The 51,985-nt window shown below is 37.7% G+C and overlaps 1 protein-coding gene across 2 annotated transcripts; it reads right to left on the reverse strand.

Moving 5' to 3' along the window:
* Positions 1 to 16,805: 16,805 nt before the first annotated feature.
* Positions 16,806 to 51,584, reverse strand: HOOK1 (hook microtubule tethering protein 1). Of its 2 annotated transcripts, XM_032217602.1 has the most exons (23): positions 51,375 to 51,584; positions 50,513 to 50,652; positions 45,699 to 45,784; positions 43,676 to 43,748; positions 40,719 to 40,769; positions 39,874 to 40,006; positions 38,946 to 39,013; positions 38,517 to 38,579; positions 36,946 to 37,029; positions 33,961 to 34,127; positions 31,624 to 31,764; positions 29,387 to 29,588; positions 28,338 to 28,448; positions 27,757 to 27,844; positions 27,614 to 27,674; positions 26,638 to 26,778; positions 25,412 to 25,505; positions 24,072 to 24,106; positions 23,466 to 23,548; positions 22,875 to 22,975; positions 21,818 to 21,919; positions 21,267 to 21,335; positions 16,806 to 20,427 (listed from the first exon to the last, which is right to left on the reverse strand). In XM_032217602.1, exons 2-23 carry the CDS (start codon positions 50,621 to 50,623, stop codon positions 20,257 to 20,259), a joined length of 2,235 nt encoding a protein of 744 aa, XP_032073493.1. In that variant the 5' UTR covers positions 50,624 to 50,652; positions 51,375 to 51,584; the 3' UTR covers positions 16,806 to 20,256. The 2 variants fall into 2 exon arrangements, with proteins under 2 accessions (XP_032073493.1, XP_032073494.1); XM_032217603.1 differs by lacking the exon at positions 50,513 to 50,652 and having other exon boundaries at positions 51,375 to 51,580.
* Positions 51,585 to 51,985: the final 401 nt, after the last annotated feature.

Consider the following 51,985-nt stretch of genomic DNA (forward strand, 5'->3'; position numbering starts at 1 on the left):
TATTACCTATAGGAGGAGGCCAGAGAACTCGGGCCTCCTTTGGATAAGGAATTTTTCACCTTTTAAAAGTTAAGAAAGGGTTAAAAAGCAAAAAAATTTGTATGCAAAGGAGGCACTGATTCTCCCGCCTTGAGTGCTTGAGCAACTGCGCAATCTAGCAGTTTTCATCGAGGGTGATTCTGGAGAGGTTGCTCTGGGCCGCCGGCCGCCTTTTCTTCAGCAGCAATTTCTTCTCTGCCCGCATTTTCTACTGGGCAGCTTGGCGCCTTTGCTGCAGACCCGGGTCTTGGAGGCTCCCGCGATGCAAAGTGCCCCGCCAGGCACTTTGCATCATGGGAGCCGCCAAGCGCTGACATTCCCACTGCCCTGGCCTGCAGCCAGCCCAATACCGAGCGGGGAGGACGAGGAGGAAAAGAGCGGTGAGTCCTTGTGTCAACCGGCCGGCCAGGTGGGGAGCAGGTCAGGCAGGGGGTGGGTGGGCTCTCTGGCTGGGGAGGGGGGATCATGGCCGCTCAGGTGGCCCCCGCTGCTGTCAATAGCAGCTTGGGTGTCCCAGCACCGTCCGAGCTGAAGAAAGCGGAGAATTGTTCATCGGAGGAGGCAGGGAGAGCAAGGCAGTGGAGTGCGACGGCGGCAAGAAGCAGCTTGGACGGACCCAGGACACCCAAGTTGCTGTTGGCAGCCAGCCCACCCACCCCCCCGCCCGACCTGCTTCCCGCCTGGCCGGCACAAGGACTCACCGCTCTTCTCCTCCTCGTCCCCCTCCTCCTCCTCCTCCTCCTCCCCGCTCGGTGCTGGGCTGGCTGCAGGCCAGGGTAGCAGGATTGTTCGTCGGAGGAGGTGGTGGGCGAGGCGGCAGAATGTGGCAGCGGTGAGAAGCAACACCCCCGCCGCTGTGTCCGACAGGCGTCTCGTGTTTATGGCTGCCATAAACGTTGCTTCTTGCCGCTGCTGCGCTCTTGCCTCACCAAATCACACTGCAATCCTCTTGATTTAGAAATAAAGTAGAGTCTCTGTAACTTAGCTCTTACTATCAAAATACAGATAGTAATTACATTTGTATCCTTGACAAGTGGTTCATGTTTATGACAGTTGCAGTGTTCTGGGATCATGTGATCACCTTTTGTGACCTTCTGACAAGCAAAGTCAAAGGGGAAGCCAGATTCACTTAACAACTGTGTTATTTATTTAACAACTGCAGTGATTCACTTAACAAACATGGCAAGAAAAGTTGTAAAATAGGGCAAAATTCACCTAACAAATTTCTTAACACAAATTTTGGGTGCAATTGTGGTCGTAAGTTGAGGACTGCCTGTATACAAATATGTTGGAATAAAAATGTTTATTATAGAAATAGGTTATTTTAAAAAAAGTAGAGATAATAAAATGAGGATTGATCATTATAAGGATGGATGGATTCTCCTCAATTGCTGCTCTCCAGATTGTCATTTTGGCATTGTCTAGCACAGGCGTCTCCAACCTTGGCAACTTTAAGACTTGTGGACTTCAACTCCTAGAATTCCAAAGCTTTGCTGGCTAAGAAATTCTGGGAGTTGAAGTCTTAAAGTTGCCAAGGTTGGAGACCCCTGCTCTAGCTTACAGGGCTCTGGAAATTGGCATCAAGATGAGCCCCAGCAGCACATGCCAGAAGATCCTATTGTTTCACTTAAAATAGCATGAGAAAATTACTCATTGTCTTCTGAGCCCTTGCTCAAGGTTTCTAAATACAAGTATGAAGATGTTTACCACAACTTTGACCTTGAAATGGACCCCGACAAAATGGGGTCCATCTTGAAGGTCAAATTTATTTTTTAATATGAATACTTTTAAAGAAGATCTGAAAGTCTTGAAAAGAGGGTGGCCGCTTTCCAGAATTCTTAGCACTGTGGGAAATTTGTAAAGATTTGCTACGATGTGACAGCAATGAAGTACTAATACAGTCCTGGACTAGGAAATGTGTTAATGCTTGATGCCCTGAGAAACAAATGTTTACGTATCAAATAAATGTCTTAATATATTGTTTTTTAAACCATGTTAAATGCCTGATATAGTTGTATTATAAATTTTAAGAGTGAACTATTCCTTCCCTGTAGCTTAGATTTTATAACGCTCCTATAAGGAAGTGAAGATTTTTCCATCTGTGTATCCTGCTTTCCCATCTGTTCTTGAAGTCTGACACGGTTCAATATGTTTACAAATAGCAATTTTAAAAAGGAATACCAATAGTGAAATTATTTGCTTTCTAAAATAGAGGAAAGAAGTTGGTTATTCATGAGGAATGTTCCCAAACTGGGGGATAGGTTAGGCACAGAGTATGAGAGATTAACACCTTGCTATAAATTTACAGAGACATTTAAATTCAGGACTAAAATAATCAAATTAAAAATTATTTGAAGTCAGTCTTATAATTCCTCTGGCTTAGGTATGGCCAGGAACAACTTTGAGTTGATGTTGACTTCCCAAAGTTTCAGGAAGATTAATATAGGCTCTTTTTCAAATTAAACTATGTGTAACAAGCTAATCTGTTCTATCAGCCATTTTTTGGGCGAGTAAGAAAACTGTGTGGACAGGGATACAGGTGTTTTGGTATGGCATATTTCAGAACATGCCTTCAATCAGAGGTGGGTTGCTCCTGGTTTGGCCCAGTTTGGCTGAACCGGCAGCAACCCAGGCCTGCCACGCCCCCAAACTGGTTCTCTCGCCACCACTGGGCCGCCACCATTTTGGTTTTTAGTGACTGCGCCTGCGCAGTTCACTGTAAATTGTTCTGTGCATGCGCAAACAACAATTTACATTGAAGAGTGCATGGACATGCGGGTTGCAAACCGGTAGGAAAACCGGCAGCAACCCACCTCTGCCTTCAATCAACAGCAATTGGTCATGCTACTATTTGATTTATACAGCTCTTATTAAAATCCAAGTCTGAGAAAAAATTGGGCTTATAAGAATTTGGGCAACTATATCAAGGATCTAACACTGTTTTATTCCCCGAGATCCTAAAATATAGCTCCTAAGAGCATTACTACCAATAGTCACTTTAAAGTTTGGTTTGGTGCAGTGGTTCAGGTGTTATCCTAGGAATAAGAAGACCAACCTCAGCCACAGAAGCTCACTGAAGGACATTGAGTCATTCACTCTCGCTGGAAGCTCAACCCATATGGTTCAAATAAAATGGAGATTTTCATGTAAATTGATCCTGGCTCAATTTGTTGGAGAAAAGATGGAGTCTACATCTCACAAATATATTAAGGCCTCCATGTCTAGTATACAAGATTTCCCCATCATTTAGCTCATGAAACTTCCTCTCAGATTTTGGATCAAAGAGACCCTCGTCAGGGAAGAAACAGAGCGGAGGCAACTGATATTACTTCTGTGCCAAGAATACAGAGTATTCTCCTCCCCATTTCAAATATGTAGAACTCCTGCTGTTGATATAAGCCAAACATCTGCTCTGGCTGTTCAGAATTCCTCAGCAGCCGTCGCACTCATGTTCATCACCAGCATTAGGATTTAAAATAATTGCTGTGCCAAAAACACCCCTTCTAAAACATGTGAAAAGTCCAGTTGCGTTTTAGGCGTCTACTCAGGCCCTGCAGATGTTAGCGTACCCACAAATCATCTGCCTCCCATTTTGCAATTCAAAGATGGCTTGAAAAGTAATATTCGTTGTTCCTAAAAAGTTCCATGCTCTGTTTTCTCTGTCAACTGTCCCTTTTTAATGCCAATGATTCATTAGCAGCCTAATAGGCGTCTCCGGCTACATAGTGTGCCCATGCCAGAAGGGCATATGTCCATGGCCATGTGCTTGAGACAGATAAGTACATAAACAGCATATTGGCACCAGACTGACATCTGTGCCTGGAAAAATGCATATGATATATACATGAATGACATTTTAGCTTTAATTAATCCATGGGGCTTTGAAAAGCAAGCTCAGCTCATCTTTTCAGTAAATATCAGCAAGATGCTTTTTTTTTCTTTTCTTTTTTTTTCCTCCCCCCCCCCCGCCCCCAGCAATATGTCTTGCAATGTTTGAAAGACACGTTCATAAATTTAGCCTGCAGCTTCACACAAGATAGCTAAATGTGAAATATCTACAATTATGTCTCAGGTAGCGAATGTTGCACTGAATAAACTGCAAAACAGATAAGGGAACCTCTATGCAGAAAAGCTAATCTGCCAACTCTCAGTGGCTAAATCCCAAAAGATGAACAGGTTCAAAAGATGAACAGGTTCAAATTTACTCAGTTTTCATCCCTTCAAATGTCTCTGCAAACAGGACAGAAAGCAGAAGTAATGAATATTAGCAGTGCTTATATCTGTATGGCAAACCTATGGCACACGTGCCATAGGTGGCACACAGAGCCATATTTGCTAGCATGGCAGCCCCCAGCTCTCGTGTGCACATGTGTGCCGGCCAGCTGGTTTTTGGTCTTCCAGAGGGCCAGGGGAGGCCGTTTTCACCCTCCCCATGCTTCAGGAAAACCTCCAGAGCCCGGGGAAGGTGAAAAACAGGGTCAACGGGTCAACTGGAAATTTAGAAACTGTTAGATTCTCAGAAGAACCAGGCGGGAGGCGTCTGAGGTAACCGTAAGACAAAACACATTTATTTCAGGCAATGCAACACAACAGAAGTAGACCGGCATTCTCTCCCTGTCTGACAGCTATTTATATAGAGCTGTCAGGCAGGAGAACCAATAGCCGCACGTTTGACAGCCTGGCAACTTGCAAGTCGTGCCTGATTGGCTAAGGCGCGCCTGGCTGTTGCTGAGCTGTCATTCGTAAGTCCGAGGACTTATTCAGGACTTAACAGAAACCATCTGTTTCCACCTTCCGGAGGGCCTCCAGGTGGCCAGGGGGGCCGTTTTGCCCCCCCCCGGCTTTAGGAAGCCTCTGGAGCCTGGGTAGCGTACATGGGGGGGGGTCATACATGTATGTGCAGGTGGATGGGGCATGCGTGCACACAATTTTGGCATGCCTTTAGAAAAAGGTTAGCCATCATTGGCCTATATGGTTTCATAATTGTGTCTTTTTGGAAAAAAAAATTGACACAATTCCATGGTCATTTTCTAGTAAACAATGCCACTAGTATTGGACAGTGCTAATGTTGAAGATTAGAGAGAATTTTGTCTAATCGTTAAGGCACCGGATTAGGAGCACCGAAACTTGAGTTCTAAATTTATTTTAGAATCAAAAACCAGAGGGGTGACCTTAGCCACTTGCCCTCACCTTAGCTCTGGGAAGAACTCAGTAGCAAATGCTGCCTTGAAAATTGCATGGATTTGTCCTTCTATTCACCACGAGCAAACTCTGACCTGAAGGCAAAACCCTCCTTCCCCCACCCCCAAACAAAACAAAAATATACAGTATAGATTGTCCTTGACTTACAACCATTTGTTTAATGACTGTTCAAAGTTACAACGGTACTGAGAAAAGTGAGTTTTTCACACTTACAACCATTGCAGCATCCCCATGGTCATGTGCTCAGAATTCAAATGCTTGGCAACTGGCATGTATTTATGATTGTTGCAAAGTCCCAGAGTCATGCGATCACTTTGAAAGACCACGTGGATCTTTTATTCTCCGTGGCTTCAGAACAGAAGAACTGAGATCCATCAACAGATGGCATAACCGTTACCTGACTAGCTACTAGAACAGCGCTGGTGAACCTTTTCGGCACCGACGGTGTGGGAGGGGAGCACCAAAAACCAGAAGAGCAGCTCTCCGGTGCGCATGCGCAGGAGCACCAGAAACTGGAAGAGCAGTTCCCCAACATGCATGTGTGTGCCAGGAAGCTGAGCTTCTGGTCACCTGGTTAACTGGTTTGTGGCATGCATGCGCATGCTAAGACCAGCTGGCGGGGCACACAGGTATGCGCCAGAACCCGGAAGAGCAATGGGCAATGACTAGCATGCTTGAAGAGATGGCTCTGTGTACCACTTTCGGCACGCATGCCATAGTCGCCATCACGCTAGTAGAATAATTTGCTAATATTTTCTCAGTATTAGAATTTTGCAAAAGGAGGATGGGCAATTAAGTATGGAAATGAAGAAGAGAGCATTTATTATTTTCTTGTCAATGGTAAGTAAACAATATAGAACTTGCTTTTTTATTTATATGTTTGTTTGTATTAATGACTGGAAGCAATCCTATTTCAGACACTTACTGAATCAACCAGAGTAAACCTAGAGAGAATAGCTAATTTTAATATTATTTTTCTATGCATATTGTCAGCCTTTTTATATATTAATGCTTTCTTTTTTGTTTTTAAGAGTACCCTTGAGAAAGGAATTCATTTTCAAAACAAGCTGGGGTCCAATAAAATCATTTTTACTGGCACCCAGGATTCCTCCCTCCCTCTTTCCTTAGTGCCAGAATCAAAATTATCTGCAAATCTGGAGTTTGCATAAAATTTGTGATTGAGAGCCACACCGAAGCTATTCTTGAATTATATATTCCCCATTTGCCATGAAATATACAGGACAAGCCAGGAATGAATTATCTCAAGCTATAATGAAGTCCATTCCATCTCGTTGGAAGGAAAGTTGAATAAATTCTCTAGCCTTGACAAGTTGACAAACTGAAGATGATGCCTCTTATTTTAAAAGTTTACTATATGAACACCATTTATAATCACATATTATGCAGATGTTTGCAATAACTCTTGAATAACTCTGGCTCTCCAATTAGACTTTTATGTAGCTGGAACGGATGGCATCTTAGCCCCAATCTGGCTGTTATACACACAGAAGAATGCTGCCTACTCTCATCTCTCATGCCGGCTTAGCTTAGAAAGATCTTGATGTTCAAATATGACATATGAATGCAAAAATCAAATCCTTCTAGACTCAGACTGGGTAGGGCTATCAAAACCAGAACTGCAAGACTTCTGATAACCATTAAATGGCAGCAAAGAAAACCCACTATACTCCCATCTGCTGGTCAGCTAGCTTTTTCAGCTCAGATTTGGTAGCCCTAACTTTCAACGGTCAATGATTAAGCTGTCTCTCGTAAATCAACCTTGCAGAATTGACTTGAGCACTGTTGGGTGTGTGGATCCCATGTAACCAACTCTATATATCGTTGGATGGAGACATGGTGTTCATCCCAGTCCTTTCTTTTGACACATGTCTTTGGTCCATTTGAGAAATTTCCTCTTCACTCAACAATGGATCGCTCTAAAGGCAGCAAAAGAATGAAAGTGTATTACTCTTACTCTGGCTGACTGGGGAATCCTGGGAATGAAAATCCACAAATCTTAAAGTTGCCACGATTGAGAAATACTGCTCTATAAATTAAATGTCATTGATAAACAAGATGCTTTCTTTTTATCAATGTTTCAGTGCTCTGCATTTGTATTCTGATTTCATACCTAGTATTTCTGTAAAGCTTCAGGACTCTGGACAACTATCTTTTTCTTTATCTCTTTTCTATCATGTAATAATAGTGCGTACAGTCTAGATTTGATAGCATTGAATTCAAAGTGAGAAAACGTTGGTTTGTGGCAATAAGAGCACAAGAAAAATATGTAACCTGCTTATAAAAACAGGCACATTTTGCTTCATTCCAAATTTGCAAGAAATTAAGATTGTTTGTTTACTTAGCACATATGGATAAACACCTTGAATATCCTTTGGTATGAAAACAATCCTACTTTAGTTTAAGTGTTTAGATTTAAAGAAAACATTACATTTAATTCTATTAAATCAAAATTTGTAACCCACCTTGCTACTTTCTGTTTAAATGTTCCTTATTTTAGTACCTATCTATAATCATGTTTATTATTAATTTGGTACATGTCACAAATAACATGGGAGAAAATCAACCAGTTGTTTCCATGACAAGTGCCATAAGTACAGATTTAAACCACAAGGGGGCATTGCTTCCACATTGTAAAGCAGCATTTATTTTGCAATATAAGAGAATTGTTTATAACTAAGACTGCAATCCAGTGTACACATTTCTCTGAGACTAAGGTCCATTGACCACGTGAGATTTATGACTGTGTAAACATGCATAGAACTGCACCCTAAGTAGCATGATTTAATGGCTAATTGTTCTTTAACTTTCAGAAAGCTTTAAAAAAGTACTTCCTAAAGACTGTTGAATTAAAAACAATATGCTAGGAGCTACACATATATGCAAGAAAATAAGAACATTTAGAGACTACTTAAGATAATCAAATTTTGACAAAACACCCATTTAGGAAAAAAAATAGGGACAAGCAACCATTTTATTGGAAAAATTAAACTCAAATCTCAAGAAAAACTTTGGAATAAGATCTGAATGGATATGAAAAGTGCAATGGGGCTGCCCTTCTGCCCCATACTCTTTTGACAAAGCATATTGCTTGCTAGCAGAGATGACAAAGGCCCTATAATTCACAAGAAATGAGTTCCCTCCGTCAACATACAATACAATACAATACAAAAGCAGAGTTGGAAGGGACCTTGGAGGTCTTCTAGTCCAACCCCTTGCCTAGACAAGAAACCCTATACCATTTCAGACAGATGGCTATCTAACATCTTCTTAAAGACTTCCGGTGTTGGAAGTTGGAACATATTCATGTCTAGCTTTTAAACCCTGGTTGGGTGCATCGGTCTGGTGTTTTTCAGAATTAGACATGGGGTTAAAAGATCTTTTACTTACATCTTGATTAACTGCAGCTTCTTCTGCAATTAAAATCAGCTTTAGAACGTTTCTTCCCAGATATAGAAAGATAGCTGATACGGTATTGGTAAACAGCCTAATCAACAAACTGCCAAGGTAGCTCTTACCACCACTGACAGGGCAAGTAACTAATATGTAAAAATATCAAACCCAACTCTGTTCTAGAACTGATGATGATGTTATTAGTTTGGTAAAGAAACCTCTACAAGAAAACCACCAAGCTCAGGGACCATCAAGGACCCCATACTAATCTATGGATGTTTTATTTTGAAGTAGGAAAGGATAACATAAATTGGGCATAGTATAGTGACAAAAATTTGGCATGATTCCCCCCCCTTTTTTTTATTTACTTAGAAATTTTATATTGCCGCCTACTTACAAAAGGAGATTCAAGGTAGCTTACAAGGACATAAAAACACAATATAAAATAATAATAATAATAATAATAATAATAATAATAATAATAATAATAATAATCCTCTGATGATGCCAAATGCAGACTTTGCAAAGAAGCTGATGAAACTGTTGATCACATACTCAGCTGCTGTAAAAAAATCACGCAGACTGACTATAAATTGCGGCACAATTCAGTAGCACAAATGATCCATTGGAAATTGTGCAAAAATTATAATATTAAAACAGCAACAAACTGGTGGGAACATCAGCCTGAAAAAGTCACAGAAAATCAGATGGTCAAGATCTTGTGGGATTTCCGTATACAAACCGACAAAATACTGGCGCATAATACACCAGACATCACACTGGTTGAGAAAAATAAGGTCACAATCATAGACATCGCAATACCAGGTGATAGCAGGGTCGCCGAGAAGGAACATGAAAAAATCGCAAGATACCAGGACTTAAAAATCGAAATTCAACGACTATGGCACAAACCAGCAGTGGTAATTCCAGTGGTAATTGGCACACTGGGTGCTATTCCAAAAGCACTGGAATTACATTTAAAACAGTTAAAAATTGACAAAATCACCATCAGTCAAATGCAAAAAGCCGCACTGCTTGGATCTGCACGCATATTAAGAAAATACGTTACGACGTCCTAGGCCCCTGGGTGGGGCCCGACTAGTAACCAATGCCAAATCCGGTGAAACAACTGGCCGCTGTGATACAATTGTATAATAATAATAATAATAATAATAATAATAATAATAATAATACTGCTTGGATCTGCACGCATATTACGAAAATACGTTACGACGTCCTAGGCCCCTGGGTGGGGCCCGACTAGTAACCAATGCCAAATCCGGCGAAACAACTGGCCGCTGTGATACAATTGTATAATTATTATTATTATTATTATTATTATTATTATTATTATTATTATTATTATTATATATAACTCCGCCGTTGCCGGTCCCAAGCCCGGATGAGAAAGGAGGAAGGTTGGGGTCAGATTGGCATCTGGTCCCGTAAAAAAAAACCCGCCAACCCATACAATATGGTGAAAAAAACAAATAAGAATTCCATACCGCATCGGTCGTCGCGCGGGTTAACAAGGGCCGCGGCGGATGTTGGGGTCCCTGGACATCTGTCGACAAGTGGGCTACAAGTGGACCAGCCAACAAAACGACAAAAATATAGTGCAGATGAAAACCGTGCCATAATGGCCTGTTACTACAGCTCAGAGCCAGAAAAAAGAGGCTATTTAAAGCGAATGTATGAATTATGGAAACAACAATATCCAGATTCAAATGTTAGTGAACAACGACTAGCAGATCAAAGGCGATTTATTATACGGAATAAAGTGTTTAGTGAAGTTGAACATGAGGAAATTCAGGCAAATTGCAAAACCCAAAAAACAATATCACAAGCGGAAATAACTGATATTCAAGACACAACTAAAGACATTATAGTAGAACTCCCAGAAGAAGCTCTCGGTGAGGAAATAACACCACCACCACTAGAACCAGTTATCACTGAACCAACTGATGAACTAACTCAAAAACAAAAAGAATTGAAGGATAAGATCATGGAGCATTTTCTGCTTAATGAGGAAAGGCAACGTTTACCATCACTAAAAACTGTGCCTAAGAAAATTTTGGCCCCTATCATGAAACTGGTTAATGCAGTGTTTTCAACAATTGAACCGGGATCCATCTTGGAAACAAACCAGTTAATGTACAGCGCAGCTGTAATAGTCACTAATGAACTAGGCATTAAAATTAAAGTACCTAGTCACACAACAGAAAAAGCATCAAAGCCAAAGTGGAAAATCCGTTTAGAACAAAAAATCAAAAAATTAAGGGCAGATGCTAGTAACTTAAAGAACATGCATGAGCAACGGCTTAAAAACAACAAAATCATAGATCGGCTAATCAGGAGATATAGATTGGATACAAGAAACATCAATGAAGCTGTAGAGATTGTAAAACAGCAGATAACAGCAACAGCTAGAAAAATTGAAAGATATGAGGCACGAATCATCCAATATAAACAAAATCAGCAATTTCGATCAGACCAACGGCGTTTTTATCAAAGTCTTAATGTAAATGGTGACACCAAAAGTGAAAAACCAGAAAAACAGGCCACAGTTGAATTCTGGAAAGAATTGTGGGAAAATGCAAAGGACTACAACAAGGAAGCAAAGTGGATACATGACTTTGAGAAAAGCATTGGCAACAAACAAATGCAAGTATTAGAAATAACAACTGAGATGGTCAAAAATCGAGTAAAAAAGGTAAAGAATTGGACATCACCTGGAAAGGACCAATTACATGGTTTCTGGCTCAAATATCTGACCAGTTTACATGCAATATTGGCCAGGCAACTGAATGAAATTTTACAAAAGGGCCAAATTGATGAATGGTTGACAACTGGAAAAACATACTTGATTCAGAAAGATCCAACTAAAGGAACAACACCTGAAAACTACAGACCAATAACATGCTTGCCAACAACCTTCAAATTAGTCACAGGCATTATTGCAGATAACATGATTGATTATTTGGAAACAAACAACATCTTGCCAGTAGAGCAAAAAGGCAACAAAAGAAGGAGTAGGGGCACAAAAGATCAGATTCTAATTGATAAAATGATATTAGAAAATTGTAAGAACAGAAAAACGAACTTGAATATGGTCTGGATTGATTACAAAAAGGCATTTGACTCACTGCCACATAATTGGATCATAAAATGCTTAGAAACAACTGGCATTAGCAAAAATATTACATCCTTTACTGAAAAGGCGATGAAACAATGGAGAACTGAGTTGGCAGTAGGGAATGAGATCTACGGAATGGTTAATATCAAGCGAGGAATTTTCCAGGGTGATTCACTTTCACCTCTTCTCTTCATCATCGCAATGATCCCACTATCAGTAATCTTAAAAAAAATGAAATTAGGCTACCAAACAGCCAAAGAAGCTGAAAAAATTTCACATTTATTATATATGGATGATTTGAAACTCTATGGAAAGTCAGAAATAGAAATCCAATCATTGACAAACACAGTCCGAGTATTCAGCACCGATATTTCAATGCAGTTTGGCATGGAAAAATGCGCCACTGTATCCATAAAAAGGGGCAAAATCACTGCATGTGAGGGAATTGAAATGCCCAATGGCCAATTAATTAAATGCAAAGAAAATGAAGCCTACAAATACTTAGGCATTCTGCAGTTGGATAACATCAAGCATGGAGAAGTAAAAACTATTGTCAGGCGAGAGTACACCAACAGAGTTAGGAAAATTTTAAAATCTAAATTGAATGGTGGAAATACAATCAAGGCCATAAATACCTGGGCAATACCAGTTATAAGATACACAGCTGGTATAGTTAACTGGACACAAGCTGATTTGGACCTTTTGGACCGAAAAACCAGGAAACTAATGACAATGCACTACAGTTTACATCCACGTGGTGATACTGATAGACTATATCTGCCCCGAAAATCAGGTGGCAGAGGATTATTACAAGTGAAGCAAACAGTTGAAGAAGAAAAACATGCACTGGCTGATTATTTAAAAGAAAGTCAAGAACATCTATTAATCGAAGTAAAGAACAAAAATCTACTGAAGGCCCAACAGACGAAACAAGAATACAGAAAAGATGTGATAAAATCAAGAATGGAGAGTTGGCTGAACAAAGCACTGCATGGCCAATTTCTGGAAAAAATAAAAGATAAAGTGGACAGTGAACAAACTTGGTTATGGTTAACAACAGGTACATTAAAGAAAGAAACAGAGTCACTAATCCTGGCTGCGCAAGAACAAGCTATCCGCACAAATGCCATTAAGGCCAAAATCGAAAAATCCTCTGATGATGCCAAATGCAGACTTTGTAAAGAAGCTGATGAAACTGTTGATCACATACTCAGCTGCTGTAAAAAAATCGCGCAGACTGATTATAAATTGCGGCACAATTCAGTAGCACAAATGATCCATTGGAATTTGTGCAAAAATTATAATATTAAAACAGCAACAAACTGGTGGGAACATCAGCCTGAAAAAGTCACCGAAAATCAGATGGTCAAGATCTTGTGGGATTTCCGTATACAAACCGACAAAATACTGGCGCATAATACACCAGACATCACACTGGTTGAGAAAAATAAGGTCACAATCATAGACATCGCAATACCAGGTGATAGCAGGGTCGCCGAGAAGGAACATGAAAAAATCGCAAGATACCAGGACTTAAAAATTGAAATTCAACGACTATGGCACAAACCAACAGTGGTAATTCCAGTGGTAATTGGCACACTGGGTGCTATTCCAAAAGCACTGGAATTACATTTAAAACAGTTAAAAATTGACAAAATCACCATCAGTCAAATGCAAAAAGCCGCACTGCTTGGATCTGCACGCATATTACGAAAATACGTTATGACGTCCTAGGCCCCTGGGTGGGGCCCGACTAGTAACCAATGCCAAATCCGGTGAAATAACTGGCCGCTGTGATACAATTGTACAACAACAACAATAATAATAATAATAATAATAATAATGAAAAAGAAAAAGAAAAAGAAAAATAATAAAATAAAGGAGGCTTCAATGGCCAGTGCCTTGTCTTGGTAAGCTCCTATAGGAGTAGGTCCTCTCAGGTTCTGGATTTCTTGTTGAATCACCACATGGTTCCTGGTTGTTCTATTGCAGGAGTCTCCAAACTTGACAACTTTTAAATTTGTGGATTTCAACTCCCAGAATTCTTGGGTGTTGAAGTCCACAAATCTTAAAGTTTGGCAAGTTTAGAGAGCCCTGTTCTTTTGCATCCCCTTCATTTGGGGATTCTGGAGTTCAACCTAGCTACATTATTTCACCCAAATAGGATCCTCATCCTTGGGATGTCTCCATTAAGGAAACAATTCTAATTGTTCCAGTTTAGAGAATATCTATATTTTTTAGACAAAATTATTCAGGGACAATAAACATTTCAAATAAAAAGTTGTAATTCTTGTCTCAAACTAGTTTCTGTTCCTAAATCTGGGTCATGATGAGTAACAGAGATTTGATTTTTAGTTTTGTATTTGTTGTTTAGCAAAGGGTCTATAAAAATTGGGAATAAAACTCTTAAAGTATATTATTAGTTAATTATGGAGGATTAAAGTCCCAGCTGCATCAAAGAACATTTATTCTGAAGCAACAATTGTTATAATAGATTACCTATACTGAAAAATTAAAAATTTATCCATTCATATTTAAATCTGCATGCTGCTTTTCTATCCCTAGTTCCACAATTAGTTCTTAACAAGGAACAATATATTAAAAAGCCCAAGTCATAAAGTATAGAAAAGGCAGTAATAAAATAGCGGCTGCAGCCACTTTCTCACATTAATAATAAAGAACAACTATATAAATCCCAACTACAAATCTTGAGCATTCCCAAATGCTTTGCTAATTTTCCAGTGCCAATATTTTGAGTCTCTAACCCAGGGACAGACAACTATGGGCCCTTCAAGTCCTGTGAACTTCAATTCCTATGCTGCCCCAGGAATTCTGGGAGTTAAGTCTATGGGTCATAAAGGGCCGTAGTTGCCTACCCTTGGTGGGCAATAACTGGTCTGACTGCCCGAAGGTTATCTTGAAACTGGTAGATTGCTCCTTGAAGCTGAAACAGTGTTCGATGTGATGATTACACTTAACACTCAAGTAGCACAACTTACCTAATATATGGAAACTCAGTGGTCTTTTATTGCACTTTTGTCCCGGTGCAAAATATTTTACCTTGATATTCTTGATAAATCTGTTTACCTCATAGATTTCTCAACTACTCACTATTCATGCAGATGTACACCTTTTGTCAATAGAAAATGGATATTGTAAGATTCCAACAACACATCTCTTCATACTTGACTTTTACATTTTGTTGAGGGAGGGCAAGGTATTTTCTTTGCTTTTTGATTCCACTGATGCCGATTTGGGTCTCATGCTTCTTTTAAGGATTTCCCAGTTCAAAAGGGTGCTAATCTGTTTTCAGGTTTTAGCACGTTCAAAGGAAGCCTTGAGTCTGAAAAAATAGTTGAGGTCACAATACTGCTCTAGAATAATATAGTTTAGAATTTTCTCTTGTTTTATTCTGTGATAAGAATTTCTCTAGTTTAGAAATTCCTTTTGGAATAGCGCAGAAATAATTTGAGTAAGAGGACAAAACTGTGGTTCATACATCTAGGCAACAGCTTTGAATGAACGTGTGAATTTTAGGCATACTTGGTTTCAATTGGGTTCTAGTTTTTATTTTATTTTCCAATATGCCCTTCACATTTAGCCACACGGGAGGTATAGGGATAGGAGTATCTTTTAAATTTGGTAGGGAGAAAGATGATTATATTTTTAGATGATCCTAGTACCAGGAGATTGTCTCCTTGATGCGACAGGAGGGCTCAATAGCTTCAATGACCCTAAGCAGGATGCTTTGTGACTTTTATCCATTCAGGCAATAACAAAAAGTCCAATTCAATTACATTTGAATATGTATGTATGTATGTATGTATGTATGTATGTATGTATGTATGTATGTATGAAATTTTGTATGCCGCCCACTCTCAAGAGACTCAGGGTGGCTTACAATAAAAGGGAGCTGGGATATATAACAAATAAACAACAGTTTAAAATTACACAACAGTCACAAACCTGAAGTGGGGCTGGACAACTCAACAGCCCCAGGCCTGCCGGAACAGCCAGGTCTTAGTCGCTTTGCGGAAGGCCGGAAGGGTACTGAGGGTCCAGATCTCAACGGGGAGATCTTTCGAGAGGGCCAGAGCTGCAACAGAGAAGGACCTCCACCAGGGTGTCGCCAGTCGACATTGGCTGGCAGATGGAATCCGGAGAAGGCCTAGTCTGTGCGATCTAATCGGTCTTTGGGAGGCAATTGGCAGGAGGTGGTCTGTCAGGTAACCAGGTCAGATGCCATGAAGGGCTTTAAAACTAACAACTAGCACTTTGAAGCATGTTTGGAGCCCAATGGGAAGCCAGTGCAGCTCGCGGAGGATAGGTGTAACGTGGGTGTATCTAGGTGCACCCACAATCGCTCGTGCGGCTGCATTCTGGACTAACTGAAGTCTTCAAACACTCTTCAAGGGCAGCCCCATGTAGAGCGCGTTACAGTAATCCAGTCTTGAGGTGACGAGGGCGTGAGTCACTATCCGAAGGGCCTCCCAGTCCAAATAGGGTCGCAATTGGTGCACCAGGCAAACCTGGGCAAAAGCCCCCCTGGTCACAGCCGATAAATGATGTTCTAAGGTCAGCTGTGGATCCAGGAGGACTCCCAAATTGCGAGCCCTCTCTGAGGGGCGAATAATTTCACCCCCCAGACTAAGAGATGGAATAGCTGGACCATCCTTGGGAGGGAGCATCAATAGCCACTCTGTATGTATGTATGTCCGTGCGTGCGTGCAAGAAAAGCAGTGCATGTATGTGTGTGTGTATGTATGTATGTGTGTGTGTGTATGTAAGTATGTATGTGTATACACACACACACACACACACACACACACATACATACACATATACATACATACATGCACTGCTTTTCTTTTTTTTGTCATCATCTTCTCTCCTCTTCCTCCTGCCTTCGAGAACTTATTAAATTTATGGTAAACTTATACTACAGTTGTTAGGACTATTCACTTGGTTTGACAACACACATTTGGTTACAAGTACAACATAAAATAATAAAAGACCATAATGTTGTCAATTTTAATGGGAATATAAAACATCTTGAAGAATAAAACCATGTTTACAAAGTAGTGCAAATAATTTTTATACTATTTCTGTACAATTCATTTTCTTTGCACAGACACAAGCATGTATCATACACATTAGAACCTGGTAAGTCTAAAAATATCTGAGACTTACTATTTAAAAGAAAAAAATTAGTAGTGCTTAAAAGTATGTCATCCCAAGCAAATACTTACTGGATAAAAACATATTTCCTCTTAATAAAAAACATTAGCCTTTTCATTGATTCTAAGTACTGCTTTAGTCAAATAAGATAGAAATCTAAAAGCAAATTTCTGTTTAAAAATGCAATCTCTTAATATAAGTAAAATAACCCATTGCATATATAACCAGAATGTCAATGCATAAGTTATACCAGTATGTATTTTGGAATCTAATGAAAATATTCACATAATCAATATAGAGAACACATAGATAAGTTAAATATTCTATATTATGGGAAACAGTACTAGTGACATAAAATCAACTAATTCACTAATTTAAAAAGAGTGAATTTGTAGAATCAATTTAAAAAGATTCCAATTGGTTTCATTTTTGCTTTGCTAACTAAGAAAGAGGTATAAAATTCTGGATTCAATTGCTTTGATCAGTTATTTAAATTAGATTATTCAAAGGAGGTAGATTATATTTTGAAATAAGTGCCGTACCAAAAAGGCAACTCCAAATTCAGTTGCCAAGAATTATTCTAAACTATAAGGATTGTCCCCAGACTTACATTTTATCATCCTCAATATTCAGAAAACAAACTGTAATATCCTAAAAGTTATTTGTTATTGTTGAGTGTGGAGAGAAACACATATTATATGTATATTGAAGTGTGAGGTACCCATTCTGCTAGGCTGCACATTAAAGTCTATGTACAGTTTACAGTCTACATGCATATTTAATTATTTTTAGCAATAATTTCACTAATATCACAGTTGAAAAGTATCACCTGTTATATCAATTCTTATAAAATGAAGCAATTAGGAAGACAGAGCTACAAAATCACAGACATTTGGTAATATTAAACTAGTTTAGGATTACAAGCTAAACATGGCTGAGAGTATTGCTACCATTACAAGTGAGAGCTGATTAACTATTTCTTCCATCCCTAAATATTTGAATTTATCTTGAGGAAATATATTCTAGATCTATTGCAGATGAAGGGGTGAGACATTATATCAAAAGAAAAAGAAATATTTTTAGGGACAGCAATAATTATATTTACTGTGCTATCTAATTTGGACTTTTTCCTGATAATACAAATTTTCTATTACATAGATTTTTAAAAAAATTAAAAATGAGTTTGCTTCTTTATGTTTTTGAATCAAGTTACAGTAAAGATGTACAGTAATTCTGAACCAGTAAAAAGCTATGTTTTTCCTGGTTCTTTAACACAAAGATTTGTAAACTGAAATAGTTAAGCAGCAGAACTATACTGGCCAAAACATAACTATCAGACCATTATCTAACTCAACTGTTTAACGCAAACAGCTTTTAATAGTCAGTCATAAATATTTTAAGTTTCTTGCTTCCAGTAAGATGAACTTCCAAGTTTTCAATATTTCTCTACATTCGTGAAATTAGGTACAACTCTATTTACCAATAGTAGTCAGGTTTTGTCTCCACAACACACATTACTGTGACTGAAACATATTTGAGCAAGATTGTGGTCTAGTAAATGTTGGCTAGTACAAGCAATGGAAATGCCTCTGAGAACTACCAAATCCCAAAGAAGGAAACGGAATGCAACCAAAGAAGAAAACGCAAGAGACAATCAACAAATATGTAAAACACTGAGAACTGTAAACTGGCGAGGGGGGGGGGGATGAAATTATTTGACAATACATATAATTGCAATTGTATATGTACTTGTTTGAAAATAAATGCCATTGAATTCATCAAGATTTATTCCTGAGTCATTATACCTGTTGCAATGCTATCAATTTTATTCTGTTTAAAATGAAACAAAAATGTTCCAAGTGACCACTCATTCAATGACCCCTAGAATTTGCAACAGTGCTAAATGAGTGGCAGTTACAACCAAGTTGTTTGAAGTTCTGATTACTGCAGTGCCCTTGTGGTCACATGATCACAATCTGGGTGCTCGGCAACTGGCTTGGATTTCTTACTGTTGCAGCATTCTGCAGTCATGTAATCACGATACGCAACCTTCCCTACCAGCTTCTTACAAGCAAAGTCTGTGGAAAAGCCAGGGGGGAACCACCCTCATAAAGTGGCAGAGTCATATGACATTGCCCTTTATGACATCACTTAACAACAAAAATTCCAGTCCTAATACCCCTCATTAAATGAGGACCACTTGAAGTCAGGCTTGTGGTAGTGTATCTACACAAAATCATTTGATACTGAAGTTATTTGCACAAACCAGTTTTAAAATGCAAAATTAGTAAAACTATCACTACAATTTCAATTATAAATTTGGTGCCCCACAATACAAAAAGCATTATTTAAAAAATCCCAGCTTATAAGCTTCATTTTACTTGAGGTGTATGAGTTCAAGATTGTATTGCATTATAGTTCAATTTCAAATAGAATAATTTCAACCTCTTCCATTGTGTTTAATTTGAACATGTGCATTTCCTTTAAATGGAAAAATTAAATTTACATCTCATCCCTTCAGTAAACACTCGTGTTTGAAGTTCCTCCTCATATCTTGATCAATATTTGTGTCATGGTTTTTAAAAACAACCTCCAAAACAAACTCAACCATTAAGAAAAAAAAAATCTTTATGAAATAAAATAATGATGAAGTTATTCTAAATCTAATTAATTTTTGCTGAATGGAAGAAGGGCTTGGGGAGAACGCAACAAGTTTACAGCTATACTGATTAAATCAATTATTTCACTCTACTTTTGGGAATATGGGAGGAACTACTTGCCATGAATCTTGAAGAATATTCATGAGTTTTCCAGTATTTAAAGAATAAACCAATATTAAATAAAAAGAACTGTGTACACCCATTACTAATGAAAACCATTATTAAAAAATAAACTAACTTTAAAGAAAAAGAACTGTGTAGACATATCACTAATGAAAAATATTCTTATTAAAACCAGTGATTAACCTGGAATGAGAATTTTTAAGTAGAACTTTAAATACGGACAGTTTACACATCTTTATATACATACAGTATAATATAGAATGACAACAAATATAATTCCTTTAAGAACTGTGCTTTTAAACATATCCCCAATCTTTTTAGAATCCTAAAGGAAACATTAAATGTTTCTTGTTTCTTATCATCTGGCTAAATTAGGTTTACCAGCATATAGATCCCATTTGTAAAACAGCTGATGTCCTGCATCATAGTTTATTCTTTGTCTGACATTGTAAAACAGGAATAGTAAAATAAATTAAGGACACTTTAGGGCAAACTGTCTTCTATGACCTAATCTGATGATGTAGGTGGTGCTTTAACAGGGAGATTCCTTCGGCTGTTGGTCAGTCGCCGTTGTTGAGCAAGGAAAGACTGTGCAGGTGGGTATGACTGACCATCTCTGTAGGCAGTATTCACACGGAGAAGTCTGGATTCCATTCCTAGTTTATGAAATGCTAAACTCTGGAAGAAAATAGAATAAACTACTTAAATCCATGATGCTCTTCATTCAATCTCTAAAACAAAGCTAATAACTTTGATGGCTGACTACTACTGTATTGCTAAATAATTCATGCATACATTATTTTCTTTTTTCCCTGGCTTATTGAAGAGATATATTTAATATCTGGCATAGTAAACAGGCATTAAACATGCACAGATAATATGCTATACAATTGATCCACAAATTATTCTGGAATAATTTCCAGAAACAGCTCAGTATCACATTTGGAATATGGCTACTGAAAAATGTATGGCAAATATAGATTCTAGCACTGCAGGAATGGACAGTCTATAAAACTCACAAGTTCTGGCATCCAGCCCACTTCAGATCACACCACCACTCTGGCAACAAAATAGGTAGCACATTTTTTGATATTACACACACACACACACACACACACACACACACACACACACACACACACCTCTTGCAGGAGACTTAGAGGCCTAAAGACCATTAAGTTGAATGCTCAGTATCTGCTATGGGAGAACAAACAACAATACTGAGGTCAAGAATAGCTGAGAAGATGAATAACATTAAAAATGAAGTAAAATGTTAAGTAAAAATTAAGGCTTTTACTTAGGAGGAAGAATTCAAAGAATTCAAAGCCCTCCAGGGCTTCCAGTAGCTTCTTAAAATTTGCTCCATAGGTTAGGAAATCATATTTGGGGACACACATGAGGACTGCAGGATGTGGATTGCAAAATCTGCTACAGGAGGCTGCCTCCATCAGTAGAATATATTTGGATTCCACCTGTTTACTAAAAACGTTTCCATGTGCACAAATACAGTAACCCACCTGGTTATACCATGCAGATACAATTAACTTTTCTTCATGCTCCTGAATCCTGGATGATTTACACTGACCCTAAAATGAATTTGTAAAATTTATAATGTAAGTAGAAGAAATTATATGACATTCAAAGCACAAAATGATTACTATATGTATAATTTTGTAAAAGAACACATAAGCCTAAAAAAAAAGACAAACATTTTACTGCTTTATATTATCTTCAGTAATGAACCCAGATTTTAATCATATTTCTTCTGGCCTAATTTTGCCAATTTCTTATGGCACCTCTTAGTTCATTAGCAGTGTGTCTCAACCTGGGCAACTTTAAAAGATGTGGACTTCAACTCCCAGAATTCCCCAGCCAGCAAAGAAGAAAAACATATTAAAATTGCTTTTAGTTTTACTGTTTAGTTTAATATTTTGTTCTATTGTCGTAAATTCCCTTAAGTGTTCACAGGACCAGAAAGCAAGCATGCATGTATTTAATAAATATATAAAAACACAGTTGCCTGATGGTAAAATAGGCAGCATATAAATTGAATGAATAAATAAAATACCTCAAGTGTTTCAATTCTTTTGTCTTTTTCTACCAACTGTTTCCTTAGCAACATTATTTCAGTAGATGCCGGCTTTAATTTGGGATCTAAAGTTTTTATGACCTGCAGAAAGAACATACATTATGGTTTACAATGATTCTTATCTAGTTATAAAATCAACTCAGAAATAACATATGCAACAATTACATCAATCAACTAGACTAAAATTTGCTACTCCAACTGAACAAGCCATTTTTATTAAAAACATTTGGAACAATTTTGTACTGCGACTTCTATTCTTTCTTCCAAAATGTTTTTTCAAACACCTAGTCTAGCCTATAGCTCGTCTACTGATTCTATTTCCTTTAATTTACATCAACAAATTTTCTCTGCTTCTCTTGCTTTTATGGGTTCAGTCTAGCTGAGAAAAAGCTTTCTGATGCCTAGCGTATGTGATGTTTATGACATAGTTTGAAGGGATTAAACATTTCTTATTAATCCTTCATCTCAATGGAACACATATAGTGCATATATTCTTTTGATTTAGCAATCAGTGATAGAAGTAAAAATCCAGAGTACAATAGATTTTATTCTATTTCCTTTTTCCAGGATGAGATAAACCTTTCCTGGAAAAGCAAAGTAAGCAAATGTTGGGGGTTGGAGTGTGTTTATTTGTTTAATTATTTTAGATCACATGGAACAATTGCAAGCCATTTTGCTGTAAGCATCAGGCTTGAAATTGGGAGTGTGAGTTCGAGTCCTGCCTTGGGCATGAAGCCAGCTGAGTGACTTTGATTCAGTTATTTTTTCTCAGCCCTAGGAAGCGATGGCAAATCATTCCTGAAAAATCTTGCCAAAAAAACTTCAAGGATTTGTCCAGGCAGTCTCCAGGAATCAGACACAATTGAATGGAAGAAAAAAGATTAATTAGACACTGCCACATAGTTAACTAAATTAGGAAACTTAAGTATGGAATAGAGAACTAATCTAGCTTTCAAAGAGTAGAAGTGGGAATGGAACAATTTTCCAGTTCAAGGGTTCTTAAATAATTCATTGGTTTATAGAAAATAATACTCACAATTCTTGCTTTTTCTAAATACATCTTATATCTCTCTTCCATTGATTTCATATCTTCATCTTTCTTATGCAAAGCAGCTTCTAATTCTTCTATTTTTTGTGCTATTATTAAAAAAAACAATGTAATAATTAGTAGAAATAAATATCCAGATCTGGAACAACTGATAACATATGAATACTGTTAGTTCAGGAGGCCTACATGATCAATAATTAATTGTAATCCATTAAGGTTACATATTGTGATCCCATTAATATTGTGATCCCATTAATGCTGATAAAATTTGGATTTTAATAAAAAATCTGAAGGATCAAAAGGTCCTCATTTTGCCTTATAACCAGCTGCCTTCACTGTAGTATTCAGAAATACAGCTCAAACTTATCATACATACTGCATTTAATAAAATATGATGTTCGAGAACAAAGAAAAAAGGGATATATCCTTCCATTTATATACTTGCAATATTTTACCAATATACTGGGTAGTAAAAGACATTGAATAGAGAAAGTTTAATGTCCTCCAAAATTTATATATGCAATAGCAATAAAGTATACCTGCAGTAAAAAAAATGAAAGGAGTAACAGATCACTTTACCATTTTGATTTAAATCTGGTGGAAGGTCTGCAAGAAGAGCTTCCTTCTTCTGCAGTTCATCATGGACTTCATTTAATTTCTCCCTGAAAGGATATGGCTTTTTTTAATTAAAAGGCAACTTAATTGACTTACTTTATTTTATATTTTAAAAATTGCATGTTACCTTCTCACCTTACAATTATAAGAAACACTAAAACACAGCATCCCATCACAAAACCAATACAATGCTATTAAAAAACAAATGAAGGTCATAACATAGTTAAGAAGCACATAATTATCCCAACAGCTATGAATTCCTGAACAAACCCAGACTCTCCCTCAAGGTTTTGGAGGATGAGTGCATCCTCCAAGGGGAATCCATCATTATTGAGTTACAAGATCAATATGTCTGGGAAGGCAACAGAGAATACCATATAATAGCAAAAAAGACATTTGTCCATGATCCCCCACTTTACGTGCATATTTTACTACTAATAAAAGCATCATTTTCTTCCAATTCTACAATGGTGTTACAAACCAGAAAGGGGTTAATTAAACAAGTCTTTTAAAAGACTTTTTTTCATGTCTGCTCACATGCATACAAACAAATATGAATGTATCACTTACATATGGGCTGCTATCTTCTGTTTCAATTGACTGGACTGCAAATAATAAATAACAGTGATTAGAAAGTTATTAGATCACATGATATCTCTCTCACACACAGACACCCCTAACTTTGATCAATCCCACTGCAGAGCAACATTAAAAACAGTGAGTCTTACTTCATTACATAACTGGAACAGACCATGTTTCAGGATCTTTATTCAATGTCAGATAAAAACAAGGAAAATTATATTCAAGTCTGTATTTTTCCCACATCCTTATTGCCCTGTGATTTTTAGGAATGGCCATGCCTAAACCATTACATTGATTCCTTTTTTGAAATCTTTGAAGTCGTTCCTGAACTGATTGCTCTCAACATTAAAATATGTCATGTACTTGTGTTTGTGCTTGAGTAAAATGCATGTTTTAATTGCAATTTACACAAAAGCCACAAATAAATATTTATTTTGAATTTAAGATATTCCACATCCAAAGAATGATTAAAAATGTACGTAAAATTATAAACACATTGTCAACTTGCGAAGCATCCCTGCTCTCTAGGTGCCATACAAAAATTTTGCACCAGCTTAACTACTTGTTAATCAAAGTTGTCAATTCCCACTGAAACCAAGCTTTCTTCAGAAAAAATGAACTGACTGTGCATACTTGTATACTTATATTCCTACATGCATTTTAATGCTAGAATTGGCCAGAGGCCATATTTCAAAAGAACAACTCAGGATCAAAATTTAATCAGCCTTAATATGAATCACTATTGGTCAGAATTACTTCTCTGTAAAATGAAGTATCCCATTAACAAAGTTAACTGATTCTTGTATGCATAGACACAAATAATCTTCTAACTGGAATAAATTATACATGTACTGTCACACAGAGAAAAGTCTCATATAGCAAACACCTGCATATTCTTATTCTGTAATAACTTAAAGTAATTACAGAGTACTTGTAACATTTGTTTTATTATGAAATATAGGTGGTCTTCCACTTCCGATGAAAATTGTGGTTGTAGAGTACAATGTCACATAACTGCATTACTTATCAACGGCAATTCTGCCAGTCCTGATTGCCATGGTTAAGTGAGGACTGCAGAGGTCATGAAAACAGAACCTTTTGGAATTCCAACTTCCTGCTGGCTTCCCCACTGACTTCTCTTGTGGGAAGCCAGCAGGGAATAGCATAAATCACAATCACTTGACTACAGACACACTGCAGTCACAGTCGCAGTTACAATTCAAGGGCCCGCTGTAAATACCATCTGTTCAGTACTGTCATAATTTTGAAGTCACAGAACAAATGGACACAATCCAAGAACTACCTGTATATTCCCATGTCATACCTACCCTTTCTCTTTCTGACTTGGACTCTTGCTCCTGCAAGGACTTCTGAAGGTCTTCAATCTGCTGCTGCAGCTCCCCAAAACGCTCCTTGCTCAGTCTATCGTGAAGCATTAAATGTAAGACTATTAATAGAATTCAAGTCTTTAGGCATGAAATCATTGTTCTTGCAAGATTTACATCCATACTCTAGTTGGCAGCAAAAACATCCTAGACTGCCTCTCTGTTGAGGTACTTATCCTTCCTAAATGAATTAAGAGATAATCCTCAGGTTACTGGAATAAATAGAATTGGAATTGCTGTTGCTAAGTAATGCAGTCATAAAGTGCAACATCCTGTAACTGCATTGCTTAGTGACATTCCCAGTTGCTGTTATAACTGTAAGATGAATGAACCTTTAAGCAGAAAGCAGCAGGAATCCCAGGTAAAAAGCAAAAGGATGTCTTGGGGGAGGAAAGATGAGGGCTGGTATATGCTGTCCATTAACTGTGGGAGGCCAGAAGGGGTTTTGAGGCCTGGTGCAGACCACATCCAAGTATAAGAAAGAAGCTGCAGGGTAGATACTACGGCACACGTGCAGAAAGCCAAGGGGGCAGGTGGTGCAATGTGATGCAAGCACAGGAAGACCAGGTGGACTTATCAGAGCAACATACAACTTTTTCTGCTGGCTTTCCCATTGATTTTAACTTGTGGGAAGCCAGTCGGGAAAGTCTTAAATAACAGCTATGTAACCATTGGAACTGCGAACTGGTGGCCAAGCAATAGCAATGGCATGACTGCTGGGGCACTGCGACAGTTGGAACTAGTTGTAAGCACAACTCACTGAGTGTCATCACAACTTTGAATGGTTGCTGAATGAATGATCAGAAAGTAAGGAACACCTGTACTTTGTTATGCAGGAACTGAGAGGAAACCAGAGGGAAGTGCAGCTGAGAGTAGAGATCCACTCAACAAAACTGTCTGGCCCTACGTTTTAAGCAGCTCTCTTCCCCAGTGAATCACAATCTACTTCCTTTTGACAGAGTTCCCTCTTTAGCATTTATAAGCAACTCTAGGAGTAGACTGTGTAGGAAAATCTGCTTTCAATCCAGTTGTACCCATCAGTGTGGAGCCAATCAGTCATTCGTGTGCTTTCTATCGTTCTTCAGTATTTTTCATTCCCCATTCTGTGTCTCTCACCCGTTTTTCGTATTTAGGAAAAAATTAAATACATTTATGTGAAGGAGAATCACCTGTTTTCAGTTTCTAATTCATTTATCATTCGATTTTTTTGTTCCAGTTTCTCTTGAAGCCCTGCAATTTGTTCATTTTCTGATCCTTCTTGTTGCAAATGAAGCATCTTGTTTTCATGCTGAAGCCGGATGAACATATCTCTGAGATTTAAAATAAAATTTGAAAGCAGACATATTTTGCAAAATACTACATTTTCCTCCAACATTATAAAACAGGGTTTGTCGTATATTACAATACAATTGGCAATCTATGTGATATTATACACTAAATTTTGCTTGCAGCCCTAGTAATGTGTTAATTTCATTTCAGCAGAAAGGCCTAAGAAAGCCTCTTAAAAATAGCAAATAGTACATAGATTATAGACTTCTTCCTCAAAAGCAGCCTCTAACCCCATGATGGCGAACCTATGGCACGCGGGCCAGAGGTGGCATATAGTGCACTCTCTGTAGAGACGTGAGCCGTCAACCCAGCTCAGCTCCACCACGCATGTGCACACACCTCCCACCGGGCAGCTGGTCTTGTTTTGTAACGCATGCTTGAGGGGGTACATGTGGAAGGCGTATGTATGTGTGTGGGGGGGGGAGGGCAACTGCATGGGGGTCACGTGCATATTGCATTTTGAGGGTTTGGGCATATGCATGCGCGCCCTCATATACACATATGATCCTCTGGATGGGATCTTACCAGCATACAAAACTATAAAGCTATATAATGAAATCTGTAAAAATCCAGTTTCATTTGTAACCAGAGATACAGGCTTATGTTTATCGCTGTATTTATTATATTGATTCTTTTTAATTGAGAGTATAGATTTTTTTTCTAAATTGATTCAAATTAGAAATCCCCGATTTCCAATATTTAGGGTTTTATCTTTGTAAGAATATGGGATTCCTCTATTGTCTAATATTGTATATTACATACATCACATTACAAATAAGATTCACAATTCATTTTACATGCGTTTATCTCTGTTACCTAAATTCCACAGGCAGAATTTCAGCAGCAAGATTTTCATGGCTTTTCATAGTAGATGCACCTGATAGTATAAAACAAAATCATAAGGCTAATTTCCATGGAGTCTAAGCAAAAATGATCCTAAATATATATTTTTTAAATACCTGTTTGGTTCATATGATCCTGCTGCATTTGTGAATACCTGAGCTCTTCATTGGTCTCTTTCAATGCATCACGCTGAATTATCAATCTCTGAAAATAAAAAGTGATTTGATAATGGTAGATGCATATCTAAATACGTGTGTTAATATTGTATGAGAGCTTTAATTGCTTCTCCACCTGAAAATGACATCCCAGAATAGCTGTTAATAACAGAACATGATTCTGTTATAGCACACAGAACATCATTCTCAAAAAGAATAAACCAGTTTTCATAATGGGCAGTAACATCTATGATGGCCTAAAACAGGCCTGTTAATCTGACGGCCCACGGGTTGATTACGGCCCGCGGAGGTCACGCCCACCCCGGCTCCACAAAGGCAAAAAATGTTGTAATACTTCATGTTCCAACCTGCAACATGATCAAGTTTGATACCCCCGGCCTAAAACAACTTATCATTTACATTGCAGTTTTTCCGAGACTCAACATTCTAAGTAACCCACTTCTTCTGCACCATCCACATAGATATCCTGACTACCCAATATTTTGAAAACTGTATTTCCACCACATTAGTAGAAACCTCACCTCTTTCTCTTTAATTAATGTTTCGTGCTTCTCTTCCAATTGTTTCATTTCAAAAGCTAGTGCATCTGCTCTTTTGGATTCTTCAGAGAGCTTGTTATGAACTTCCTGGCTCTGGTTTAAAAAGAAAATCAATTAATGTTTCAGAACTTGGTAATTTGAAATGAATTCTTCTGTAATATTGGATTTCATTATCTTCATGAGAACCGGTGATCTTTTCACCATTAGCTGTAAATCAATTTTTTCCCCAGTTAAATGGAATATATTCGCTACAAGTAGTCTTTGGCTTACAACAGTTCATTTAGTGACTATCCAATGTTACTAGGGCACTGAAAAGAGTGACTTATGACCATTTTTCACACTTGCAACCATTGCAACATCCACATAGTCACATGAACAAAATTTGGACGCTTGACAACTGGTTCATATTTATGACCGTTGCTGTGTCCCAAGGTCATGTGATCACTTTTTGCGACCTTCTGACAGGCAAAGTCCATGGGGAAGCCAGATTAATAACCAAGTTATAACTTAACAATGTCAGTGATTCACTGTGGCAAGATAGGCTGTAAAATGGGGCAAAATTCACTTAACAAATATCCCTGTTTAGCAACAGAAATTTTGGGCTCAAAAACTGTTTGTAAGTCAAAGACTACCTGTACTTGATTGTTCTCCTGAAGCATTTCATTTTAGCATACATCATTTAATGCTTAGAAATTCAAGTCATCAGATTCAATTAATAGAACATAGGTCTTATAGAATTATGGCATAGTTTTCATGATTCTACTTTTAATCCAACTAACTGCACAGTTGAAGACATGCCAGTGTTACTGATAACGCTAAATCTATCAGTAAGGCTATTTTACTCATTTCAAACAAAATAAAAGTGAAGTGCTGTTGATATAAACAATAAAAATGTTTGCAAGGACAAGTTAAGGAGGAAGTCACTTTTCATTCTCAGCTTTTTTAGACCTAAAAGTGAAGACTTTTATTCGACTGAAATAGTATTAAGGAAACACAAAAATTCAAACAAGATGAAATGAAACATTTCTTACCTGCCTTTTGTAAGTTTCCAACTGTGAACGGGCTGCATTTGCTTTCTTTAATTCTTCTTCTAGGCTAACTGTGTTATGCATATACATCATATTTGTTTCCTGAAGTATTTTCACCTGTCTCCGAAAGTCATTCAAATCTTCCAACTTTTTGCGATACACCTCAACCGTCGACTCCAGTTTATTTGTTTTATCAGCAACAGTCCTATAATAACAACATATGCAGTTATTTCAAAAGCATGCTTGAGCCATTACCAGACAATAAAATGCAAATACTTACTTAAGAGAAAAGTAAGATCTTATTTATTAAATATTTTCTCTCAGATTCAAATTGCCAGCGTGATAAACTAAACAGAAAATAGGACTTTTCAGTTCTATATAATTAAAACTGGAACATCAACTGCAGTCATGAATGACTTCCTACTTTTACTAGGCAATCCATGGTACTTCAGGGTAGGCTTTCCTTTTGAATCAAAGGTCTTCTATCATGGTCAGTTTGAAGGAAGAAAGCCTAAAATAGTCACAGGTCCCCCAGAGAGATCTCATACATTTCAAGAGGCTATCATGAGTGAATATAGAAATACTATGAAAGCTAAAATGCTGCAACACCCAACTGAAATTAGAAGGTTTGTTTAGCAGAGTTAAAATATTCCTTCAATACTTAATTCAAAATTAGTATCTTAGCTAGAGATTGAATGATGACCTTGGTTTATTATTTTATACAACAAATGCTACTAGTTATAAGACATGCAAATAAAAGTAATTTGCAATTTCCATATTAAATATTTGTTATTCTAGAACAATTTTAAGGATTACTTATAAGAACCTACAAGAGAACAAATTATATTGAGAATATAAAATAAAAACTTTTAAGTGTTGGAAGCACAAGGCTTATTTTACTTGCTGTATTGTTTAGGAAAAAGAACCAAATACCTAGGAAAAAATTGAATAGGGAGCAAACGAACAAAAACAAAGACAGTCAGAACTTAACAGTTTGCTGCCAAATTTCAGTGGCAGAATCTTGGGTGTTCTGAATGTTGCAAAAAAAGGAAGGAAATCTTAATTTATTGTATTATGTCATAATGAAAGCTCTTCCATACTTCACTTAAGTTGATGCATCCCAAACATGTTAATCTGCCTCCCTTGAAATTCATATCCACTATGCCCCTAGTACCATGAATCCTGAGATGAGAGTATCTGGAAGGCTTTGAGTTGGGCAATGGTCTCCAATTTTGCGAATGTCAGTACTATAAAACACACTATACCCACTTTCTCCTGTAATTAATGCCATTTCTGTAATGACCTAATTGCACCAATGATATAAATTTAAGTAAATGACAATAGCATTTGCAAATAATCCTCTCAATTAAACTATTAAAAACAAGTTTCGTTGCAAAGGGAAACAATATACAATGTATTATTTTGGTCTAGTGGTTAAGGCAACAGGCCAAAAGCCAGGAGACTATGAGTTCTAGTCCTGCATTAGGCATGAAAAGTGGCTGGGTGACTTGGGCCAGACGCTCTCTCTCAGGAAAGACAGGAAATAAAAATAACAACTGATGGATCTCCTTTTACCGGTCCAGAATAGGAAGCTTCCTCACTTATTGCATCACGGAATGGCATGCTGGTTTGACAGCCGTGGATAGAAAAACATTACAGAGGGTGGTGAGCACAGCACAAAATATCATGGGCTGTCCAGCTGTTCCACTAGATGAGATCACTAGGGCTTATTGCCTTAGAAGAGTGAGGAAAATTCTCAAGGACACTCACATCCTGGACAGCACTTCTTTACCCTCCTACCATCATGAAGGAGATATAGAAGTATAGCCAGCCACAAAACAGGCTGAAGAACAGTTTATCCGTTGGCTGTCAGACTCCTTTATGCGAAATAACATCCGTAGGATGGACTTGCAGGGGCGGTGCAACGGGTAACATGTTCGTACTGGTACAATAGGACTGGATGTCTGTTAATATGGTTTATTGGGTAAGGGATTTTCTGTCTTCACTGTGAGTTGTATTGTGTTGGGGATATGTGCACTGAGGGAGCTCAATCAATCTCATTGTACATATGGTGTGCACTGACAAATAAATAATTATAATGAATGAAGGAATGAATGAATGAATGTGGGAGAAGGGCAGCAGCTGAAAGAGTTTGGTATGTTCTTTGGGAACTCCAAGATGATAGAATACTGCATATTAAAGAGATAAGTAACATAGGGGACTGGATTTATTCAGTATACCTAAGAACATCAATTTCATCCTTCAGAGCCCGGGACTCTTCTGCCAGAGACGTCAGTTCATCATTTCGATGTTGCAGCTCAATCAATTGTTTTTCAAGTTCTTCACAATGAACACGGTAATCGTCTTTTGTAGTTTCAAGCCTTTGCAAAAACAAAATTAATAGAAAGGGATTTACTATCAACTTCCTTAGTATGAAACATTATGGTATCATTCATAAAAGTATATGGAAAAGGTTTAGCACAGAAATTTGTATAATATCTCGTATGCAGGCATATTGGGGGCAAATGAAATGTAATCTTAAAATTGTAGCTTCTATGTCAGTTTTTACGTCATAGTGTTACCAATAAAGAGAAAGACCGTAAACTGCATTATTAAAAATTAAAAATCTATTCTAGAGCAATGAATTACAACCTTTATAAAACATAAAGCAAACTCAGAATTGGCCCCATAATACAAATTTAGGATATGTAACTACTCAGTAATGACACATCACTCCCATGCTCTGTGGAACAGTCTCCACCTCCCTAAGATCTGGAAGGCACCCATCCTTCTAGTTTTCCAAAAGTTCTTTAAAAGCTGGATTTTCCTCCAGGCATTGAGACATGTTAAGGCTGGAGTCCAAAGATTGTATTCTTGTTTTAAAATATGTCTGGGGTTGTGTTTTAGGGAACCCAAAATTGCAAAGGGGGTGGGATGTTGAGTGGGGGGGGGGGATATATAGGTTTTATTATTTGTTATACTCTTGTCACTGCTTCTGTAAGTTGCCCAAAGTTATGGCAAATAAGATAGGTGATCAGGTAAATTTCTAAAATAAAATGGAAGGTTATAGATCTTAATCATATAGTAATGCAAAATTATGTACATAGTGTCATTAAGACAGAATGAGGTAAGCAAAGGCCCAAAATAAAAGATTACAATAATAAAAAGCAGTATATTACACAAGTGTTGTGACTCAGCAGATTTCTGCAGTGAGTTTTTTCGGGATCAAGATTCATTATGCAGCTGGGAGTGGTTAGAAGCAAGTTTGGAGATAAAAGGATGGATGCTGCCATGCCCGCTGGAGTCATACGTTCCTTCATGCGTGCCTTGGTTTGTACAACATTGTTTGATCATCAGTCGTGGTTTATGTAAGATTCACTTGGATAAGTGCTCTGTATGTCTGTAACCCTGATTCATAGAGACTTTGGGAAGAAGTGTTTTGCTTTCGTTTTGTTCAAAATGAGTTGCCGTAAGAAAGATTTGTTTTCATTACGTTATCTGGTCAAAGACTTGTATTTATGTTATTTTTGGGCTCGAAGCCAGTTTGAACTGTGAATTGATAAAGAAAAACTTCCTTTTAAGTTGCCTGCCTGTGTTTGTTAAGAGCAGTGAAGGGGGGGACAGAACACACATGTATTATACTACAGTAGGGGGAAAAAGATGAAATGAATGTAACATCTCATCAATGAGATCTAGCACTGGTAAAAGAGCAAATAATTAATAAACTAGTTTGGGAATGACTTGAGAAAAGCCTCAATGCTTAACCTAATGCTTGAGAATAAAATAGAAAAAGCTTTCTAAGGGACTAAAACTGCAAACTCGGGGCTTTTGTACCAGAGGAGAGGAAATTGACCCCTTGTTGATTTCTGACAGTTACTCAAGATTGCTGATTAAATAAATCAACAACTAAAAATGCTAGGTCGCTACAGATATGGGTTATGACATTAAGGGGTTATACTGCCCTTTTTCTGTAATAAGTCAATTATATAAGATTTGTCTTGGCACTCTCTGAGGGTAGAACCTTGTACTTCATCCCTTGCATAGATCAATAAATGCAGCTCAAGCAGATCGTATGGACTCTACTCAACTGGGAGATGGTATTAGTTAAAAGAATGCTCACATAATAGCCAGTAGGAACAATCCCAATGTTTTACACATGTTCATAGCATCATTCCAACACATGTGATGGACTATATTAGTTTTGTAATGATCTCTCTGGAAATTGCACCTACAGAATATGTGCAATCACTGAAGAAAACAATATGAATCTCTCTGGGATACAGATAGATGGGCAAGGCCTTTTCAGGAAATAGTCATAAATGAACAGGATAATATAAGAGAAGGCTGGCCTCTGACAACTCGAGGCCTAATAGACCCATAGCAAGTGCTGCAAAAGCTACAATAAAAATCTCAGAAATATGTAACATAGTCAGAATAAAAAATGGGGAATGTACAAAGGCTATACTGTAGTTTTTTTGCATCAAGCAGCACTTCAGAAATATTTTCTATTTTGTTTCAGTAAACAACTCAAGATACAACCGTGATAGATAAAATAGCTCAGTTACATTAATTCATACCTGAAATTTTCTTCTTGTAACTGTTCTATTTGTAACTGTGCATGAAAATACTTTTTGGCAACTGCTGTGTTTGTATCATCAAATGAACCATCTAACTGATCCAATCGGTCATTCATTATCTCATTTTCAGACATTAAACTGCATTTTTCTTCTTGAAGGGCAGCCACCTAAAGATCAAAAATCCACTTCAGAATTATAAAGTCACGAAGATCATTGACATTCAAATATTGGCACAAGGGATTTTATCTCAGAAAAAGAAGTAATTAACCCCCAGTCAAATTATCTGCTTCCTAAATTAAAGTGTGCATACATACACACAGATCAGCAGATAAGCACAAAAGTGATTGCATTCATGTACAATATACAACTAAATAACATCATGTCCAATTCTTGTTATTTCAGTCTATGTATTTTTCTTGCACTTCTCTCTGTGAATCCACATATAGAACCATCAGCTGCACATCCATCCTCTATCTGCAGCACTTCCGTTCTAAATCAGCAACATCTTAGGACTTATACAATCAAGGTTATCAGTCACAGTAACAAAGCAGAATCAATATGGAAACATCCTCCAGATTATTATACGCAGTGGCGAATAAGGGAAAAACTTCAAAACAGTTTTAAATGATATAAGAGCTGAGCCAAGTAGATTCTGGAATGATCCAGCAAGACATCTTTCCTTCATCTGACATAAGAACACAAGAACTGTCTTGTTGAATCAGATCAAAATCCACTCAGATAAAATTTCCACATTTCTGGAAGCAGAAAAGGGATTAAAAGGGAAAGCATAATTAGAATGTAGAAAAATATTGGTCAGTTTATAAACTGAAGACACAAAAGCAGAGTACTGAGAAATATAATATTTAGTAGTGAATAGTTGTGTAAAAAGCAATTCCAAGAGCCAAAACAAGTAGCATTATGTAAAATTTAGACAGCATCACATCTATAGATCAATGGATAAAAAGATTCATGCATTTTGCAAATATTTCTGAAAATATCACAAGCTAGAAAGCAAGAGCATAACAATACTGTAAGTATATTAACAAACAAAGAAGGATTCTCATATTAACAAAACAGCCCTTAAGTATCTTTTGTGGTGAAAGCCACTATGTTAATTGTAATACAGCAAAACATCACAGAATATTACAAAGTTAGTTCACTGATACTTAAAATGCAAAGTACTCTTTGGGTTATGTCTTCCTGAAATAAATATAAACCTACCTTTCTTAAATTCTTGTAAAATATCATGGGACACAGAGACCTTACAAATGAATTTATTAACAATTAGATTAAGCAAGAAGTATGTATATTTTGACTTTCAAATAAATACTCATATTCAATATTGCGCAGTGGTATTAAATTATATTGTCAAATGACATTTCAGATTTCCTAAGCTGTAAAAATGAACTGCAATCAATTTTAGGTCTGAATACAGATTCAGAATCATTATATTAATTTATATTAATAACTGTTGTCAGGGACAAGTATTATAGCTTACAATAGATTTATATTTTAAATATTTTTCAAAGTACCGTATTTTCATGACTATAAGCCGCACTGAAAATCCTAAAATTTGATCCAAAACCGGCAGTGCGGCTTATAACCCGGTGCGCTTTATATGTGGAAAAAGATCTCCCAGCTGCTTTCGCGGTTTCCTGGAGCGGCAAGAACCTCCGCGCTCTTCTCCGCTCCTCGCGAGTGCAATAGATGTCCAGAAGCGGCTTTTGGGGCTAATGGGGATTGGATTTCCAGCTCGATAGCCCCTGCCGCTTCTGGACGTCTATTGCAGTTATGAGGAGCCGAGGAGAGTGCGGAGAAGAGCGCGGAGGTTCTTAGCGCTCCAGGAAGCCGCGAAAGCAGTTGGGAGAGGCGCACGGCTTGGTTTCTCCTCCCTGGACATCGCAGCAGCAGTCCCAAACTCACCGATCTCAGTGTTTTTCGCATCGGGGTGTGCTGCAAGAGCATGCCCCGATGCGAAAAACACAGAGTTCGGTGCGCTTGGGGCTGCTGCTGCGACGTCCAGGGAGGAGAAACCAAGCCGTGCGCCTCCCCCAGCTGCTTTCCCGGCTTCCTGGAGCGCCAAGAACCTCCGCGCTCTTCTCCGCACTCTCCTCGGCTCCTCACAACTGCAATAGACGTCCAGAAGCGGCAGGGGCTATCGAGCTGGAAATCCAATCCCCATTAGCCCCAAAAGCCGCTTCTGGACATCTATTGCAGTCGTGAGGAGCGGAGAAGAGCGCGGAGGTTCTTGCCGCTCCAGGAAGCCGGGAAAGCAGCCGGGGGAGGCGCACGGCTTGGTTTCTCCTCCCTGGACGTCGCAGCAGCAGCCCCAAGCGCACCGATCTCTGTGTTTTTCGCATCGGGGCATGCTCTTGCAGCACACCCCGATGCGAAAAAACACTGAGATCGGTGAGTTTGGGGCTGCTGCTGCGACGTCCAGGGAGGAGAAACCAAGCCGTGCGCCTCTCCCAACTGCTTTCCCGGCTTCCTGGAGCGCCAAGAACCTCCGCGCTCTTCTCCGCTCCTCCTCGCGACTGCAACAGATGTCCAGAAGCGTCGGGAAATGTGCGGCTTATAACCCGGTGCGCTTTATATGTGGAAAAAGTTTGAAAAATTAACGTTAATTGATACTGCAGCTTATAATCCGGTGCGGCTTTTGGTCGTGAAAATACGGTATTCTAAACATTATATATTAAACCTATAGATGAAAAAGCTACAAAATATTATTTCTTAAATCTGCAATAAAACACATTCAAAATAACAGTGAAAGACTGTGGACATTAATTTTATAGAAAAAAGTGCCTAAGTACTAAAAATAACATGAATATCATAACTAATATAAACTATAGGAAAACAAAACATCACAGAGTTTAATCATGGCACAGTAGAAGATTTTTTAAAAGACAATCTGATATTAGGCATTTAAGGTAAATATTAATCGATTACATTTTCTTTAATGAAATGGATTTGGAAAAATGTGGTTACCTGCAAATCTAGTTCTTGACATCTTTGCTTCAATTCTTCTTTTTCTGCTATGACTTCATTAAGTTCTTCCACTGCTCTTTTCAGCTTTAAAAACATTGAGATGATCATTTTCAAACATTTAGAAAAACAAATTTCTAAAGTAAATGTGAAATTTACTTACAGGTATTCGAGGTGGGGGGAAGAATGTTGATTAAGTAGAAGGCAAGTTGGTAATGATCATACCTTCTAAATCAGTGATGGCTAACCTTTTTTTGCTCGGGTGCCGAAAGTGCGTGTTCACACCCATAATTCAATCTCCCACAGGCCATCCCCATGCATGCGCGTGCGACCCCCATTCTGCCCCCCCGCATATACGCACGACACCCCCCCACCCCGTTTTGGGCCTAGCAAGCCTCAGTGAAGCCTCCAGAGACCAGAAACGGACCATAGGTAGGCCCAGTAGGCGCGTTTTCTGTCCTCCCCAGGCTTCAGAGGCTTTCCTGAAGCCTGGGGGAGGGAAAACTGCCTCCCCCAGCCCCCCGGAGGTCCTCCAAAAGCCAGAAACGACTCATTTCTGAACTTCCAATAAGCCCATTTTTCACCCTACCCAAGCTTCAGACGCTTTCCTGAAGCCTGGGAAGGGCATAAATGGCCTCTCCCGGCCCTACAGGGGCCTCTTGAAGGCCAAAAATCAGCTGGCTGGCGCGTACTTGTGTGCTGCATCTGACCTAGGGCAACGGCTCGCGTGCCCTCAGAGATGGCTCTGCGTGCCACCTATAGGTTTGTCATCACAATTCTAGATAATCAAACCTGTCTCTGTCATACTTTCTTGGTCCTTGGAACCTCTTTCTTATGATCTTTTTGTTCTTTAAAATGATCAAAATATTACTATCTCTCCAAAATGTACTTCTGTTATTAACACCAGCAAAACCTATTTTGATTTTTAAATGCTTTACTTTTTCTCCTATTTTTATCTTTAAAGAAGATAGGACAGCACTCTAGATTAATAGTTAAACAAAGAAGTAAAATAATGTTTATATAAGAATGCAAATAGCTTATAAAATATATAAACTAGTTTTTTATATAATACATCTATATTCCGTCAAATCTTATCCTACAAAGCTACTAAATATATTTCTAAACCTGTGTTGCTGCAAGATGGAGATTTAGGACTCCCAGCTTCTCTCTGACCTATCTTTCCACCTCACTGTCCCTTCTCTCCTTGTTCCCCCTTCTCTCTGAAATATAAGGTGGGACAAGGCATTGTCATACTGAGATTTGCAGTCACTGCAGTCTCCTATGAAGATATTAACTTAAAATCAACTTATTCCCTTAACAAATACAGTTGCTCTTATTTTTCTTCCTCTCTCTCTCACTGCTGAGCAATCAAACAGAATGTATTGTAATAGATTGAAAAAAACCTAGGTGATCTGTATTACAAAACAGAATGTTTCTTCCAGTACTCAAGTCCTATGAGGTTTTGTAGCAACCCAGAAATGAAACAGTAGACACAGTTAAATTCATTAACTAAACTTTCATCAGAAATTACAGGAAAAGATTACTAAAACTGAAAAGATAGTGTTATCAGTTACCTGTTGCTCCACATCACCAGATATATCACTTGGAACAAAGCCCAAAATCTCTTTGCTCATTAACTGCAACAATAAAAAATTAAGGCAAAAATGCATAATTATCCATGGTCTAAAATAGGGTCATAAGAGTGAGAGATAGTATTAAAAGATTAGCTGATATTATTTTCTTTTAAATATATGAAATAATCCACATTCCGTACACATTTCACTTTTTTTTCATACATGGCTTTTCCCTGCCAACTTGATTATACATAACATTACATAATTTAAACTAACATGATATGTACATATGAAAGACTAGAAACTAAATATTTGAGAAAGAATACTAGTTGCCTTATTTCTACCGCAACACTAGGTAACTCCAGCTCCCTCCTTTTTTTTTGAAAAAGGAATCAATTCCAATTTTTCTGTTAACTCTTTTTTTCTTACCTCTTGGATAGCAGCCATGACGACGTGCTGAACAGACTCCTCTAGTGTCATTATGACTTGTATATGTTCTACAAAGCAAGAGTTGTTTCCAAATGAGATATCCCACAGAACAAATAAAGACCCAGGACATGTTACACATAAATGGAGTGCCTTGTCTTCAGTTCATTTCTGAAGTCCTCTCTGTAGTTGAATCTTAGCTATCTTGCCTTCTGCGGTTCTGTATTACTGTAATCGACTGAAGATTTTAAACAACATACTTTGCATTGCAGCCAATAATATCCATGTGCTGATGGACGGTATCTGCCAATTGGATAGAATTCTGCTTCCTGATAGGAGGGGAGCGCATCAACCAGAAAGACACTGCTGTAAAGTTATACTAAACCATACATTGGTATGGCATGCTAATGCAGCTAAGATTAGCTGGGCTTTTGTTTCTAAACGGGTTTAGTTAATTTTCAAAAGGAATTCACTTTCCAAGAATACATGAAGGATTGCAGTGGGTGTGACTGGACAACATGGCTGTAATCATAAATGTGCAAGCACATCATCTCCCCAAATACTTCAAGTGCAAGCTATCAATCACTTAAATACAGTACTAATGCTTTTCTTGTTGGAATGAACCAGAAGGGGTTCGTTTTGTTTTCCTTGCCTGGCTTTCTCTTGCTTGGGCAAAGATTAGGTGACAATGCATCTTAAAAATATTAACCAGAATTTCCACATTAACAATGTATTTATTTTGCTTCATGTATTACATGCTTTCCAAAAACATGCTTGAGATCACCTTTCAAGCCTAAATATCTAAATATTTAAAAAGTGTAAATGCTACATTTTTTAAAACTTTGCTTCACCCAGAAATGAAAGAGTTAACATTTCGGTTTTGCTGACATGAAAGACAAATTGAGCTGTTTATTCAGAGGAGAATATTTACCTTGCTTCTTTTCACAGTTGACTGCACAGCCTAAAATGAGCTGCAATAATCTGCCAAGCTCTACTGGATTAGAATGTTCAGAGATTTGGTTTAAATCAGGAAGAAGATCTTCTGAGATTTGCTGAGTCAAAAACTGTAGAATTTAAAAAAAAAAAAAAAAAACAAGCCCAGAGTTATAATGAAATGTAGGGGCTTGTTGTTGTTGAATTTATATCCCAGCTTTCCTCCTCTGAGGATTTATACCACATGCAGTTATTTTTTCCCCTTTTACAGCAATTACCCTGTCAGGACAGGTTGATTCAAGAGATTGTGCCTTTCCCAAAGTCACCCACAGAGCCTCAATATCTGATAGACTGAGACTCCTTGGTCCTATTTCAACTCTTTACTCAATATATCTCCCTGAAGAAATAAACTGAGTTAGAAGGAGAGTAAACCTTAGTTTTTAGGATTTCTTTTTTAAATTAGAGGGCATTTCTTCATTCATGTTTATACCTTACATGAATGTTACATTTACTGAAATTCGCCAGTAATCAGTACTGCAACTGAACTTTAAAAAAAAAACACTGAATACTGATCATTATAGCATAGCACCTAAAGTTGGAACAGATGGGAAAACAAAAATACTTTCTAAAATATTTTCCTTTTCAAATAAATGCATTTGCTTATAAAGTGTTCATGGAATAAAATACTAGTAATAGAACATCAAAGTTAAATTCATCCACATAGATTTTACATGCATACTAGACATGAAAATAATAGATTAAAATATTCTGTAAACTGAGATTTATAACTAAAATTATAAAGAAGAAATTGCATATTTTACAAATTGTTATGGTTTTTCATACCTCATGATAATAATCCATAATTCCTTGAAGAACTTTCTTCAAATTGCTAGCCTAAAATATTTAAAATGACAATTGAGTGAAAATACACTATTTTCATATATTTGAAAGTTATAATTAACTGAAATGCAGTCTTTACTCAACAAATTTACCTCCTACAAATATAATCACATTAGTTGCACATACCATACCAAATGCAATATACTACTTAAAATACCACATTCTAACAAAATTCACCTCTGCCAAAAGAAAACTTAGCTTTACGGATGTGATAAATCCAAGCAGAGGGAATAAAACCAAAGTAAAAACCAAAATGTAACACAATGCTTTCATAGAGCAAGCAGATGCTTAGCCCTAAAAAAATTTTATCTGCTTTAGAATGGAAAACCTTATTTGATTTATTAGGGAAAATATTGAATTGTTTTCTATTTTGTTAAAACTTTCAAATTAAAAAATTCTATGATCTATGGTGTCTTTTTCTCATCTCTTTATTTCTCCCTCAAGCTTGCCTTTCACAAGATGTATAGGAGGTAAAACTATGATGGAAAAATAATGTTAGGTGAAGCCATCTAAATCACCCTTCAAATAAAATGCTTGCCCAATGTCAATCAGGTATTGGTCCCCTGGATGGGTTGAATTCGTTGATATATTGCAGTCAGAGTTCAAGGAAACCTTTGCTATATTTTGTAAAAGGATTTTATATGCTGTTTATAATTGGTGTTTACTATAAACAGCCCATTTATACTAAACAATGTAAATTTATGTACCCAAATGTGAACATAAAACAGAATTCAATAAAAAAAGAAGCAAAATAGCTTTGAATGTACTAGCATGTCTTATATTATCACATAACACAGGTCTGCGACTAAAAAGCTGCTTGATTATTTTCATCTATTTTCCATGTATTTTGGTGTGCTGAAAACAAATAAAATATTGAAAAAACTCCTAGACGTCATGATTTGCCACAACATGCAAAATTGTCTTCAAATTTATCATTTTTAAAAAATTTGGGTATTTTTTTATATTATGGGTTTTTAACCAAATTTAAAATCCAAATTACTATTAATTAATTCACATAAGTGCATTAAGATATAAAATGCCAAAAAAACCTTAAAGGGTTTGTCTGAGTTATGTAAAAAAAATGTAGTACTATAAATCTGATGGTCAGCAATATATACATAAGCTAAGCAAGTTTTAAGTCTGTGCTTCTAATGGTAGAAGGGATTAATCTTTCCTGAAGAATCTAGTGGGAGGGAGACACAGGGCGGATAGCAGCATCTCCAGTCAGTGCAGGGGGCGTGGGCAGCACTGTGACGTCTTGTGTACAGACACAGAGCTACTCTCTCCTGCATGCCACACTTGTGCACAAATCATCATCAGGTTCTTGGTTCTAGGCTGTTCACACTTTTTCATCGCAATTCATGTTAGCTCGTCATTCTTCAACCGTTATGTTATGGCTCCGTGAAAGTGTATTAATTCACCAGACAGTTTCTGATTCATCTGTGGTGAATATACAGTGTTGAAGCAACAGCAGAATATTACAGACTTTGTGAAAAAAAAATACCTCCATACTTTGGACTAAAAATTGGAGATCAAGATAAAGTTTGGACGCCTCATAAAGTGTGCAAATAGTGTGTTGAGGACCTCCGAAACTGGTTCAAGGGTAAGAAAAAATATTTCCTTTATGGGATTCCTATGGTATGGCGAGAGCAAACGAACCATAGTGATGACTGTTACTTTTGTTCATGCGATGTGAAAGGATTTAATTCCAAATGGAAGCATTCCATTTCATACCCCAATCTTCACTCAGCAATTCATCCCATCCCCCATGGCACAGATATACCAGTACCCAAGCCTCCTGCTACCTTGGAAGAGATACCTAGCTCCGATGAAGGTGAAGTCATACCTGAACCAGATGAGTTTTGACTCTCAAGTTCTGACTTTGAAGATGATACAAGACCAAAATTGTTTTCTCAGGAGGAGATGAATGATTTGGTAAGAGACTTGAACCTTCCCAAAAGATGCCGCTGAGTTACTCGGATCAAGGCTGAAAAGCAGGAATTTATTGTTGCCAAGAGTGTCATCTTCATGGTTCAGACATCGTGAAAAGGAGTTCGTTCCTTACTTCGCCAAGGAAGACAAGTTGTGTCAGCCTCTGTTTTGCTGCTTGCTTTCGGCTGCCATAGAAACTGGGAGAGGGGGCATTGTATGTGGGGTATACCAAATACCCTTGTTTTCTGTGTCTATGGGACAGTTGAGACAGACAAAATCACTGGACCAAGAAGAGTTGGCAGCCGAGGGTGCTAACAGTCGGTGAAAAAAATGTCTTCAGAGAAACTTTGGAAATTGAAAAAAAAATAGCAACTGCCCTCAAAATAAAAGCAATGCAGTTATACTGCATACATGGCTTGGAGGGATCAGTCCACCAGGCCTTCAGTGGCCATAGGAGGGATTGGACTACCCACTTTCTGAAGTGCGAGAGGCGGTAAAGAACCTTCCCCCTTATTGGTACTTCTGGTACCAATGAGGGAGATTTTATTAAATAGTAAAATCCTATTTAATTTCCAAGCTGAACAGGGACAACTGAAGGGCTGGATGTCTGTAAAATGTCCAGGTCTCATCTAGGGGTTTCAGATGCCTTATCAACAGATGTCATGGTTACTACTTGAACCCATAGCCTCAAAATAATACAGCAACCTGATCTATAGGAAAAACAAAAACCCATGCACAATCTGATACTTCTATGTTTACTGTTCATATACTCTCCAAACCAATCTGGGATCTTTCCCAAAGATATAAAGAAGTTTTAACGATACACGTAGCATGTTTCGTCTAGGAACCCTTTGAATCACAAGCAAGAAATATCATATACCGTAATCTAAAATATGTTTATTTGTATTTTTAACTTCAGCATTATAACCTAGGTAAATATTGTATATATTGATAAGATATTCCATTACCTTTATTCTCCAGCTTTCACCAGCATCTTCTTTAATACGTCTTAGCCAAGCTTTGTCAAACCAGGCAGGATCGCTGAAATAAAATCAATCTCTATTAATTTTTTTGGGTGGTGGTGGTGATGAAACTGAATTTGACCGGCCAGCTTCAATCTTGTTTCGCTGCAATAAACAGGAAACAATCATGTCTTATGTAGCAAAGCAAACTGGACTGTATCTAGTGATGTAGTGCTTTGCAGTTTAGGGGATACTTCTGAAAATTGAGTGGTGACAAGCACATGTGACTTTCTACTATATGCACCCCAGAATAGCTATGAAGTGACAATCGCCTTGAAGAGCACTAAAAGGTAAAAGGTAAAGATTCCCTTTGCACATATGTGCTAGTCATTCCCGACTGTAGGGGGTGGTGTTCATCTCCATTTCAAAGTCAAAGAGCCAGCACTGTCTGAAGACATCTTCGTGGTCATGTGGCCAGCATGACTAAATGCCGAAGGCACACGGAACACTGTTACCCTCCCAGCAAAGGTGGTTCCTATTTTTCTACTTGCATTTTTACATGCTTTCGAACTCTAGGTTGGCAGAAGCTGGAGCAAGTAATGGGAGCTCAATCCATTACGCAGTGCTAGGGATCGAACCCAAAAACTGCCGACTTTTCTGATCAACAAGCTCAGCGTCTTAGCCACTGAGACACTGGATCCCTATAAGAGTACTAAAGGAGTATCTTTTCTTCTAACTTGCAATTTAAATTCAACTGCAAGTAGACTCTCCTATTTTCCTCCACAATAAAGAATGTTTCTCCCTAGGAATTTAACCAGCCATGCCCTTCTTCAGGATACAGAACTATAAACTTTAGGAAACTCTAGGAAACTAATTCAATTTTTTCTCCCCTTTCTTTCTATTATGTTCTCAACATACATCCAATATTTTATGGTATTGTAAAGTTAATAACTATGTACAGCTTTTACTGGATAGAATAATAGTCTTCAGGGTTTTCCATATAAGTTTTTAAATATTGTTTTGTACTTTTATAAGTGATCTTAGCATGCTTGTATCTCCTCCATCTTCCCAATCGCCTATGGGGCCCAATTTCTGCAATTGTCATTTTCTCCCTACTTGTTTTCCCATAGAGTAATAGGATAACACATGATATTTTCAATTTGGTAATGCATATTAATTTAATAATTCTTTTAAATAATTAACAGCCTGTCAGAAGTCTTTTTTCATTTAACTGAGTCCATGCTTTAATATAATTTAGATAATTTAAAATTATTCAAAGTTGTCAAACTTCGCAACACACAAAGCCCTTAAAAGTGTTAAATGAATATATGCATCCTCCACGAGTAAAACTAAATATGTAATTACATTATGATTGGCAGAAGGTTCACTTCTAGCTATCGCTCATGTTTTGTTCAAGATTTAGCTCCCTATTTGGCCTGAAAAAGCCCACTTCCAGCTTGCCCACCCAGTATGCTTCAGTATGCCTATGTAATACCTCTCCTTCATGAGATGCACTAGTTGTCAGTCTGTTTCTGAGTACATGTCAAGGTATTGGTTGTTACCTATACAGCTCTACTTGGCATTTAGCATAGTTACCTGATGGATTGCCTGTCTCCATATATCTAGCCAACTGATTCAGCACTGGTACATTCTAGTTCCTTTGATTAAAGAATATCATCTATTGAGAAGAAGTGCACCTTTTTTGTAGCATCATCTATTCGCTGGAATGAAGTGTTCTCCTTATTTTGCTGTTCATTAGAAAAGCTCTTCAACCACACCTTTGATAAGGAAATTGAGATTCCCTGCTTCATTCTATCTGTTCTGTCATTCTTGTCACTTCTTTTTAATTGTATTGAAATTTCACTGTTGGGAACCAGGTGGCATGTAGGTTCAATAAGTCTGAATAAGTCTGTTTCCCCCCCCCCCTTCCTTTGGATTGTGAACCGCCCTGAGTCCCCCCCAGGGAAAAGGGCGGCATACAAATAAACAATCTAATCTAATCTAATAATGAAAAATAATAACAACTTACATTTCATGAAGAACATATGCCAGAGCTACACCATTTGTTAAGTCCTGTACTTCTCTGCAAGATTTAGCAATATTAAATGTCTGCAGCTGGAGGAAAAGAAATCACAAAGTGATTAGGATAGCAAGCAAATAAAAAATAATGTCACCATTATACATAAAAGTAGCCCATCATACTGCGGGTGCGAAGTAGGCTAGTTGAGTGGTCGATTGGCAAATTATATGTAGAATGAATCTTTGCTCAATCAAATTAATAATCTCAATCCATCTTAATAGAACTCAGAGCAAACATTTCATCTGTACAGATATATTAAAAAGGAGGGTACTAAACTTTGTTTAGACTTTGAGCAGATTTATGAACAAGAATTCTTGAAATTTTAATAGCCTCTTGGGCATTTTTGAGACCAGACTTTATATGTGTTAAATGTTTCATTTACAGACTGACAGATAAGGCAGTCATGGCAAGACCTATGTGTCTGATAATTTTGATTAAGCTGGAATGAAAGACTATACTTCTGCCAAGTGATTTTTTTTTCTCAGAAGAGTAATTTTTCTATTATTAAAAATATTTCCAACAATATTTGAATATCTGAAAGTATTAGGTAGAATCCAATGTTCCACAAAAGAATTTTGTGTTTTCATCGTTCCTGCTGTCCTTTCCTACTTTCTTGTTGTAAAAAGAGGGATCTGCAGATCCTAAGGAGAAGATTCATCTAAGGACAACTGCGAGAACATTAATCTTCCCTCTTGTATTATGCCAAGAAAATCAGTTTGTACTAGTAGAAATACACTTTCAGCTCATAGTTTTATTCTTTGCCTCACTTAAGAAGAATCTTTGGTACTGGATTGCCATCATACTATAAACAGGATCTGAATACTTAGGATGTACATGCATTGTTCCAATACAGGGCACTGAAAGGAACCTGTTCATTACAATCATGCATATGCTATAATATGCTTAGGTGGCAACAGCTATTTCATTTGCACTAATCTGAAAATATCCAAAGTTCAATATTTTAGTTTCCTCAGCATTCCTATATTCTTATAGTTTGTTTGTTCTTAGGCAACTGAAAATTATTCAGATACCCTTAGTCCTCATTCTAAGCATACTTTCTGATTAAAACTACATGTTCTATAATGCACATGTCTCAGGGGTGGGTTCCTGCCAGTTCTAACCTCTTCTATAGAAGAGGTTCCACAAATCTAGTGCCATTTAAAACCGGTTCCAGCTCCCTCCTGTCCGTCCGTCCACACATCATCAAGATGAAGAGCAAGAGGAGGAATTCGGGAGTTGAAGTCCACAAGTCTTAAAGCTGTCAAGTTTGAACACCCCTGGGTTTTTTTTTCTAAAGGGTTAGGGGTGCAAGGGTCTTGTAACTTGACAGCTTTAAGACTTTCGTGCTTCAAATGCCCAGTTTCTGAGCCAACATTTTGGTTGCTAAGCAAGAGAGTTGTTAAGTGAATTTCACCACATTTTACAAGTTGGCCATGCCCACCCAGTCACATGGCTGGCAAGCCACTCCCACCCGGTCACATAGCCAGCAAGCCACTCCCACAAAGCAGGCGACACCTACATAAGAGGTTCTAAAAAAATTTGAAACCCACCACTGACATGCCTCTACAGAGAAACAGTAATTATTTACTCTTAATATTTTTTCATGTTATTGGCAGCCACTTTCCTCCAGAATTTTCAATTTTTATCTCTTAGCAAAAGCATACATTTATACTTAAAAAAAGAAAATATGACAGTATATCTTCTGGAAAGTCTATGAAACATAAATTGACATATTGGTTTGTTATGATGGTTAATTTATAACTTTTAGTTTTTTATGGATATCTTATTATATTTGTATTACTGTTTCATTTATTGCCCGAAAATTATTAACTAATTACAGTTTGGGGCAGCAATTTACTTTCTTACTTATATGATGAGACCATGACAAATAGAAGTACACAATCCACACCATTATATACAAAATTTCTGCAGTGGCCTCATAACTGGATGCCCAATTCAGCTAATTATATTAGATTTGCATTTGCAGCAGGAAGAGCAAATACAAACCTAATATAATAAAGATGTGCAGCTTATACTATTTTCCTGTAAACAGTATTGTTTTTTATTCTATAGGAAAAAAGATTAAGGTTCCCTCCCCCCCAAAAAGTAATTCTGCATAATCAAGAATTACATACAAGTATTAAGATTGACAAGAAATGGTGGGAAGTTCAAGTGTTAAAAATGTGCACTTCCACCTAACTATCTATTAGGATGAAAAAAATGCAAAGGGATGTAAAGTGACAAAAACTGTTAACAAACCAGTTTTCTACCTTTTCATTATACCTTTTCACACTTGGTTTCCTTTCGTCTAAAACCCAGAAACTTTTTCATACGATACAAAGAAATATTAAAAAACAAAACAAAAACTGGTTATAAACTAATTTGAATGTTTTGGGAACAGCTAAACTAATGTTTTTCAAATTGTGTACCATGGAACATTGGCCTTCTACAGAAATGAATACAGGTGTTCATTTCAAAATCTTCACTAACTGTCTAATTGCTTGGAAATCAAGAATTTTAGTAATTAAAATTAAATTTAGGAAATTTAAGTAATTGGCTGAGAGAGAACATGGTTTTGTTTTTGGTTTAAACTTAAAAGTATTTTTCTGCTTCATTAGCTTTAGAAGCACCAGTCATTTTCATTTATTTCTCTATTATAGGAATTCTAGAGTCTCTTGTGAACTACAAAACCACCATCTGCAGCACTTGAGTAGTGCATATTCCCTTCTTGTAGAATACTGTCAGATTCTTTTGGGTTCAAAATCCATTTATAATTATAATCAACTCAGTCAGTGGTAGTCCATGAATAAGAAATTCTGACCAATTTAATTTCCAACTATTATCTGAAAAACAAAAAATGAACTTAGTTCCACCAAATGGTTTTGGGTTTAAATCAAATACACTGTTCAAATGCCTATATATTTGTATAAAAAAGATTTTTTGTACTATGTTGTAAAAAAAAAAAGCAGGCAAGGAAACTAATCAGTAAAGTTCCAAATTAAAGTCATAGTTGCTTAATTTGGACTGTATCTTATTTCTGATGGCATGGCAATAAAAATAACTAACTAGTAGCTTTTACTTGCTAAGTTATAAATTACTTATCTCTAACAATATGAAAGCATTTCCATAAAAAAACTATTATTGCTCTGGCACAATGATCACTTTAAATTACTCTTAAAACCTACAGTTAGTCATCAGAGCCCCATCACTGATGTTAAACCTGTCAAATTTTATGTCATGCATTTGTAAAACAAGTAATAAATCGAATATAATTTCTTCCTCATCACATACAAGAAATAATAGAAAGATAACTCGAATATGTATATTATACATACATACATGCACATGCATACATACATTCTTTTTAGAACAGGAATCAGAATATTTTTAATATGTTCCAGTGTGTACACAGAAAAAATGACAATAAAGGTTATCTCATCTTATCTCTTAAATCAAGCTTCTAGTATGCATACTGTAAATCAATTTTTGAAATATTTTTATCTCACTTTTATTATTTTTATAAATAATTCAAGGAGACAAATATATCTAATACTCCTTCCTCTTCTTATTTTTCCCCACAATAGATGAGTTGGGATGAGCGAGAATGATTGGCTCAAAGCCACACAACTGACTTTCATGCCTAAAGCAGAACTAGAACTCAGTGTCTCCTATTCTTTAGCCTGGTGCCTTAAACAACTAGACCAAACTGGTTCAATGTAAACTTTTTTTTCTACAATAAAAGAGCAAAGGGACAATAATGGTTTATTTATCTAAACATCACCAGTAACTTCATTATTTTAAAAAGACAAAGCAATATTAAGCTATCTGATTACAAGTATTAGATAATAAATGAAACAGAACTGAGTGGAATGCAAGTTACAATAAAGAATTGGGTTATTATTAGATTATTTGAATATTGTTTTAAATATAATATTGTACATGAGATTTGTGCAGTATGAAAATATTTAATAAGGAAGATTGATAACAACTTTGTTGATTTCTTGATTTTATGTTTTTTAACCACCAACATTATAACTTGTGGAGGGAAAAAAACAATCAAATACCTTGCAATGAAAGTTTTAAAAAAAGTTTCTAATTCCAAAACAAGATAGAACCTGTTTCCGGAAACAGCAAACAGGCACATCCTCTTATACACCCTCAAAAATGCCTGCTTGAATATTCACATTCTCCATATGAATATTTTCAGTGTCCTTATTTTTAGATCCTGCAGAGTAGTAAAAGTCATCTTAATTCATATAGAATGTATGCATTCCTGTGGTATATAACACAGCTTAACAATTCACTCTTCTGTGGATCCCTGGCAACCTGGACATAAATTGTTTCAACTCCTACCCTCAAAATGACAGTATAGAGTACTGCACACCAAGACAACTCGACACAAGAACAGTTTTTTCCCAAATGCCATCACTCTGCTAAACAAATAATTTTCTCACCACTGTCAAGCCATTCACTAAGGTTGCATTACTATTACTATTAGTCTTTTCATCATTCCTATCACCCATCTCCTCCCACTTATGACTGCAGGACTTGGTCAATAAAGAATTATATTCTATAAGTCTTCAGGTGCATGTTGTTGGTCTATATTCCATTTCCTACAACAGCTAGTAAAATGTCTCAAAGTTTATTTTCAAAACCAAAGAAAAGCTGAAAGACCTACCCTAAGTTTTCCATTGGCAATGTATTAAAAACCATTAGTGACAGCTTTAAAAAAAATAACATTTTCACACAAGCTTTGACAGAACCTGAAAGGATACTGGAAAGCTGCTGTCACCCTTTAGATTTTTCTCCTGGTCCTTTAACAAGTAGGTGTCTCTAAAGGAGTCGGGATTCATATCTCTCACATTATCTTCCATGATTTCCTAGTGCTGATTCCTAGAAAACTCTGATATGGAAGGAAAACAAGATTCACTCCATATTGATTATTGATTGAAAGGCGGCATTGGAAACCTGTGTGTCTAAAACCGCTCTGACACAGAAGCCCATTTAGGGTTCAAATGTCCCCCTTTCCCCCTCCCTCCCTCCCTCTAAACAGGTTACACTGGAGAATTACTCACTGGGTATCCCATTGAGAACCATTTTTAAACTTTTATCGACCCACCAAAGGGAAGTTCTCCCTGCAAAGAGGCTCCCAATATAAGCGTAACCCATACGCGTAAAGTGCACCCCGGGCCATTTTCATGCGGAAGGGAGATCAAGGCAGCGTTAAACACGCAGGCCAGAGAGGCGGGTTTGCGGGGAGCCAGATTGCAGCTCCAAGATAGACCGTCCGTGACCGTCTGAACACGGCAACCCACATTGAGTCTGTGAGAAGAGCAAGAGAAAGCGAAGCGAGAGAGGAGTGCGGAGATCTCCATATTGGATTTGCAACTCCGCTCCAGGGCGATATTGCCGTCACCTGTGCAGAACGGCACCTTCCCACAACACCAGCCCTCCCCAACGTCGGGTGGTTTCGCGACGGCGAGTCCGAAGGGCGCGCGGAAGCGGCTCGAGGCGACGAGAAAGAGGGTAAAGGGAGGGGGGAGTGATGGGGGCTCCTGCTCGAATTAGACCAAGAGGCGGGGGGGAGGGTCCCCCTTCCCTCCCCCTGCCCCCCCCGCCACTTACCCAAAGGATGAGGCTGTCGCACAGCAGCTGATCGGCAGGCTTCCCTTCCATGACGGCGGCCTGTCCGCACGAGATGACAACCGCGGCGGCAGCAACAGCGCCGCCACCAGGGTTCCCTACGCAACGCACAATGCGCCAATGCCGAGAACAATGCGCAGGTTACGTGTCAGCGGCGGCCGGTGTTACCTTAATTTTAACCACTCCCCCCACCCTCACCAGCCAAGCATCTAGCCCCTCCCCTCGTCAGGTTTGTCCCTGAGGATTCGTACGGGTGTTTGACGCGGGAGCCAGCCAATTAGGAGTTAGGAAAATCAGGCCGGTACGAGGCTTTATTGGGAAGCTTCCAGTCTCTTTGGAGTCCATCCAAAAGGCGGCTCCCGGGGGACGTTTGCATCGAATAGGAAAGGAGGCGGGAGGGTGGGGGGAGAGGACCTCGCAGGGATTGGCTACGGCGCCCCCTGCAGGATTGATGCGGGAGCGCTTGGTCTTGCGGAGCTCCTAATTTGAGGGGAAGAAGATGAAGCTATTCCATGCTCCACCCTCGACGATCCTACCAGCCATTCGTCGGAGAGTTGTGGACCGTTCTGTCCATCTGTCCTACCTCCCCTTCC

Source organism: Thamnophis elegans, chromosome 5 (genome assembly GCF_009769535.1).
Source record: "Thamnophis elegans isolate rThaEle1 chromosome 5, rThaEle1.pri, whole genome shotgun sequence".
NCBI lineage: Eukaryota > Metazoa > Chordata > Lepidosauria > Squamata > Colubridae > Thamnophis > Thamnophis elegans.

Excerpts from the sequence above, each read along its gene's own strand:
- HOOK1 (XM_032217602.1), bottom strand. The coding sequence starts at position 50,623 with ATGGAAGATAATGTGAGAGATATGAATCCCGACTCCTTTAGAGACACC. Across the intron at positions 40,770-43,675 it reads GTGAAAGCTGGAGAATAAAG|GCTAGCAATTTGAAGAAAGT; the intron begins GTAATGGAATAT and ends TAAATATTTTAG. Across the intron at positions 40,007-40,718 it reads TTATGGATTATTATCATGAG|TTTTTGACTCAGCAAATCTC; the intron begins GTATGAAAAACC and ends TAAATTCTACAG.